At 46.1% G+C, this 72,089-nt stretch overlaps 1 protein-coding gene across 1 annotated transcript; it reads right to left on the bottom strand.

Annotated features, from left to right (window-relative positions):
* Positions 1-17,271: 17,271 nt before the first annotated feature.
* Positions 17,272-33,103, bottom strand: LOC125943887 (uncharacterized). Its single transcript, XM_049663443.1, has 5 exons — positions 32,980-33,103; positions 29,196-29,353; positions 28,250-28,323; positions 26,689-26,772; positions 17,272-17,511 (listed from the first exon to the last, which is right to left on the bottom strand). The coding sequence occupies exons 1-5, from the start codon at positions 33,091-33,093 to the stop codon at positions 17,384-17,386; spliced, it is 558 nt and encodes a 185-aa protein (XP_049519400.1). The 5' UTR covers positions 33,094-33,103; the 3' UTR covers positions 17,272-17,383.
* Positions 33,104-72,089: the final 38,986 nt, after the last annotated feature.

Consider the following 72,089-nt stretch of genomic DNA (forward strand, 5'->3'; position numbering starts at 1 on the left):
TAACTGTTTCCAATAAAGAAATATTACTGTGCACAATTTGGAATCTTTCGAGCAGGAAGACGGTGAAAATAGGGGAAGATACACACAAGCCTGCGATGTCACATTTATGTAATTGGCAGAGTGGTTAGAGCACCAAATGAAAAAAAGGAAGTTTGGACTTCTTTTACTTCAGGAGTACCCTTTTTATCAAAAAATAAAAAGAAATAAAGTGAAGCAATATTTTGCTCGGAGGCATCTTTTTATATACACTACCCGCAATGAGGCGTTTTATTTGCTTAAATGCTTCACTGCAATTAATTTGCTTTTAAGTGCCGGAGATGAATGCCCACATTTCATCCAATGAACAACATCCGTGAATGCTGTTATGGTATCATTTAGTAGTCCAATGAATAAACATGTTTATCTGTATGCTGAAGTTTGCTGGGTAGACATCTTTGATGTATTTCTGTGTTGGCTATGTGCCTTTTAGTGGATACTGTACAGTGCTATAGCATCATATAGCATTTGAGGTACTAAGTGGGCTGTCGATTTCACGTCTGGAGCACGCCTGAACTTCAAAGCACATGTAACACACTTTCTGTTCAGCTAAAGAACATGCCCTACTTTATTTTTCAATTTAAGTGCTAATATGCGGCAATGCTTTATATGCTTTTACACCAAGGCCACATTTAAAAACCTGCTTGAGTACTTACCGATGATAGAATTTGTAGTACAATCGTAGTCAAGCCCTGGGGTAAGTTGCATTTCGTCAAGCATGACAACAGCATACCGGTCTTATGATTTGAATGTTGAAACTTTTGCCGCAAGTGCAGGAAATATGTCTTCAAGAATACCTGTAACGATACGGCGGACTGTTCTCACCGACGGTGTACACTTTTGGGTAATGAGGTCAAGTTTAAACGCAGAAATTACCTTAGTGAAAATCTTACCCATGGTTCAACAATTCTCTAGATAAACTGGCAACAAAGGTAACCAGCAGAGAGACAATTATCTGAATCAAACCAGATGCTCATGATAACTGTTCCGTTTCGTGTGTGTCGTACACAGTAGTGTATCACTCACAGCTAGCTCTCTGCTGGTTACCTGAAAAAGACAAAATTACTGCATTAATGATCTATTGTTGCTCCGAGATTGTTTCCTGTACAAAAAGGGTGATACGTACCTGGCGAAAACTTGATGTTCTCGATGTTCTTTTGGAGCGTTCTCTCTGCAGGCAGTGGCCATCCATTGTCGCGGAGGTACTCGTAACCTCTCGATCCGCAGGCGAGTCGCACTTTTAACGACTCCTGAATTGTTTTGTCAGTCCACGCAGATCCCCTCATTGTCCCTTTTTGCAAATAACGCAGTTGATCTTCTGCAAAAATCTTGTCGAAGGACTGTCGCAGGTTTCTACATTCTTCTTCAGCCTTCGCTCGTTTTTTTTTGTTCCAGGTTGAGTTGGCGTTTTAACACTAGAACCTCATCCATTGGGTCATCTTCTGCTGCAAAATTGATTTAATGCATTATTTAGCAAATAATTCCAACAATAAAATCTTTCGAGAATCTGAAATAAGGATTTAAAATGAATGTGTGGAACTATGATAATAGGTGGTGTTCGAAGTTGCATTTAAGATAAGGTTGAATCTATGGGCGATTTGGTGAATGCTTAAAATACGCAGTTTGGCTCTAAAACACTGAAGAAAAAAGAGCATCGAGAAACATTGAGTTGGGCTTGTTGGTCTGTTCTCGAACGTGACAGAAACACTGCAAATGAGACGATGTCAGGATGGATTGGCCCAAGAAGCAAAGATTGTGTAAAGACAGGTTACAAGATATTGTGCAAAATCTTGAAGTTGACGGTGAAGGGGATAAATTAACGGCATAAATAAGAGCTCTGCTGAACGCAGTGATCCAGATAAAATACATGACACACCTGCTAGTAGACATAAGTGAACACGTGAATGTAAAGCACAGGTGAATTTTTTCATCTGGAAAGCCTAAAATCGGCTTTGCAGCAGATGACTTGTGGCTGATGGAAGTGGCGCCTTTCTCCATAAATGTGCAGTTTGCTGCTTTTGCTGTTGCTAGTTGGGTGAATCTATGCAACTACATTTACCTATGTTTTTACTCACGCAGAATATTTATTGCGAGTAAATCACATATAAATAGAAAACACTCAGATATGCACAAACCAATAACATTGAAAGTGCCACCCAAAAAACCGCTAGACACGATTGAATAACACTATGAACAAGAACGTTTTTCAATCTGGTATGCCTCCTCTATGATGTGGGCTTTTTCGTTTTTGTTCCTCCAAACCAGATGTAACAAAAAACAGGTGTACATGAGCAATGTAAAACCAAATTGGTTCTTCAACCTAGAAAAAAGGTTCCCGCAATTTTTTGTTGATACATCAACCAGTCTAGCCGAAGTGCAAAATTCGCATGACAGCGAAATTTCGCAAACATGGTCACCGCACGGCACTAATCTCTACCTGTGTCTGTTCTTGCAAGCACTGTGTAATACTGAACTTGAGGCCTCTGCGCGTGACTGCACAGCCTGGACAATTTTCTCAGACATGAAAAAGAGAGCCACAATGCCGTAACAATTCGCCACAGTGCTCGTCTAATCCTTCACTTACTGTCCTGTCTGTTTTGATCATGCTGTAGGTAAACAAGCGATAGCTTTATTCACCACTTGTAGCAAGAGTGTCAGCAAAGTGAAGGCCACATACAAGAGTGTTCCCTTTAATTGATCGCATTTTACATTCAGGCAATGCTTATTACTTGATCACAATTCAATAAATGCAATCCAGAGGATTTCAGACTAGAATTTATGTTTTCAAATATACTGTGAATTTGCGTAACTGCATAATACACACAGTACCTGCTGTGGTGCATTCCATTGCTGGATTTCCAATCACAGCAGAGCTGTCAGTCTCTCCTAGGAAGTCAGGTGCTCCCTGGGTACCTGGAGTGTCTTCTGGGACCTCAGATGCTCCTTGGCTCCCTGTTGGCTGTGGTGCCTCAACTGCATCTCCCAGGATATCAGTTGTCGGCTGGCGGCAGTCTGGTTGCGAGACAGTGCTTGCTTGCAGCGAGTATTGGAGTCTAGGAAATGGTGGCTTTCTGGGATTTTTCTGCGGCCGATGTGCAAAAATGCTTGGTATTGCCTTCCACTTCAACTTCTTTTTACCATCGACTCTTGGTTTCTCAAAATCATCAGGAATGAAATGGTCCTATAGTTTGTCCATGGAGAAAACAAAGAAAAACAGGAATGTTAATAAACCTACCCTGTGATACTGCTTAAAATATCTAAAGTGTAAGTAGTCGCAAAAAACAGAGTCAGGAAATCTATAGAAGACATTTTGAAGCGACATTTTCTGTATAGACCTGGTGCTTGTTTAAAACACGTTATTCATGGGAACCGCCTCCTTTTACTCTGTAGCACAACACGCTCACTTCAAATGCATGTTTGTTGTTTCCAACGAGCCGCGCGAATCAAGCCGCGCGAATTACTGCAGCTTACTTGACATGTATGTGCGTTTGCTTCAAACGCGGCGCGCAAACCGAATGAAACAGTGGAGAGCTTGCTATAAAGTACGTATTGCGATGTTTTCAACATCACTAAGTAGAGGAGCTTACTTGAAACATAGGTACTGGGCGATTTTCAATAGCGCAAAACAAAGCGAGCCGCGCGAACCGAACAGTTTACTGGAAACAATAGCGCAAAGCACAGCGGGCCGCGCGAACCGGAGACCTTACTTGAAAGATAGGTACAGGGCGATTTTCAATAGCATGAAACAAAGCGAGCCACGCGAACAGAACAGCTCACTCAAAACCACGTGTGCTAGCTACGTAGTGGTCAATAGCCGCACGCAGAGAGCGTGAACTAGACAGGTAAAGTTTAGCGGTCACACGCAAGTACAGTCACTTGAAAGCAATAACTGTCCAGCAAACTAGTTATTCAAGAAACTTACCTCTCACAAGCGGGTGTTCTTCGAGGGCGCGAAGTTCTTGCGGCCAATTCTGTGGAGCCACGCAGAACGTCGTTCACCGTCGTCCTTCCCGCACGGAATAGAGAAAAATGCCTTCCCGGACTCCGTTCGGTTGCTACACGCGAAGGCGCAGCAACCAGGCATGATGATGGGTTATTTCTGACGCCTGTGTTCGCAAGCGCAACGCAAGCGTTGAACGAAACGGCGCAGTGCTCTCCGTGCGCGGTGCGTACGCTACGGGTTCGCCGCGCCAACTGAAAGGGCTTGGAAGGAATATGGCGGCAAAAGGTCACGTGACACGAGCGCCCCAATCACCGGTGGCCGCGGCAGGCGGCGGCGCGCGGAAAACAAATGCGATACTCTAAAATTTTTCCAGTGACTCTAGCCGCGCTGCCCGTTCTGCGCCGCCGTCGCCGCCGGTCTCCGCCACTCAGCGCATGCGCACATGGAAGCACGCTGTTGAGTGTTTTCCACGCGCCTCGACAGATGGCGCTACGCGATGTATAATTTGCGTTGCACGGTTTGTCCCGAGCGAATGCGTTGCGCGGCGGCGGAGTCGGCGCTCCTGTTTATCTTACTCCGTGGTCCAGATTGATGCTGAGCCGAGCGCTTCCCCTCTATTCCCCCACACTGCACACCACGAGAACGCGTATGCTCGAAATTTATTGTCAATATATTGACAATGACTATAGTATTGTTTTTCATATTTGGTGTTGTGCCGCGATACATGTAAGAACAGTAGATTAAGTAGAGTTGGCACATTGGTAACAGGGGATCATTACCAGATATGCTAACAGTATACAGCGCTTTGTACCCAAGATAACTAAGAAATGCGTCAACAAAACCCTTAGGTTACTCGAGACACTATACATTTTAAGAGCACACTTAAAAGATTAAAAAGCAAGGGTCTTCAACATCAAACTGTCATGAAATTAAAATTACCATAGACAACGTATCTGAACAGCTCAAAATACAAATTGCACAAGATAAAGAAAAATATTTTGTCAAACTCTCCCCGCTTTCATAAGAACTCCTGAATATTTTTGGAGAACGATTAAACAGCATTCCCATTCTAGTGACACATTTATCATAGATGGAACACGTGAAAGCGACGAAAGGGTAATTGCTTCCGCTTTCAATAGCTATTTCGAATGCGTCTTCACCGAAGACAACATATGTCTGCCAAAATTTAGCATGTCAGTACCCCAGATGCCTGGTATAGAAATCTAAGAATAGGGTATCCTTAATTTACTGCTAAAATTGAATGTTAGAATGTCGTCAGGACCTGACGGAGTGCCCAACACTTCTGAAGCAGTACGCGGAATGGTGCTCCAAGTTTCTTCGTGTACTATTCACGAGGTCATTGAGAGAGGGTGTCATACCGGACGACTGGATAACTGCCCGAATCAAGGCCATTCATAAATCTGGAGATAAAGAATGTATTACAAATTGCCGTCCGATATCATTAACCTCAACAGCTTGCAAAATTCTGGAACATATAGTACATAAACACATAGCCAATTTCTTGATGAACATAGCATATTAACAAACGTTCAACATGGTTGCCGATGGAGATATTCCACCTCTACCCAATTAGTTAGCATTATACATGATTTTGCAGAGGCTTTAAATAAAGTGAAGTAGGTTGACGTAATGTTCATGGATTTAAAAGAAAAGATTTCTATAAAGTGTCGCACAAAAAAGGTATTTATAAATTAAGATACATAATCGATAACGGATATTAAGTTCGATCAGTTCGAACATGAGTGAAGATAAGAAGCTGCGCCATCTCATGCGTGGAGTAAAGCAAGTGCTCCTCGCAGTTCTCGTCCGCAACCCAGCGCGCACGGTCGCAGAGTTCAGATCCGAAGCAACGACCATCAGAAAGACGCTATAGTACAGCGGTCTCGGCAATACAATCGTTAGGCAAGCTGGAGGGTTTCCGAACGACCTTGAAACCCTGCGGGAGCTCATCCGGTCAGTGATCAGCGAAGAGCTGAAGTTGCAGACACCTCAGACTCCAACTGCAATATCTATGGTCGACGTTGTCCGGGGCATACCGAGGCAGGTCATACGAGACCCAGATCGTGAGTCACAGCCGATGCGCCGGACCCCAACGTACCCCGTCGTACTCGGGCAACCCGTGGTTCACAGTAGTGCAGCAGTTGCGACGACTGTTCCCTACCCTCCGGCAGCACGCAGTGCACCTCGTCTGCTAGAACCAAGGGCTGCCTACCCGCCTCCAGCACGTATATAGTGCACCTCGTTACAGTGCCCGTCGTTACACAGAGGCCTGCGTTTGTGACGTTTCGCGTGACCACGGGCGCAGGCCTCTGTGTTTTCACTGCGGAGAAGCGGGTCACCTGTATACGTCCTACCTGTACCGTCAAGCTGATTAAGTGGCTTTCCCTTAAGTTCACGATGCCCCCCAAGCGGTGAACGGCCAGCAGAGATCGAAGAATACTTGTCCACGCGCCGAACCCGCATTACTCCTCGCCAACAGCATCCACGGTCAGCGTCGCCCATGCGCTACTGATCGCCTAGCCCACGCGCGTCTCGAAGATTGCCGTCGTTCACCAAGCGACCTGTGGAGGTGAGGCCACTGACAATCAGAGTTACGAAAATCCTAGAACACGGTTCCAGTGCACTGACGAGGTAATTCCAGCAAACTAGTGCGGGAACGAAAAGATTACATCAGGTTTGCGGTTGATAATAGACGGATGGCGAGCTGAATGGGGCCTTAGTCGACTCCGGCGCTGATTATTCGGTAATAAGCTACAAGATGGCGAAGAAACTGAAGAAAAGTTGTGACGCAATGGACTGGACCGCAGATGGGGCTCTTGCGTTGCCCAGGGGGCGCTGCAAAAATGGTGCTAAAAAGCGCCCTCAATCCGAAACTGGGTAGTACCAAGCTCGGTCGTCTGCTTCGGCAAGCACGTTTACAATATGGACCCGCCACTTTCGGTTGTGTTGTACCACGGCTTGCAGGGAATATCGGGCGCCTAAGATTTTTCCATGGGTGGCATGCTGCGTAAAGGCAAGAAATTATGCAACCCGAATACGTGTACGCCGTTCAAGCAATAAGCGGCGAAGTTTTCGCGCGGTGTCAATCGCAAGTGAAGCGAGTCACGCTCCTGCGAAGTTGAACTTCAGGTAAGGTTTGCACGCTGCTAGATTCAGGCGCACAAACGCGAGGAAATGCTTTCTAGAAATGAATTCACAGCAGCGATAAGTAGACATGTGTACGGAACTGCTCGAGCGCACGACGGTACGCGCCGCGACGGCAGCGGTCTTTCAGCATGCCGCGGTGTACGAACTGCTCGAGCGCACGATCGTACGCGCCACGACGGCAGCGGTCTTTCGACATGCCGCGAAACGGCAGGTCTCCTACAATCTTTGTTGACTGCTTGCCGCTAGACAAGTAGTTATGCCTGCGCAGTAGTGGCCATCTGTCTAGCAAGTGATAAATAACTGATACAATGCATATAAGCTCGCACTAACGTACGTACGTGCGGATCGTGCTGCAGCGCGCGCTCGTGCACTGCTCGCTTGATGTAGCTTTTAATGACAGCGCTCGAACATCGATGTGCTGTAATCAATACTACCTTGCTGTGCTGCCTCAACGTGCTGGCTTGAGGTCAAGGATGAGCACATTCAACTCTCTAACCTGTGCTGCTCGTAGTGGGGTAGTGAATTGTCACCGAATCAGCCCGACCATTTGTGGTCATTTGCACACACTTGGTCACTTAACCACTTCGCACCGGTCGAATTGTTAATTGTAGCTGTGGCCGGGTCTCGGATCGTGAATCACCAGCTATGCCTGCTGCTATGTCGGTCTTCCATTTCGCTTACCCAGCGCGACGAACTGCAGATATCCAGCGCGCCCGACGCTCCGCAGCGTGAGGCCTTGAAGGAAAACGGTAGAATCTGATGTTGGGATTCAGGCCGTCTTGTTCATGGCAGCCCACGACGCAGCAATAACGACGGTGACGCTTTTTCGAGGCTGAGCTAGGTCTCTCCGGATCGGCGTCGCCGATGTCTTCTGCTTCCAGCATTACGTCCCACGGCACACGGAGAGTCCGTTTTTGTAAAACTATAGGCTGCGGCCAGCTCGCAGCCTGGTCGCCATGGTCTGTGAGAAGTGACGAGCCTTTTCGCACTCGAAACAGGGCAGAAAAAAGTGCGAATCGACGCAAAACGCGGGTTAGAAACGTGCTTCGCCACAGCCAGGGCTCAATACTATCCAAGCTGGTACTACCCAGATGACGTGTTTCGCCGCCACCAGGCGCCGCTACTATACCTCAAACTCCAGTGCAAGACGCCCATACGCACAGCAGGCGGTCATCTTAATACGGCCCTTCGCCGATGCACCGCAAGACTTAAGATAAAATGCTTCACATACGTTTCTGACCTTATTGCACTGCCAGAATGTTCAAGGGAACTTATACTGGGAATGGATTTTCTACGAGCTAACGGCACTATAATTAACCTACGTAAGCCTAGTGTATCTCTTTCGACAAAACAAGCTATACCTGTGGAAGAATCGGAGGAGCGACGTCTTGCCGCATTAGCATCGATGATGGTGATGTAACTGTGCCGCCACGCTGCAGCATAATGGTTCTTGTGGAGAATGAAACATTTTACGACCGCGAAAGCATAGTGGATGGAAACATAGGGCTCTTTTTGAACAAAGGTATTTGCGTGGCTCGGTGTCTTGTTCACTTAAGCAATGGCGTGCAAATGTCGCACTTACGAATTTATTTCCGAAATGCATTCCAACACATCGCACAAGGAACAGCTATTGCCTATTTCCACGAGTGTTATGTAGCGACCGAATTATGCAGCTAACGACAACGTTAACTCCTCTCCCAGGAACCCTTAGTGTCGACAGATCAATTACCAGCAACTCGAGGCTCCCGGAAGCCCAAAAGAAACAGATATATGCCCTGATAAGGGATTCTGCTTCTCCACTTCCTCGAAGGTACGGCGCACGTCTGTTGCAAAGCACAGAATAATGACAGAGGACGCCACAATTAAGACCGGTATGCCAGCACCCATATCAAGTTTCACAAAAAGAAAGGGATATCACCAAGAAGCAAGTTAAGGAGATGCTTTCAGATGACGTTATTCGGCCTTCCAGCAGTAAATGGGCGTCTCCCGCACTGCTCGCTAAGAAAAAAGATAGCACACTTCGATTCTGCGTCAACTACCATAAATTGAATAGCGTAACAGTATTTCACCTCTCTAGATCTCAAGAGTGGATACTCGCAAATAGAGGTGGATGACCAGGACCGTGAAAAGACCGCATTCGTAACCCCTGATGGCCTCTACGAAATTAAAGCGCTTCCATTCGGCCTCTGTTCCGCGCCTGCGACGTTCCAGCGAATGATAGACACTGTGCTCGCAGGATTGAAATGGCAGTCGTGCTTAGTGCATTTGGATGATGTGGTCGTATTTTCCGCAACATTTGACCAACATCTATAGAGACTGTGACTAGTATTAGAAGCTATTTCCGTAGTAGACTTGACAATTAAGCCGGGAAAATGTCAATTCGGCTTCGACGAACATTGGTTTCTCGGACACGTCATCAGTGCTGAAGGCGTTCGGCCAGATCCCGAAAAGACAGCAGCTGTTGCGAGGTTCCTGACACCCACAGACAAAACGTCAGTGCGACGTTTTTGGGTTTATACGCATACTACAGAAGATTTGTGGAAAGCTTTTCAAAGGTTGCTGAGCCCCTTACAATACTAACATGAGAATACGTACCTTTCATACGGAAAAACGAACACGACACCTTTGACGAGTGAAGGAAACGGCTGCAAGCTTCTCCAATCCTTGCCCATTTTGATGAGACAGCCGGCACTGAAGTTCTACCGATGCGAGTAACGTCGGCCTCGGTGCCATAATAGTGTATAATGGAATAACGGCCAGGAGAACGTATTAGCTTATGCCAGCCGTAAGCTCTTGAAAGCAGAGACAAGCTACTCCGTAACCCCCCGCAGGGGCGTCTGCGTCAGCGGGCGTTTGGTGTGTTGCGACACCACGTACCCGAGCACGTGAGGGTTGGACCTTCCCGCGTGTAACCGTGCGCGGCTTAGCCGTGTCTTTCATTCAATTGCTCATAAATTCATTCAATCAGTCACCGGCTGCTGAGCTGCTGGCAGCCGAAATTACTGGTCGACACGCTCGCATGAACTCTCCATCGCAGCACTTTCAAAATCCGAAGCCATCGACAAGTCATGCCGCAAGCAAAGAAGGCGAAGGAGACTGTCTAACTGTTGGCGTCAAAAATGAACCAGCACAATGAGCTCACACCTTATAGTCAAGAAGTTTTTAAAAATACTCCAATGAGCCGCTGATCCCAAGAAAAGATGATCCTTTGAAATATTGGAAAGAGCATGGAGCTTCACTGTATCCAGGAATCTCCAAAATTGCTTTGCGATACTTTCCTATCCCTGCTACAGAGGTGCCCAGTGAACGCATGTTTTCAACTGCAGGAAACACCGTAACATCGCGGCCAGAGAGCCTGAAGCCAGGTCATGTGGAACAGCTTGTGTTTCTGCATCACAATTTGTACCTTTGCGCTAACAGTCACTCACCGCTTTGTGTGCTCGAGCACATGAGCAGACATCATTTCTTTGTTCTTTCTGTAAATTTTACAATTGAGGAAGCCCGCGTATGCCCATTATCGGTATACCTGTCCCACGAACCACTTCGAGTATATCTACGCTTACTTGCACGAGACCATTGCCATCAATTGACGTCGGTTCTACATGAGCTGGCCGGACAGCAGTGTCACAAGTGCACTCCGCAGCCATCTACCCCACATAACATCAGGCTATGCCCTTCCATATGACCCCATCAAACCTGATTCAACCTTCGGTATGCGTAAACATCTCCGGCATACTAAAAATCATTGGTTCCCGTTAGCGGACTACAACTTGCTTGGCTGGTCAGAATACCAGACCTAAGTTCATGTTTACACAGACGGGTCCACGTCACCAAAGGCATCGACAGCAGCTGTGGTGATACCAGCCCAGCAGATGACTCTAGGTTTCATTCTAGATCATAATTCAACATCAACCGCTGCAGAGCTTATGGCTATACGGGAAGCGATTCGCCACATCTGCGGGGAAAGACCTCAAGAGTGGTGAATTTCATCATCATCATCAGCCTATATTTATGTCCACTGCAGGACGAAGGCCTCTCCCTGCGATCTCCAATTACCCCTGTCTTGCGCTAGCGTATTCCAACTTGCGCCTGCAAATTTCCTAACCTCATCATCCCACCTGACTTTCTGCCGTCCTCGACTGCGCTTCCCTTCTCTTGGTATCCATTCTGTAACCCTAATGGTCCACCGGTTATCCATCCTACGCATTACATGGCCTGCCCAGCTCCATTTCTTCCGCTTAATGTCAACTAGAATATCGTCTACCCCCGTTTGTTCTCTGATCCACACCGCTTTCTTCCTGTCTCTTAACGTTACTCCTAAGATTTTTCGTTCCATTGCTCTTTGTGCGGTCCTTAACTTGTTCTCGAGCTTCTTTGTTAACCTCCAAGTTTCTGCCCCGTATGTTAGCAGCGGTAGAATGCAATGATTGTACACTTTTCTTTTCAACGACAGTGGTAGGCTCCCAGTCAGGATTTGGCAATGCTTGCCGTATGCACTCCAACCCAATTTTATTCTTCTGTATATTTCTTTCTCATGATCAGGGTCCCCTGTGAGTAATTGACCTAGATAAACATATTCCTTTACAGATTCTAGAGGCTGACTGGCGATCCTGAATTCTTGTTCCCTTGCCAGGCTATTGAACATTATCTTTGTCTTCTGCATATTCATCTTCAACCCAATTCTTGCACTTTCTCGATGAAGGTCCTCAATCATCTGTTGTAATTCCTCTCCATTGTTGCTCAATAGGACAATGTCATCTGCAAACCGAAGGTTGCTGAGATATTCGCCATCGATCCTCACTCCTAATCGTTCCCATTCTAAGAGCTTGAATACTTCTTCTAAGCATGCAGTGAATAGCATTGGAGAGATTGTGTCTCCTTGCCTGACCCCTTTCTTGATAGGTATCTTTCTACTTTTCTTGTGGAGAACCAAGGTAGCTGTGGAATCCTTGTAGATATTTGCCAAGATATTCACGTATGCCTCCTCCACTCCTTGATTACGCAATGCCTCTATGACTGCTGATATCTCTACTGAATCGAATGCCTTTTCATAATCTATGAAAGCCATATAGAGAGGTTGATTGTACTCCGCAGATTTCTCGATTACCTGATTGATGGCATGGATATGGTCCATCGTAGAATATCCCTTCCTGAAGCCAGCCTGTTCTCTTGGTTGACTGAAGTCAAGTGTTGTCCTGATTCTATTGGAAATTATCTTGGTGAACATTTTATACAATACTGAAAGTAAGCTAATGGGTCTGTAATTCTTCAATTCTTTAACGTCTCCCTTCTTATGGATAAGTATAATGTTGGCGTTCTTCCAGCTCTCTGGTACACTTGAAGTTGTGAGGCATTGCGTATAAAGGACCGCAAGCTTTTCAAGCATGATATCTCCTCCATCTTTGATTAAATCTACTGTTATTCCATCTTCTCCAGGCGCTTTTCCCCTGGTCATGTCTTTCAAGGCCCTTCTAACTTCATCGCTAGTTATAGAAGGAGCTTCTGTATCCGGTTCATCACTATTTCGAATGGAAGAAGCTTGGCTGTTTTGGCTACTGTACAGGTCAGTATAGAATTCTTCTGCTGCTTTCACTATGTCATCGAAATTGCTGATGATATTACCATGCTTATCTTTCAGTGCATACATCTTGCCTTGTCCTATGCCTAGTTTTCTTCTTACTGATTTCATGCTGCGTCCATATTTTACGGCTTCCTCAATTTTTCCCACGTTATAATTTCGAATATCCCTTACTTTCTTCTTGTTGATCAGTTTTGACAGTTCAGCGAATTCTATCTGATCTCTAGAGTTGGACACTTTCATGTTTTGTCGTTTCTTTATTAGGTCCTTTGTTTCTTGGGAGAGCTTCCCTACAGGTTGCTTTGGTGCCTTACCTCCCACTTCAATTGCTGCTTCTGAGATCAGCCTAGTTACGGTTTCATTCATTAGCTCTATGTTATCTTCATCTTCCTGTTCTAAAGCTGCATTAGGCTATACGGGAAGCGATTCGCCACATCTGCGGGGAAAGACCTCAAGAGTGGTGAATTTACACGGACTCAAAGCCCGCGCTGCAAATTTTCAGATGCTTCCTGCGCCACACCGCATATCAGGTTCTGGCACTGCAGATCACCGAGCTACTTTCATGCGCTCAAGAAAAACACACCGCATATGGTTCCAATGGATCCCGGGACAATGTGGACTAAATGGTAATGAGATGGCCGATGCTGAAGCAAAGCGCGCCCTCAGCAACGGCCTGCGAACTGTAGTGCCGTACTCTAGACCGGACATGACATGCCTCCTGTCGAAATTCATGAGGAGTGCGACGAAAACATCCTGGGCCCAGCCAGACGCTCGTCACGTTCGCCTTAAAAGGCTGGATCCCGATATGCAATTTCCTGTTCTGCGTGGAATTCCACGCCCTCATACATGCCTGATGCACAGACTGCGATTAGGCGTCGCTTTCACGCGCAAATATCTGCACATCATATGACGGACAGACTCCCCGGAATGTTCAGTGTGTGGTGTTACAGAGACTAAAGACCATGTGCTCGTGGTGTGCCCTGAGTATACGCGCGCAAGACTCACACTGGCAGCCACCTTGAGGCATTTATATAATAGACCACTGTCGGAGGACATCTTGCTAGGCGCAGGGCCACAGAGTTGGCAGACAATAGAGGCAATGCGTGCTTTTTCACGTTTCTTAGGCGACACGGGCCAGGACTCACGCTTGTGATAACCTTTATGCAATGTGTCCTTTCACCTAGTTCCTCCCATTATCATCCCCCATTGTGACCCTCTTTCTTCCCCTCTTCCTCTTCCCTTACGTAAAGTAGCAGGCCAGATGCTCCATATTCCGGCCGACCTCTCTACATTTTCAAATCAATAAACTACTTCTTCTTCAATAAAATATTTTGTGTTCGATATTTTTGGCCACTATTCGGCACTATTCGATTCGAGATGAAATTTCACTATTCGCACACCCCTAGTATACTATATTAGGTTATAGCGGCAATGCATCGCTGGCGTCTGCAAGTATTCCAGCGTTGTAGCGTCCCCTTGTAGGGCTGGCTCGGTGGTGGGTGACTACCATGGCCGCCGAATTTTGCAATTTTATATTGCAAATTCTTTTCCCCCACTTCCTGATCGCTCCCTGAAAAGGGGGGGCACCGATGAAACTTTCAACTTTTTTATGAAAACGAAAGAAATATTTCCCAAATACCGTAATACATAGCCAACACGGAACCAAGACTGTCCGTACGATATCCCCATTTGGATCGCAAAATGTCTGTCAGAAGCAATTGGCCCAGGTTACAAAGTAGCTAAGATGGGAAGCGGAGACCTTCTGGAATTGCGTGATAAGCCTCAGTATAGCAAACTGTCGAAACTCGTTTCGTTTGGTGACATTCCTGTCTCAATGGGCCCTCACAGGTCAATGAACACTGTACGCGGTGTCATCTCTGATGACGACCTTCTCGAGCTTAGTGAAAGCGAGCTGTTGGATGGATGGCAAGACCAAAATGTAGTAAAGGTTCAAAGAATTAAGTTAAGGCGTAACGACAAGGAAATTCCCACAAAGCATGTAATTATTACGTTTGGAACAAGCGACCTTCCAGATTTAATCGAGACCGGATATTGTAAGCTCCGTGTGCGACCATACATTCTCAATCCGCGCCGATGCTTCAAGTGTAAGCGTTTTGGGCATCGGTCTCAGAGCTGCCGAGGGCGCGCTACTTGTGCAATATGTGCTTCTAAAGAACATGCCTCAGACATCTGCACTTCCACAACCCACTGTGCCAACTGTGACGGAGACCACCCTGCCTATTCGCGATCGTCCCCATCATGACACAAATACTTGAATAGAGCATTCACCATTTGGTGTTCTTTCAGGATGTCATGCTGCTCGGAGTTGCTGTTCCCGCACCCGTCCTGAACATGCTTTCCAGGGGGCCGGTGACGGGGGCATCGCCTCCCTATCACTGGACGCCACCGCCAATATTGAACCCGGAGCAGCTAATCGGCTAGCAACATTCACGTGATACCGGGACCGGCATCGCTATCTGCAATGAACGCGCCCGATATAAGCTGCTGCCCACCGACTGCGTGCTGTGGCAAGACAGCGCGACTAAAATGGAGCATTCACCATTGGTGTTCTTTCAGGTTAGTTACCTTAAACGGTGTTTTTGCATAAAAACTTCGAATCGCTGCCTCTTTGTGGTGTCATGCCCCTGCGATTTGTTAGACATGCTAGCAAGTGGGAAAAACTAGTGCGCTCATGTCTCAGACACTTGTTATTGATGTTTTCCTGTGATATTCAGTCCAACCCTGGCCCCAATAATGATGCTGTTTTGGCTACTGTATTAGTAACTGTCCAGAGAATTGAATCCGGACAAGTAGACTTGCGCAGCGAGCTTCAGGTTATGAATCAGTTGAGGGCGTCTTCAGTCGACGTTCAGCTGCTCTTTACACTAACACGGAATGCATGGAATGTTCATATCGAGCAAGACATGAAGTGCCAGACTATTTTTAGTTTGCCATGCCACTGAGGGTGGTGGTCACCCTGAGCGACCACCATGTTTGAAAGGTCTTAGAAGGTGTTTTTATAATTATTGATCGGTGTTTAGTATTAGGAGCTTGCGTAAATACCATCGCACTCTGATAGTTTCGCAGGGTGCGTCGAATCAAATGACGGCGTTTCTGACTGATAAGCTCACGATACAGTCTACTGGAATTCGCAACGAAATAGCCGGTATGAGAAAAGCACCCGCAGTGTTTGTGAGCCTCCTGATATAGGGGCTAATTAAGATTACGTTCCTCTCATCATTGCGAAGGTTCCTATATAAAGTCCGTCCTAAAAATATTCACCACCACTCAACCATTTATCATAGAGTGGAACGTAACTTGCCATTCAGAACACGTAAAAGTCCAAGTAAAATCTTCAGTACTTTCTTGAAGTTGTCCTTGACATAGATTCGGGTCTTTCAGACATTATCGGAATGGATCCTTTTCTGGGACGCTACAGTACGTATACTTCACTGCAAACAACTGCCTAAAGTGTACACTCTACAGAAGTGGGCTGTCTGCAGCACAAAACCCCAATCTTTGAGGAATACATGGATGAGCGAAACATGCTATTCCGCTTTGTACCAGCTAGAAAACGACCTGTTTTGCTGGCCTCCAATTGACTGCTAGAACCTTATTGCCGGGTGGTCACCCCAAGTTACCATGTCACTCTGTTCGGCTTAAAATGTTCTGATAGTAAAGTGAAAGGCTGGTGAGAGGGTTAGGCAGAGGCGACCGGCCGATTTTTCCCAGGAGGATCACTGCGGGGGTGCCGTCTGCGTCAATCTGAGGCCAAAGCGGTCTGTTGTCTACACCGAGGTACCCTGAAGATATAAGCGCACGGCATTTGTCTAAACCACAGGAGCCCTTTCCCTCCAAACACGGCTAAGCCGCGCACGGTGAGGCGCTGAGGATCCAACTCCCATGTGCTCGAGCCGTGGTGTCGCAAACCACGAAACGCTTGCTGACGCAGACACCCCTGCGGCGCGTTTGTCGCCTTTGTTCTGGCAACTTTTTTTGCCGTTTAGCGCGTCATGTGCCTACAATAAACTCTGTATCTATTCGAGCAAAAATAATGCTCATACACTGCTTTCCGTCTCGATCCAGGCTGAGCCACTACGTTCCGGTTGTGGATCCCCGCTGCCCCGACTGCGGCGACGAACGGTCCACCTTGAACCACATGCCGTGGCAATGTTCTGCATTGCACCACTCGCCTCTCGACAGGCAAGAAGACTGGGAAGAAGCCGTCAAAAGCGACAAATCCAGCTTCGGGCTGTCCAAAGGGTCTGCGACAGCGCTGAAGATCACGGTCTTCCGCCCCCGGTGCAGGTGCGGTCCACGACTACGACAAAGTAGTCCCTCAGGGCAAAATAAAGTTTCTTGTCTGTCTCCGTCCGTCCGTCCGTCCGTCCGTCCGTCTGTCTGTCTGTCTGTCTGTCTGTCTGTCTGTCTGTCTGTCTGTCTGTCTGTCTGTCTGTCTGTCTGTCTGTCTGTCTGTCTGTCTGTCATACACTGCTGCTACAGAGTACTTTGTGTGTATGAATATAAGGATGTTCGGTACTGGTGATCATTGTTTACTCGTTTAATATAGACCGCTGCAACGAAAACAGCACCAGAGCGTTCGCGTTCCTCTACAGCGGAGGAAACGGATAATTTTCATCTCCCGCGACGCAGTAGCCTCATTTGCAGCTCTCGTCGTATATTGTGTACTTCTGGTCCGTGCCGCAGAGGAGCTCGTACACGAACTCGCAGCACGTCGTCTTCTCGCCAAGGGCCTCGTCGGTCACCCAGTAGCTACAGCCAGCTCCTGGAGAATAAAAAAATACGCACCTTCACTTCACAAGCTCACGCATCGCGCATGAAGAGCAGCCTACCCCGTAAAGTAACCACCGAAGTTATTGGTTGCATTCAGCAAACTGTTTAAAAAAAATTGTGCTTAAGACTTCAAACTACGTGCGGCCACTGGCCGCTTGAGGCTGCCTACAGCTTTTTGAAGCTACAGCTTTCTGAAACAGCGCAATTTTCAGAGGCCGGCAAGCCGCAGTGATTAGTTCCTTATTGACAGATATTGAAGCACATATACATGCGACAAGATTCTGGCTGTTTTCCCTCAGCATTTAAAACATGTTGATCCTCCCCTAAAATGCTCGCGGAAATGTGATAGAACATTTCTCACCAAAGCTATTTTCGTGTCCACACAGCCGGTTTACGTGCAATGTATGAGTTTCGTAGCGCTCTCGGAGAAGAGACGGTGCGTATTGAGCGTATTTTAGGACGCAAAATACGCTTGTTTGGCATACTTTTACCGGTTACGAAGTAAATTACCGCACTTGTAGAAGGAAACGATCAGTCTTGCTTCTCTTTTTATCTAAGTTAGGCATGGACAGTGCACTTGCGTGAGTAAAATAGCGATGAAATTGCAAAAGGAGGCTATGGAGCATATATTTTGTTCGCCAAGGTATCCTATGAGGCCGCCTATTCACTGGTTCTGGTTTTGCAACAAGTCTATTGGCAGTGATTACCGACCACATGCGTGCGATCTATTCGAGATGGGAGGTTGGGGTGTGGGGGGGGGGGGGGGGTCCATTTACACATAGGCTGCTCATTGTACGTCTGTATGTAAAGTTAGTGGTACATTTTTATGGCGCAAGGGCAACTGTGGCCAAAGAGCGCCAAACACAAGGTTGATGGTCGACTCAGGTAAGTAAGCAGTAAAAGAAGGATAAGAAACATTGGTGTATAGGGCCTAAAATAATTGAGTAATGATTAAATTTAATCATTATGGGCAAAGCGTATTGCATTTACAAGGTCACGCAGCCTCAGCAACAGTCCTTGTCAGGGCAAGGAGTGTGGAGCGCCTGACATGTGAGAAAAAAATCTCAGTAATTTCCTCGGGAATGAGACAAGGCTGAGTTCAATGGAAATATGAAATTGCACGTAAGAAGCCTACACTCGCTAAAAACTCAAAAACTCTTTTTAGTGAAAACATTGGTAGTCGCCGAGAAATAACGACGGGTGCGGAGGTATTTGGTTTCTGTACAATTCTGGGAAGTGGCGTCTCCTGTCTGGTTCTAGCCTCTTGCACATGATTAGAACATGAATGAAGGACAGTCGATCACCACATTTTGGACAGTACGGTGCTGGACAACTGTTTAACAGATGTGAATGTGTTGCATGTGTGTGTCCTATTTTAAACCGACATAGTGCAACCTCTTTATATCTGTCGCGTTTCTCGGTAGCATATCTTCCTATTATGGGCTTTATTGTGTGCAGTTTGTTTTCATTTGCTGCATCCCATTCTTCTTGCCATTGCTTACGGATTCTGTTTCTAATGTGTGGCCTGAGGTCCTCGTAGGGTTCATTATCTATGTCAATAGAATTACGGAGACCAGCTGACTGCGCAAGTCTGTCAGCTACCTCATTGCCAGATCTGTTTCAGTGCCCCGGAACCAGGACAGTGTGATTTTAAGTTTGGATTTGTGAGCCAACATGAGACATTTTAGAAGGAAATTAGTTACTGGATTTTTATGCTTTTTACCGGATGCCAACGCAGTCACCACACTGAGGGAGTCTGTGTGTATAATGGAGGCTGGTTGTTTCTTCTGTAGGATGTGCTTTACGGCAAGGAGGATGCCACAGCATTCTGCAGTAAATATGCTTGTATGTTCGTTCATTCTTTTCGATTCGGAGAATTGAGGGCCATGTGCGGCACATGCGACAGCTGAGGACTTAGAGGCGTCAGTGCAAGTACATAAAGTGCTGATTTATTGCGGGTGGATGCCCATGTTTGCCCACCTCAAGAAATGACATATCACAGTTAACAGGGTGTATTTCCCACGGCGCAATGGTGTCCTTATGGGAGACCACCTGGAGGTTGGAGACCGGTATGTGCAGGCTTTCATTGTGTGCTGCGATTCTAACGGGATATGGTGGTGTTGCTGATGGTCGCCTCAAGAACAACTGGGTGTTGGTTGTGTCCCGCAAGAGTTCACCAGATGGATGCTCTGCATGAGAGCGCACCTTAGTGGCATACAGTATGCTTGTGCACTGCCTTCGTCGTTCCAGTGACCATCTGTTCGCCTCAACATACAGGCTGGGTATTGGGCTAGTTCTGAAAGCACCAGTGGCCAGACGGAGCCCAAGGTGGTACACGGGGTCAAGCATCTTTAGCGCAGACTTTGACGCTGATTCGTACACTACCGAGCCATAGTCAATACGTGAAAGGACAACGCTGTTCAGAAGGTTCAGTAGACAGTCACGGTCTGTACCCCATGACTGATGGGAAAGTATCTTTAGTAAGTTCAATGCTTTCAAGCATTTCAATCGCAACTGCTTGATATTGTCACGTAGTAGTAACATAAGGCTGCGACGACGGTAGCAACTTCTTCAGCTCTTCGCGTACTATCGCCCTGATGGTGTCTCGTAAGTCGTGGGAGAGTCCTTGGACTTCGGCGTACTGTGGCGTCGAACGGCGATTGTATTGCCGGTTGCGCATGTCCAGTGCTTTCTCGATCGTCGTAGCCTCCGAGAGAAAGTCTTGGACTGTCGTTGGTGGATTCCGCACAAGTCCGGCGAATAGCTCCTGCTTAACTCCCCGCATGAGCATGCGAACTTTCTTGTCTTCTGGCATAGCGGGGTCGGCGTGCCGAAATAATCGAGTCATTTCTTCAGTGTACATACCGATGCTCTCATTAGGGAGCTGTACACGCTTTTCAAGCAAGGTTTTCCTGCTCTTTCTTTACGTACGACGCTAGTGAAGGTGTCCAGGAATGCGGCTCGGAAGAGGTTCCAGGTCGTTAGTGCACGCTGCCTATTCTCGAACCAGGTTCTGGCGCCGTCTTCAAGTGAGAAGTAAACATGGCGCAGCTTGTCGTCGCAGTCCCACTTGTTGAACGTAGCGACCCGGTCGTATGCCTCCAGCCAGCTTTCGGGGTCTTCACATGGCGAACCGCGGAAACTCAGCGGCTCCCTGGGTTGTTGCATCACGATTGCAGATGTCGGCGCAGGGGCTGTCATGGTAGCTGCTGCCGAGGTCGTGACTTTTGTCCTCTTGGTAACTCCGGGGGTTGGTTTTGTAGCCTGAGCCTAGCTCGATGCTCCGGGACAACGTTGGTACTCTCTTCGGGGTTCGGGCTTGGATCACGGCTTTTCGGGGGCGTCCGCTGCATGGACACAAAAGCACCTCCACCAGATGTCATGTAGTAGTGACGCTGAAGTAAACAGTCGTAAAACTGTGTATGACGAAACTGATTCTTTATTGGGCGAACCTGTGCCCACAAAAGCAAGCTACACTCAAAGCACAACGAAAGCGGCGAACACAGTCGGCGGTCGTCGAAAATTTGATCAGAGGCGGAACGCGTCGGCTTTTATACCTGAGTCATCGAAGGTTCCAGAATAATCCCTGGTACGCGCGTGTCTTCCAGAAAGTTCTAGACAATTCGCGTCGCTCATACAATCAGATAACATAAGCGTCGGTGAAAACAAGCAACGGAAAGAAGCATCGATAACGTTCTAGAAACTTCCGATACTATATAGGGACTTTATCCGATACAGGCGCGTCCTGCGCCGAGCGATAACGTTTAACATTTGTTAGCCGGTGGAAAGTGGCCATCGGCGAAAGATAAACATGTATACGTGTCAATATGTGCAACAAAGGTGAGTTTTTTATCGACCACAACACCTAGGAATTTGTGATCTTGTTTAACGGCTATGGTATGCCCGTTCAGTGTGATGTTGGGGTTTTTCCACAGTTGAATTTAAACCCATTTTCATCTGCCCAGCTTGAGAGTTTATTTACCCCCAACTGAATTTGCCGTTCACAGATGGCCAAGTTGCAGGATTTGAAACTGATCTGGACATCGTCTACGTAAACAGAGTAAGATATCGTTTTGGACAATACACTGCTTAGGGAGTTCATTTTAACTATGAAAAGCGTGCAGCTGAGAACGCCACCTTGGGGGACGCCATTCTCCTGTATGAACCGCTTCGATATGGCATTTCCAAGACGAACCACGAAGGTGCGTTCGGAGAGGTAGCTTTCTATAGTATTGAGCATGTTTCCCGAGACTCCAAGAGAATGCAGATCACGGAGAATGCCATAATGCCAGGTAGTGTCATAAGCTTTTTCCAGGTCAAAGAATACAGAAAGACAGTGTTGTTTGTGGATAAAGGCATCCCTGACATAGGACTCAAAGGCTACAAGTTGGTCAGTTGTCGACCGACCAGACCTGAATCCAGCTTGACGTTGGTCAAGAAGGCCGTTATATTCAACTAAATACACGAGGCGGCGATTTGTCATTCTTTCAAAGACCTTGCACAAGCAACTAGTCAAGGCAATTGGCCGTTAGCTAGCTGCAAGTGTGGCTTCTTTTCCTTGTTTAAGCATGGGTATGATGACAGCCTCTTTCCAAGCTTTGGGTAGGCGCTGGAAGGACCATATCTTGTTGAACAAAAAAGGATGGTGATGAGGGTGTGTTCATGTATGTGCTTCAGCATGCCATATGTAATCCGGTCTGGGCCTGCTCCTGAGTTTCCACATGTTCCCAGAGCCGCCTTCAGTTCCTTTATAGTGAAAGGGCTATTGTACCCTCCTGTGGATGGCCTTTTATCACGGATAGGTTTCCGCTCTTCCTCTAGCTTGTGTCGCATGAAGGAATCTGTATAATGTGCTGAGCTGAAAATATATTCAAAATGTTGACCTATTGCATTTGCTTGGTGTTCCAGTGTATCACCAGCAGTGCTGACCAGAGGTACTGGGTGAGCACTGCGCCCTTGAAGTGCTCTAAGTCTGTTGTACACTTTATGTGTATCTGTGTAGGAGTTTACAGATAAAGGGAATGACTGCCAGCTTTCTCGTTTGGATGTACGTCGGATACGCCTGCCATTTGCTTTAGCACGCTTGAAGTCTATTAGATTATCAACTGTAGGATACCTGCGGAATTTTGACCATGCTTTGTTTTGCTTCTCACGGGCAATCTTGCACTCCGCATTCCACCGTGGTCTTCGTTTGTTTTGTTTTTTTATTTGATGTCTGTGGGATTGATTTCTGTGCGGCCTCTAGAATATGCACTGTGATCATGGATTGAGATTCGTCTATATCTAGGTCTGCGATTGATGAACTGGGCAGTTTTGAGAGTTCTCGGAACTTCTTCCAATCAGCAGCCTGTTCTTTAAATTCCACATGATTATTTACACACAAATTTATGTTTCCTGTGTGTTTTAAGGACACAGGAAAGTGGTCGCTACTATACAAATTATCAATAACAGCCCACTCAGTGGTTGCCAAGAGCACCGGAGAGCCAATAGCAAGGTCTATGGCTGTGTATGAGTTGTGTGCTATATTAAAATGTGATGGCTCTTTTCCATTAAATATACAGGAACCGGAGGACAATAGAAATTTTTCGATTAGCGCACCTCGGGAGTCAACTCTTGAACATCCCCATAGTGGGTGGTGCGCATTGAAATTTCCAACCAACATGAATGGATCCGGGAGCTGGTCAATAAGTTTTTCAAGTTCTTCGACAGAGAGGTGATGATCCGGAGGGATATATAGTGAACATACAGTTATTATTCTACCAAAAGTTAGAGCCCGTATATCCACTGCCTCTAAATCGGTAACTAGAGTGATACTCTGACAGGGAATTGTGTTCTGCACGACAATAGCGACGCCACCCGATGAGTGGGCAGTGCCTTGCCTGTCTTTCCGGTATACTGCATATTCTTAGAGAAAGTTTGTGCGTGTTGGGTTTAAGTGTGTTTCCTGTAGGCAAAGTATGTTTGGTTGGTATTGTGCAAGTATTTCATATATGTCATCCAGATTCCTGACTAGCCCTCGACAGTTCCAGTGTATAATACTCTCAGCAGCCATTTTTGCGAGCGAAAGGGGGCGGGTTTTTCAAGTGTCACCGCCTTTATTAGGCGGCTTGTCTGGCGGATGTTTTTTCTGTTTGAGGCGGTCTAGAAAACTCCGCCTCTCTTTGGGGGACTCTCTCAGCGTCAGAGACACCGAGGATCCCGGGGTGACTTCCATTGTTTCCGGCGGAGACTCGGAAGCGGATGAGGGTTTGTCAAGAGGGGTAGACTCCCTCTCGGTTGTCTGTGTTGCTCCAGAGGTGTGAGAGAAGTTGACCTTTGGAACTTGGAAGGTTGGTGCAGCCGATGGCTGCTTGCTGGGGGGCCGAAAAAGGCGCGCATCAGCAAAGCTGTACTGCGTGCCCACCGTAACTAGACGCCGCCCGGCTCCCCGGCGCTCTGCGTCAACGTAAGATCTTGCGGAGAGAAGCAAGAGCTTCTTCCGGGCTTCAGAGAAAGTGATGTTTTCGGATACCTTGATTTGAATGATTTTTTTCTCATTTTGGAACATTTCACAGGTTCGTGAGTACGCGGCGTGCGGCCCATGACAGTTGGGGCGTTCTGTTTGAGTGGCACTGCAGCTGTCGGTTGGATGCTCGTCAGCACCACCCTTTGCAGGTGAGTTTTCCGCGACATGTGTTGGATCCGTGTCCGTACTTTTGGCATTTAAAGCAATCATTCTCGGGTTTGGGACATATGGGCGGACTTTGCAGTGAATGAACTCTGCTTTCACAGCCTCTGGTAGACGGGAACGATTAAAAGTCAAGACGATGTGGGGTGTAACTACGTCTTCACCGTTTCGCCTTATGGTGATGCGGCGTAGGGCGATGACACCTTGATCTCTCAAGCCATCGAGGAGGTCAGAGTCTGTTTCGCGGATCAGATCACGTTCTGATATAAAGCCTTGAACTGTGTTTAGACTGCGGTGGGGGGTAATGGACACCTGTAAGTGGGCGAACTGCTTTTGCTTGAGGAGGATTTCGGAATGATCTTTCTGTGACACTTCAACAAGAAGATCACCGGATGACAGTTTCTTTGCTTCATAGTTTTTTCCTATCAGTTTCGCAAGGGTCCTAGCAATAGTAAAAACGGACATTCCAGCAACTGAGTCGTTGTCTACAAGAGAGTCAATAATCAGGAAACGTGGAAAGTGGTCACAGTCACTTCGAGTTCTGTCAGAGATTTCTTCGCTGTGGCGCCTTTTCAGGGACCGATCAGTTTTTTTGGAAGAAGTACTCATACGATATGGATATGCCGATGGTTCTTACAAAGTCACCTGTGTTTCACCGTCTTATTCACAGGACGGTCCCGGGGCTCGCCGCCTGGTAAACAGACGAAGAGCTCGTCGGCCGGAGCTTGACCATGGCCCCGACCGCCACCGTTCATGGTTTCTACCCTTCACCTCAAAACCTTTCGCCACGGTGCGGATGACACAGCTTCGGTATGGGGGCTAAGGGTCCGTGGTGGCGCCAAGCACCATCACCTTGATACTCAAAGTACCCTTGCGGGACGTCTGTATGTATAATGCACTTATGTATGTATAAGGTGGGGAGGCATAAATGAGAATCTACTCCGAAACCTACTCAGTTACCCTGTAGGAAGGAAGTGTAGGCAAATGTTATTTGCAACCTACTCGCCGCGGTAGCCCACTTGCTATCGCATTGCGCTGTACAGCTCGGGGTCGCATGTTTTTTATCCTGGACATGGCGGCCGCTCTCCGGTGGAGGCGGAATGCATCAACGCAGACATACCAAACATTGCGCGCAAGTTAAAGAACCACAGATGGTAAAAATCGATGTGTAGCCCTCCACTACCGTGTGTCTCATTATCAGATCACAGTTTTGGCACATAATACCCGAGCAATCAATTTAATTCTTTACAACGGCTGATTTCGCTCCCAAGAAAGGGGAATCTTTGGTGAGCAGAATGAGAATTGGAACTCCCCAACGTCACTATTGGTAAACGCCCGTCCCACGAGACCTAATGCCAAGGTGGTCGGCATCGCTGGAGAAGAATATGGAGGAAACCTGTTGGGTGCAGCTTCAACCAGTTTCTTCTCACATGAAATAGCTTTCAAGTTCCTTCATAAAATAAAATTCTTGCGGTAGCACTATATTGCAGTATCTAAGTATCTTCTTTGGTAATTCGATAGATATATGATTATTTAGCCGGCATGTTCTTACGCAAAATGAATTACTGAAACATAGCCAAGGGGTAGCAGTAAGCAGTAGGTTACAATATTGTCAAACTTGCAGTCAGGTACTGAAAGTTGACAGCCGTTTCCATGAACGTGTGCAAGCACAGGACACAAATATCGTTGCTATACGTGCATACGCCTGACAAGCAAAACACGGTCGCTGTTGATATAATCTCGACCGGGTGAGGTGGGTCGTCACCGCAGGAATCAGGAGACGGCGATGAAGGCGGGCATCGTGATGATGAAAAATAGAAAAGATTGTATTCACTTCATTGGTACATGGTTTTGACTCTATCCGAGTCTCGAGCGGTTCTGATTAACACGGGGGCCAGGACGGCCTTAAATCCCCTCTTGGTCGCCGATGTTTCCTTCGGGGAACTTGTGGAAGTGTCAGTCCTCTCTCCGGTGGTCAAGTTGACGACCTCCTCTCCCTCGGGCCCCCCTTCTTGGTAGCTCGCCGTTTTCAGCTGCTCAGGTCGTAGAGGTGAGACGCTTTCTCGGGGATGAAGGGGATTATCTCGTCACGGGAAAAGCGCTCGGGCTTGCTTCCCACATTTGAGAGGTACAGTTTCCAGGAAGATCATAACCTGCCGATGTCTCCTTCGGAGAACTTGTGGAAGTGTCAGTCCTCTGTCGGGCGGTCAAGTTGACGACCTCCTCCCCCTCGGGTCCTCTTCTTTGGTAGCTCGCCCTTTGCGTCTACTCCGGTCGTAGAGGTGTGACGCTTCCTCGGGGATGAAAGAGGATTATCTCGTCACGGGAAAGGCACTCGGGCTTGTTTCCCCCATTTGAGAGGTGCAGTTCCAAGCCGATCATAACACTGTACAACCACAATTATAGCATGAATGTAACTGAAGGCGCACTCAAAGCTGAAAACGCAATGCGTTACAGAGCGAGTAGTTGAAGAAGCCGGACGTTATCGAAGTTCACACTTACCATTGTCAATGTAGCTGTGCCGTAAAACTTTGCAGTTCTTGCAGTCCCTATAGGCTACAGTGAAGTTAAACGCAGGAAGATCGTCTGCAAGAAAATAACCAAAAAATAAAGCGTTAGCTAGCCGTAGTGGCCAATGCTGGCATGCGCAAGACACAACGATTCCTTCGACGGTTATAATGCAAAATGTCACAGACCGAAAATGCAAAACCCAAATTTCGCTGTAGTGCGCATGCGTGCTTCTTGCGCGACTCCGTACAAGCCAATAATTAACACTTGCATTTTCGTTAGGAGTGAGTTGAACTTAATGTAAGTCGCATCTCGTGCACATATTTATCACGTTCTAGTCGCAGCCGTGTCGCAGGTTAGTCAACGTTAGTGAAGTAAAACTATTTTAACTCTACATAAATGCATTCAAATAGCCCAGTATGATTTATTACCAGACTGTCCAAATCCCCTTCCGCACGAACTGTATGTGCGAGTGAAAGCTGGCGGGGGACGACGCGCGCTATCACGGAGAGCGAGCGCACGGCGGAGAGCAAACGCGACTTCCGTCGCGCGAAAGGCCGTAGGGGTATGGGAGGGAGGGGGCGACGCTGTGCTGCGGCACCAAATGCGTATCTTGCAACCGGGCGCAAGGGTAACTGGCGACGCAATATCCCACGCGAAATGAGCATAGCGGTAAGGCAGCGCGGGAGGGAGGGGGGCGGCTTCTACTCTGCCAACAAATGAGTTCTTGTACTTTGCGCCGGTGCGGGCTGTCGGTGTTGTCGCGCGCACGGTATCTTGAAAGTGATCTCCACACGGCTCTGACCATTGTACGCGCTGTGATTTCGCCGCTCAGTTTCCGTTGAAGCGATAGACCGCACGAACTTTCGCTCGCTGCGGCGGCTGCGCTTGCTGCGAGCGTTCTGACAGTGGTTCTCTGCGGTCATCGAGTGTGATCTGTTCATGTTTGCTATGGGCGCTGACACCATGCTTGTTAGTTCAGTTAGTAAGCGAATTTGTCCAAGTTTGTGCAGCCGATAAAGCTACTATCCCCACTCCGAATAACTCTCTACTAATTTGCTATCGCAATTGATGCTTCGCCTTTCGGCGTAAACTGCGACTTTTTTTTAAATCTTTCCGGTGCTTTAAGCAGCATGTTCTGGTATTAAAATATGCATGTCAAATGTAATACGTTGTGGTCTTTTGTGGGGCTAAAGTACGTATGCATAATAATGATCTCGTGAATATATATTCATACATAAAGAAAGAAATGCGCTCTGGGAATTGTGTTCCAGAAGAACATCACGCCCACCCACTTGCAGAGGAATGGTTAAAAAAGAAGTGATACGCAAATATTCTTTGCTTACGTTATCTGCTTAAGTGCTCATGTAAGCATGTGCACTTAAACGTGGGCGCCTATATTGAGCGACAACACCGGCGTTTACGGTATTTGGCATTTGCGGAAAGCAAACACAGTCAAGCACATCACGCCCGTCGAGCAGAATTGAGAGACAAAGTGTGACTCGTAAATATATTGTTATCAAAAGATAATACCCAGTTCAAGTAATATCCTTACTTTTTGTTGGCTGAAAGTTGAGCACGTTTGCGGCTGTGTATCCCGGCGATGACATTAGGGTAATGGTTACGTCTCTGCAATATGTATATATCGATATGTAATAATAGTAAAGAGAGGTCGCCAGGTAAAGCACATGCAATATCTGAAAGAGATAATGAAGGCTTAAGATGATCGATATATAGAAGTTTGGCAAGGTTAGTTAAGTGTCTTCGTTACCGACAACACGACTCTCATAAGCGGTAAAGTGACTGACGAAAGGTGACACGATATTACAACCGTCACTGTGAAAGCATAGTTGTCGTGACGTAAAATTACTAGTCTATAATTTATAAAGTATTGACAATAATTTTCAAATATAATTCCAACATGAAAGAAGTTGCTTCGCAGTCAATTTTGCTAAATTCTTATGCATAAGAAATCGCTCAATGCTAAACCGGCGCGATTAGAAACCGCATGGAATACCCTCCCAGCGGGCGTCTATCAGAGCAGGAAGCAGCTCCCAACACAGCACCATATTAAAGATAACTGAAGCAACTTTCCATTCACACGTAAGCCACTTTTGCAAGTACAAAATTATTTTCTTTTTTTTTCATCCTCCAAGACCAACAGTTGAGAAAAAAGCCTTTGAAACGCCACGCTAATTGGCGTGCCAAATAGCATGGAACCATTCGTATACACGCGAGCACAAATTCAAAAGAAACAGTGTGGTATGTGTCCAAGACAGCTACACAGTAAAAGGCTCACTTAATTTTATAAGGAAACATTTTGCCATAAGAATATTGCACTGGTATTAGGCTTCAGGTAAACACCTGGAGCTACTTTTTCTATGCATATTCTAGAAACTCAAAAGAAATTGATCAGGCTAATATTACGAGGAATTGTACTGCGCTCTTCCACGGGAAGATAATTTTTCAACACAGGCATACATAAAGTCTATTTTACTCACAGTACGCCGTCAGAGCCGTATTCAAAGGTCGTATTCGCTGAAGAGTCGACCAGAGGTCCAGTGGAACCTGTTCGGACGCATTTCGCTTCTTCTCCCAGGTAGGGGTCGCTTTCAAAATTACGGTAGATCTGGTGAAGGCTGGACTTGAATGGAAAGCACTGAAAAACAAAAGGCCATTAATGTTTATTGGCTCAAGAACATTCGACCCAAGTGCCACAATGAGCGTGAGGAAGCAACAGATATCTAATGGTGACAACTGCCCAGTGCGAAGTTTTGGGGAAGTTTCGCTAAATAGTGCGATTCATTTCTGTAATCGAATCGGCGTCGTCTATGGAAACACAACATAACCAATGCTAACACAACAAATGCATTCGGCAGGGTTGCGAGCTCCGCGTCGCTTGTCGCGTCCCCCCCCCCCCCCTTTTATTTCTGGGGGGGGGGGGGGGGGGTCTCGTTCGTTTTTTTCCAGCAAATGTTCGTATTGTAGGGCCCGCCACGCGCGCTTGCCGTTAATTATACGCGATAGCAGCAGGAGTCAAAAACTAGAAACTTTCCTTATCCATTCATCAATGCTTTGACGCCTTGCCAGCAATCGTGGACGTCGTAGTGTGTTGCTAGTGTTCTTTGTGCAAAATGGCTTCAAAGTGGTCGAAATATGGCCAAAGACAGAGAATTTGAAAAAAAAAAACGCAGCTCAAGGACTGGTTACGTCCAGTCAGCGGAGACGCTAAAAAAGTTATGCAACTATCGCAAATGTGAGATCCGGGCTCATCATGCCGACCTCGTTCGGCACACGGCAACAGAAAAACACGTGAGGAACTCCCGGCCACTTTCCAGTACACGCTTCACTACCATGGGCTTCACCAAATGCCGCCTCCAAGGACGACACCAGAATTCGAGCTCAAGCTCGCATGTTATTCAGCGTGCCGTGTCACTATCTCGGCGAGCTGATACAGTCGCACACGGCGTGCGAGGTAAAGCTGCACCGAACAAAATCTGGAGCACTAATAACGAAAGTTATTAGTGCTCCCTGCCTCTATGGGGATCTTGTGAAGGATGTAGGTGCTCCGCAGTACTCATTATTGATTGATGAGAGCACTGACGTAGCGAATGAAAAGCAGGTTGCTGTCGTGGTTCGCTATTTTAGCACATAACTAAATATACTGTTGTCCTGACACTGTTCACGCTCGACGGCTCAAGTTCCCAACAGATTGCACAAGCACTTCTGCAATTCTTTAACAGTGTTGGTCTGGATTTCACAAGGTGAATCTAAATTGCAACCCACGGCTGCAACGATATGTTTGGGAAGAACAATTCTGTGTACACGTACTTGCGCCGAAAGAACGAGAACCTCATGCTAGTCAACGTGCGTGTGTCACTCGATTCAACTATGTCCAAGCAAGGCAGTAGAAGTGCTGCCACGGAGCCTAAAATACCTGGTTGGCCGTTCGTAGAGTTCGTTTTCGCACAGTTCACTGCGACTTCAGGAGTACGGCAAAATTTACAGACTCATAAACAATGGTAAAGAACCATTTAAGTTCGTTCAGCTGTCGGGAACGCAGTGGCTGTGCATCTCCTACTGCTGTAAACGTATACTGGAACAATGGGAAGAACTCAAGCTTCATTTAACCATCTGCAAGACAAGTACCTTGGCTACTACGCTGAGATCCTGTCCGAAATGTATCGCGATCCTGTCAACAAGTTGCACCTAGTGTTCCTGAACCCATTGCTTGCAAGAAATCTCAAGAGTAAATAAGCAGTTCCAACTTGAAACTGGAAATCAACTCAAAATGGTTGATTCCTTCAGAACTTTTTCCGATCATTGATTTGCAGAGTGTTCAACGCCTTGTACATCCCAGCTTCAGGAGAGATGCTTCTGGAAGTCAACATCGGGGACAGTGCGACCCACCTTCCGCTTGCTGCTGCGGAGTGTGAAGCGCCATTCAACATCGAGGTGGTAGCATCCAAACTAAACGCTGAGAAAGAAACAGACGTTAAATTGAAATTCTGTGATTCCATTTTTTTAGGCTGCAAGGCAAGTGCAGCTTGGGCTTCCTGCCAAAGTGCAGCTTTGGAACTCCACGAAATCATTCTCGCCCGAGAGCCTACTCAGCCCGGTAAAGCCGTCCCTTCAGGATGTGCCTCTCCTCAAACTGTTGAAGGGAGATGTAGGGCTCCTGGACACTACGTATAGACTGCTCTGCCTCCTTCCCTGGAAAACTGTAAACTACAAGGACGGCTCTTCCTTCTGGGTAGAAGTGCTAGATTTCACAGATTACAAGCAGTAACAGCCGTTTCAAGGAAATAGCAGAGTTCGCTCTGTCGTTGTTGGCCATGCCCCTTAGCAACGCCGATGTCCAGCGCGTGTTCTCGCACATTAGACGATGCCTGTGTGTAGTAGCTGTTTATGAGCCGTGAAATCAAACATACGTTTGTGGAGTCAACAAGTAACGTTACTCATCTGCTGGCAAGCGTCCAATGAACAGGGTGCAGACTACCCTGGAGATTATATTAAAACGTAAATGAGTGCTTTCGTTCATTCTTGCGCATATTTCCTTTGTACAAGGTAATTAAAATTATTTGTTTACCTTCCATTCGTATTTGTGCGAATTTTCATGCTATAATTAAACTATTTTCAAGAATGAGAAATTTGTTCAACTTCCCCTTTTTTGGGCTTCTTGCAAAGTCGGGCCGCTTTTTTGAGCTTCCTTTGGGATGATTATTAGCTTGTTTGCTCGGCGGCATCTGGCAACTCTGGCATTGCATGTCACCTAGCCACCAGAAATTTCAAAAAATTGATAGATTCTCTATACCTATAGTTTGTACGGGTCGCCCTGGGCAAACAATAGACAGGACGTAATATAGCTCGGCATACAAGATAACCGGTGCACAGCTCCCCGGCATCACATTTACGAAAGTGATGACCTCATATGGACTTTTAAAATTGAATCGGCTTCACTAAGTCGCACTTTCTTTGTAAAAAAGTATAACCTCTAGAAGGAACGTTTTGCTCCAAGGACATGAGACGATTAGAGCCGCCATGACGCTCAAACAGCTGTCATCAGAGAACACTTGCTCAAAGGGACTTATAATCGTTTCACTAAAATCGTTTAAGCTAATAATGATGTGCGTCTTCTTGAACAACTCTGTCGGCGCAACAACTACACTCGGCAGTATCAATGACTTCGAGTTAGGGTTAAGGGTTATTATCAACTCCGCACAAAAAGTCTGGTGCATCAATTAAATATTGAGTTATCCACGAGGCGATGGCGACCACAATGGCATTCACATTAGCTATGATGATTTGATTTGACAGCGTCACGAAAATTCTCTCTAGCGCTGGCTGCAGTGATAAATTTATTGTCGTCTCGAACCTTTGTTTTCGCCGTCCGAGGCTCCCGCAGGACGCGCAGCGAGGTTTGCAAACAGCAGCTTCAAGACTAAGCGCAGGCTGGTGAGCCTCCGGTTGCGCATCCACAGGTTGGTTTCCAGAGAAAAGACACTCTGTGAGCGCGGTTCCCGCCCATCTCGACGAATTCTCCACCTCTTTCTTTGATTCCTTTAGCTTTTTCATATCACATACGGCGTATGCGAGACATTGCAAGCTTGGTGACATCGGCTGGACGGGCATCTTGCTTCGCCTAGACCTACAACGTATTTGACGCTCATCATAAGCACTTGCTGGGGAATGGGTGTGTGCAGCAAAAGCGAGACTCGCTGCGTTCCTGCGTCAAACTTGGCGCGAAAACATTCATTCGCAAACGTTCAAATGCGAAGCCCTTACTTCACGTTCGTCTTGATAGGCGCCCAGAGCCGGATTAAGGTCGGGCCTGGTCGAGCTCGCCGCTGCATTGCAACTTGCGAAGGCAACCACCACTAGAGTAACTGTGGCATACATCGTTCTTCGGTGAACGGGAGGTTTTTTCAACGCACAGGTGCTTTTATAGCGCACACATGACCTTATGAACGTTCGCCACGTGCTTCACGCAGAAGGTTATTGTTTTCCTGTGCTCATTTCAACCTGTGTCGCCGTAGAGGTTATTGTCAAGCGGAAACACGCGCCGGGTTGTCTATGACGGCAATAAAGGACCTGAAGAGATGTGCTTTGCTATTTTTAACGTGTACTGCATACGTTTGCAGCGCATTGGTGCAGACAGTGGAAGCCTGCGGCAATTAGTTAAAGCGTGCAATATCTATTTCCTGTGAGCTGCTGTATCCACGCTTTATGTTGTGATATAACAAGATATATCGCAAGAACTTATGGCGACGCTTTCGGTGTCTAGATACCTTCGCGGGGACGAGCAATAATAAAGAAATACTGGCACCTACATAGAATTGCCACACGGACTTATTAGTTGCGATACGGACACCCAGCCGAGTTATTGCCGAGGGCCATCGTAGCACTTTGTTCTAGAAATTCACCCTGCTGGGTACCCGCGCATGTTGTCAGTAATTGATCATCGCAGCACCCAGTAGGTTAATGTCCCTTTGTGTCGGTCGCAGTGGCGCTTTTTTTTTTAGTTGACTCTGTCGTTATTAGTGGAAAACAGTCATGGTTTAGGCGTCAGACAAAACACACGAAGAGAATGTGGTGTGTAGTGGCGCAAGGACCAGGGATGGCCTAAGAGCGCCAGTAATGAGTAAGGGTAACCAGTAGTGATTCTTAATGCCTGCCAACGTAATATGGCTGTAAAGAGGCCTAAAATAATCGGCTGTAATGTGCCTAGAGACAGATGTATCAGAAATACGACCTTTGCTGCGGTGATGTGCGTTGCGGGCGTAAATCGTTAGCCGCGGTTACACAGATACGATGCGAATTTCCATTAATGTATCATTTCTTTATTTCAACTAGTAAGTTCACGTAATTTCCTCCATGTTGTCCTTGGTGTCTATATTTGTTGGCTTCTCTTGATATCCATAAAAATCGGACCTCTCGGTTACCTCCCGTTCATATATATATTGTAGTGACGAAGAGGGACGATGCAGTGGGGCATCCTTACCAGCGCTGTCCAGTGGGTCAGGCTCCCCAGTGCATCGCTCGGACGACGCCGCTCGCGCCCGCAGTTCCCTGAGCTGATCCAACGTTCGGCTCTAACGCTTGCGTGCAATAAATGCCTTTACAATATATATATATATATATATATATATATATATATATATATATATATATATATATATTGTGAGACGTCGGCCGATGCGATGCCTTTATTTCCGAGCAGCCGCCCGAGTCAGAGACGAAGCATCGCACGAGACAAAAGATGATGATGAGTCGTATGTACAAATGACGACGACGATATGCACAAATAGCGCTCACACAAGATGATGAGTCGTATGTACAGATGACGACGACGATATGCGCAAAATGCGCTCACAATATATATATATATAATACTATATATATATATATATATATATGTAAGCACTATTAACGTACTTCGTCCTTTTCATTTGTACATAGCCATCATCACCTTCCCTGTTCTTCTACTTCTTCGCGCATGAGCTGGGCGTTGCTTTTGGAATAAAAAAGTGCTTGACAGCTCGGTCGGTCTCGGTCTTATAAAGTGGTGGAGGTACGTCAAGACCCGACGTCCTCTCGCGTTCCCGTCCTCCCTGGACTACGTTCCGGTCGCCGCTGCGCCCGGTTACCCTACTATGATGGGAAACTATATATATATATATGTATATATATATAATATAATATATATATCTAAGTAATATATATATATGTATATATATAGTATTATATATAATATATATATATATATACTATATATATTCATGCTTGAAAAGCTTGCGGCCCTTTATACGCAATGCCTCACCACTTCAAGTGTACCAGAGAGCTGGAAGAACGCCAACATTATACTTATCCATAAGAAGGGAGACGTTAAAGAATTGAAGAATTACAGACCCATTAGCTTGCTTTCAGTATTGTATAAAATATTCACCAAGATAATTTCCAATAGAATCAGGACAACACTTGACTTCAGTCAACCAAGAGAACAGGCTGGCTTCAGGAAGGGGTATTCTACGATGGACCATATCCATGCCATCAATCAGGTAATCGAGAAATCTGCGGAGTACAATCAACCTCTCTATATGGCTTTCATAGATTATGAAAAGGCATTTGATTCAGTAGAGATATCAGCAGTCATAGAGGCATTGCGTAATCAAGGAGTGGAGGAGGCATACGTGAATATCTTGGCAAATATCTACAAGGATTCCACAGCTACGTTGGTTCTCCACAAGAAAAGTAGAAAGATACCTATCAAGAAAGGGGTCAGGCAAGGAGACACAATCTCTCCAATGCTATTCACTGCATGCTTAGAAGAAGTATTCAAGCTCTTAGACTGGGAAGGATTAGGAGTGAGGATCGATGGCGAATATCTCAGCAACCTTCGGTTTGCAGATGACATTGTCCTATTGAGCAACAATGGAGAGGAATTACAAAAAATGATTGAGGACCTTCATCGAGAAAGTGCAAGAATTGGGTTGAAGATGCATATGCAGAAGACAAAAATAATGTTCAATAGCCTGGCAAGGGAACAAGAATTCAGGATCGCCCGTCAGCCTCTAGAATCTGTAAAGGAATATGTTTATCTAGGTCAATTACTCACAGGGGACCCTGATCATGAGAAAGAAATTTACAGAAGAATAAAATTGGGTTGGAGTGCATACGGCAGGCATTGCCAAATCCTGACTGGGAGCTTACCACTGTCGTTGAAAAGAAAAGTGTACAATCATTGCATTCTACCGGTGCTAACATACGGGGCAGAAACTTGGAGGTTAACAAAGAAGCTCGAGAACAAGTTAAGGACCGCACAAAGAGCAATGGAACGAAAAATCTTAGGAGTAACGTTAAGAGACAGGAAGAGAGCGGTGTGGATCAGAGAACAAACGGGGGTAGACGATATTCTAGTGGACATTAAGCGGAAGAAATGGAGCTGGGCAGGCCATGTAATACGTAGGATGGATAACCGGTGGACCATTAGGGTTACAGAATGGATACCAAGAGAAGGGAAGCGCAGTCGAGGACGGCAGAAAGTCAGGTGGGATGATGAGGTTAGGAAATTCGCAGGCGCAAGTTGGAATACGCTAGCGCAAGACAGGGGTAATTGGAGATCGCAGGGAGAGGCCTTCGTCCTGCAGTGGACATAAATATAGGCTGATGATGATGATATATATATATATGTATATATATATATATATATATATATATTCTGAGCGCATTTTGGACGTATCGTCGTCGTCATCTGTACAAACGACTCATCATCTCGTGTGAGCGCTATTTGTGCATATCGTCGTCGTCATCTGTACATACGACTCATCATCTTTTGTCTCGCGCGATGCTTGGTCTCTGCTTCGCGCGGCTGCTCGGAAATAAAGGCATCGCATCGGTCGACGTCTCACACGTGGTGGAGTGTGCTTCCGATTCCCACGTCCTCTTACTTTCCCGATTCCCCTGGAGCTCCGGTCCGGTCGTCGTTTGCTCTCGCCTACCACGGTGATAGCAGAAACTAACCCATCCACCAGTGCTGCTACCACAACTGCTCAGCCAGCTGGGCCTACCTGGACGGTGAACACCAAACACCGCGATCCTCCCGTCTTTGCAGGCCTCCGCGGCGATGACGTGGAAGATTGGCTCGATCACTACAACAGAGCCAACGACGTCAACCATTGGGACGACACGCAGAAGTTGCGGTATGTCTCTTTTTACCTAACCGAAGTTGCGAAGACGTCGTTTTTTAACCATGAAAGTGACTTTTCGGATTGGCTATCATTCACCCAGCAATTTCGCCAGATATTCGGCATGTCGTCTGGACGCTCCGAAATCGCGAAACAGAGGCTAGCAACGCGCATACAAGAACAGGACGAGTCCTATACATCCTGCATTGAGGACGTCCTCGCTCTCTGCCGCCGCGCACAGAGTGACATGGCGGAAGCTGACCGCTTTCGCCACATACTGAAGGGCATCAACACAGTCGTCTTTAATGCTCTCGTCATGCAGAGCCCAAACTGCGTTGGTGATATCACAGCATGCCAACGTCTAGACACGCTCCAGTCTATTCGCGTGCCACGCGCCTCTTGCGACCCTCGTCTCAACGGTGATGCTGAGTTGCGAGCCCTGATACGCACGCTCATCAGGGAGGAACTTCACGGACATCTTTCGGGACCTGCGACGCTTGCGACCGTTCGCCCCGCTCCTTCTAGACTGCGTGACATTATCAAGGACGAACTGGCGTCGATGACAAACGCCCAAATGGACAAGTCTACTGGACCATGTCGTCCAAGTTATGCCGAAATTGCCTGTCGGCCTCCTTCGGCCGTTCAGTCTCCACTTGCCGAAGGTTACCGCGACTCCCTAGCTTCCCTGGCAGCGAATACTGCACAGCCGTACTACTTTCCGTGGCGGTCGTCGCGCCCGGTTTGTTTCTACTGCGGTATTCGCGGCCACATTTCTCGGTACTGCCGTCGGCGTCAGCAGGATGAAAGGCGGGACTATGCTACCTTTGAGCGGGACAGCGCTCCTAGGTTTGACTCCTACGTTCCCGGGCGTCACCAAGGTGAAAGTCGAGGCTACGCCACCTTTGAGCGAGACAGGACACCAGGGTTGGATTCCTACGTTCCCGGACCGTACACAACCTCTTCTGGTCGCTCTCCTTCACCTTCCCAGGATCATGGCTCGAGCATCCCGCTCGCCCCGGCGTCGCTCTCCTTCACCTTACCGCCGTTCCTCATCGCCCTTGCGTGCTGCTTCCCATGTTGTGGACACCCGTTCGGAAAACTAGAGGCTGCAGTTTTTAGAGGAGAAACTGCATCGTGTCGGACTCCCCCATTCCTCCTGCTCGCCCCGCCAGTTTGCTCTCCGTTTGTGTGGAGGGTGTTTCTGTCGACGCCCTTGTAGATACTAGAGCCGCTATTTCTGTTATACATCGTGAACTGTGCTTTCGTCTGCGAAAAGTGCAAACGCCGTATGTTGGTCCGGTCCTATGTGGTGCCAATGACGTTACCATCTTTCCTACCGGACAGTGCACAGCTCGCGTTCTGATAGACGGTATTCGTCATCATGTGCAACTTGCGGTGCTTTCGACGAGCGCTCATCAGATGATATTAGGATCGGGCTTCCTGTCCGATGCTTCTGCATTAATTTCGTGCGGCTACCCAAGGATTCACATCAGCGACACCGAGACTTATCCCGTTTTCGATTCCCCGTGTTCCAACCTCATTGCGGCAGCGGATTTTATTATCCCACCAGACGAAGAACGTATTCTTACCGTTGAGTCATCAGACATTGTCGACGGAGACGCATTGGTTGTACCTTCTCAGCGCTGCATTTATCGAGGACTCGCGATCGCTTCTTGCTTGGTCCGGTTCTCGAGTGGCTATGCCAGCCTCACAGCCTTTAATACGACTCCTGAGCCACTACTACTGCCGAAAGGGTCTACTGTCGCCAAGCTCGCCGACGCTGCGCCGGTATGTGTCGTCAGTGTTTCGCCTACCACATCTTCCGCGCACTGTACGCCCGCATTAAGCCACACTAGTGCTATTAAGGCCACCTTGAGTGCAGATCTCAATCCGGCCCAGACAAATGCACTCCTCGCCATTTTAATGAAGCATGAAGCTTGTTTTGACGTTTCTTCGCGAGCCCTGGGTCAGACAACTGTAACTACTCATCGCATTGAAATCGCATGGGCTCTCGCATCATTCGCCGTCGCCCGCAGGGGCGTAGCCAGAAATATTTTTCGGGGGGGGGGGGGGGGTTCATCGACCCGACCGGGGGGGGGGGGGGGCAAGCGTCTGCTTTCCACTACATGACGTGATCGATAATAAGTATCGGTAGTTTAAGCACACTCTATGCATGTATATCAAAGACATGGGACTCCCCCCCCCCCCCCTCGCGTGTGTGTGTGGCACTGTGTGCTTGTGAAGAAATTAAGTAAAAAGTAATGTAAGCTCACTAAAATACAGTAAGTACGACAGGTACAGTGGGCGTTTGGAGCAACCGTCTCTCATCGCGCCACTGAATGGACCAGTCTTCGAAAATGCATCATTGAGACGACCCGCCCGATCGGAGAAGACATCATTAATTGTTAATCTCCGTTAAGCGTAGATGGCGTCGTCCTCGTCGGGGCGAAGTGCGTTTCACAGGTCAAGGACGGCTATACATGTGAAAATGCACGTGTTACCAGGCTATACCTACTCCCATAGCAATAGCTTGTTCGCTGCGTCTTTGCGCTAGAAAACTTAAATACGCGCAAAAACGAGTAATGCTTTTTTTTTTACGAAGCTTTCGTCGCCTTGCATTTCCTGCGGCAAGTGCATGGGCCGCTGTGTCTTCCGCTGTGTGCGAGCGTGCAGCCGTCATTTGCCTTTACGTCAACAGATTCAGAATTGTACAGAATATTTCACCGCACTGCATAGTTATGGCATGTGTACGCATTTTAAGTAGTGCGTGCGAGTCATTTCTGCTTCACTAAGGCTGGTGCAAACAGGAAGTGGCCTTGTACCTCACAGAATCTCGACTGATTGGCGTACTAGTGATGCAGGAATGAACTCCGGTCTTGTTCAGTGCATAGTGCACATAATCAATTTCTCAGGACGCGTGAACTCCGACGAGAACTGTCAGCGCCTGCAACAAGAGTTTACTTACGCTGTACTGCGCACAGCAGTAGTCCATGCTTGTCGGCTGTCTGTTTCGTGCATTCTGTTGCGAGTCGGTGGAATTTCACTGGTGACATCAACCCTTTCGTGTGTACATTGCTGGTTTGGGATTCCACAACACAACAGCAACTACCAGCCTTTCGTAATTGCTGGTTTGGGATTCAGCAACACAACAGTAACTACCAGCCTTCCGTAGGGGCGCAATCGCAAACGAGAGACGTTTTGCGCTGCAGACTATGGCTACGTTCACATTTGGGAAGCGGCAAGCGGGTGGAGAGGCCAAAGCGGCCGGAAAATCTTTTCCGCGCATGTCCAAGTTCACATTTGTTTTGCTACCACCGCGGCCGCGCTGCCGCTTTCGTCCACATCCATCTAGTCTGCGTACGTTTGTCGGCGTGGTGGCGCTCATTATCGCATTATTTCGAGCGGTATGTTCATTCACTGACCCACCCGTCATCAAAAGTGATCATCTTGCGCAATTTCGCGTGTCATCTGCGACCTTCGGTAAGTTCCTCGTTGGCGTTCTGTAATTCTCCTCACACGGGCGCGGTAGCGCTGTGTCACAGGTTGCTGCCTATAGGCGTGATTATATTTCTTTAATAGCTTTTATTTACAAGTTGTAATAACATTTCATCATTTCGTATTATTTTCGGCGCCTCCAGGAGACGAAAGCGGCAACGGGAACACCAAAGCTTAAACCCGGGCTGGCCCTTGTGTTGAGGCTCGCCGAAGCCTGCGCGTCCTATGTGAGACCTACGCTCCCAATCTATCGTCGCGACGAGAAAAGCACCCTGCGACTTCTGCAACATACCGTGCACGTGCGAGGAGAATTATGGAGCGCCAACGAGGAATCTGCCTAACTATTCTTCCATGGAAGTGGAAGAAGAAATGGCTTTTATACTTCTACCTACTTGTTTTCTAGAAATCGACAATGAATAAACGGAAGAAAAGAAAACCTCGGAAACGGCAGTGGTGGGTTCGCCTGGCTTTGCAAAAGTGTAAGAAGTTGGGTCACGCCAAGGCTTCGTTGCCGCACCTCCTGTCGCGCGACGTTGAATACTATCGCGAGTATTGCTGACAGTACGTTTGAGTGCCACTCTTGTCGTAGAGGAAGGGGTGGTTCTTGATCGCGTCGATCAGCATAACAGCCTACACTTTTGGTGCCATGTTCAATGTTACGACCGGAAGTTTACATGCTAGTGTAGCTTCCGGTCGAGCAGAACGACTTTCCGCCGCGTTTCCGCTTCGCCATGGCGAAAAAATCGGTCCGAGACCAATTTGGCTCGCCGCCTGTTTTTCTGCCTGTTTTGCCGCCTAGGCGGGCGGATTTTTGCAAGATTTTGCCGCTTCCGACAGCTTCGAGACCAAGTTCCTAGGCGAACGCGGCCTAACCGGCACCTGAAGGGAAGCGGCGGAAATGTATACCGGAACTTTCGACCACCTGGGGACTTTAACGTGCACCTAAATCTAAGTAAACGGGCCTCGAGCATTTTCGCCTTCATCTAAAATGCGGCTGCCGCATTTGTTGCTTCATTTGTTGCGCATTTGTTGCGCATTTGTTGTTTCAGAATGCGGACGCCACATTCGCGCCCAAAACCTCACAGAGTGTCAAGGCCTTGACAAACACCGTGACAGTTTTTTTCCATATGCAGACATGATTCGCTGTAAATTACCAACCCAAACGGAAGCGCCCAGGAATGAAAGTGTGAAAGTAGCACCGGTTTCTTGAAATATGTCAGCGCGAAGCGACGAGAGAAAAGGGTGGGTTAGTGGGGGGGGGGGGGCAAAAAATTTCGGGGGGGGGGGGGTTGAACCCCCCCAACCCCCCCCCCCCCCCTTGGCTACGCCACTGGCAGGAGACTTCGAAGCATCTGTATAAAATTCAGCACGTGCATACTTCTCACAAAGTTCAAGAAAATGTGAATGTATATGTGCCTCAACTGACTGTTTTTATATTTCTCCGAAAGAGACGTCACACTGGATAGTCTTCCACTCCCAAGTCCGTGGAAGCAGAGTAGGAGCCGTTGGGACATTCTCTAGAAGAGGGACGCCTGTATCTTCTGACAGTGCTTCCATCCGAAGGGACTGAGGCTTAGTGGCTGGGCGGTCACGAAACAGCCTGGTCGTAGACAAGTCGCGAGCAATTGAATAGCATGGATAATACACATCTCATTTCACCTTCAAGGTGTTTTAGAAGCTTAGATATGTCATTTTTAAGTATAAGGGACCATTTGTTAAATTCAACGTACAGGCTTTGTACAGGACTAGTCCTGAAGGCGCCTGTCGCAAGGCTATAGCAGCAGCAGCAGCAATGGCGTCGCATCAGAATTACGTAGACACTCGCGTCTACACGACCGCATGTGCGGCTGGCACGCGCCGGGACGGGGTAGCGTTCCGAGACAGACTTAAAAATGCTACACTAATTGAATCTTCGGCTGGTCGGTTCGGACCGCTCTAGAGCGCTCTAGCGAGCGGCGCTGTCTTTGGCTGGTTGAAAGAGGGTGCGTGCCTTGCGCTCGGCTGCTTATTTTCGATCGCTCTCTTTCATCTTCGAGCGCTCTGACGCGCTCCGAGCCCTATCGTGGTAAAGCCCCTAGAAAAAAAACTAGAGCTATGTCGTGACACTGGGAAGCATAGCTTATAAGCTATGCTTCCCAGTGTCCCGACATAGCTGTGTTTCCAGGGGCTTTATATCGTCGGGGTAGTCGTCGAGATTTAGAGCGTTTCCGATCGCGTGATCACAGCACAACTAGCCCTAACACGGCGTCGCGGCTTCGCCGCCCGAAGTTTGTGCGCCGTGTGGTCCCTGTGTTATTTCGTTTAAAATATCAAAAAAGTCCGTTTCAGCGTTGCGTTGATGCTCTCACCTTTGCTGGCTTACGTGGAATCAAGGAGCGACAGCTCCGAGAGCGACGACGACTTCAAGTCTTCAACCGTACTTCTCTGCAGAGATTTGCCCAGCTGTTCGACATGCCTAACAGAATACTGAAGGTCACAGGCTACGTGAAGAGCGTTGTCCGGATGTACTCCGAGAAAGAGGCAGGACGTTACAGTGAACTACGGTGTTATAAGTTCAAATTGAAGTTGATTTATTTACCACACAAAGTACAAAAGAAAACTGCACATGACGTGGTTGGGAAAGCGGGAAAAAAGCTACAACATGTAGCTTGACTGGCCCCACCTCCCAGTACCCGGCAGCGGGCACTTTGGCAGAATTAAGTAATACATGTACACAAAGACTGTTTCACTTGCGGTACTAGTTTGATAAACAATAGCGGATACTTTCGCAGAAGTAAATAATACATGAACATCAATACTGTTTAAGCTGCAACATTAGGTAAACCATAGATACAAGATGGAAACTACTGCATTATGTAACCAAATCAACTAAAAAAGCGAATTATAACAAGCATTATACAAAAAGCGCATACAAGTCATTTCTCGAAAGTACACGCAAATCCTCTATTGTGAGGTGGAATTTATTTCAAAGCTGTGAGACGCTTGATTGCATCACCTAAAATCCATAGTTGGTACGAGATCTTGGTACATGCCAAAGTTCTGCGCGCTTAAATGAACCTAAAGAAGCGTTGTTTCGCAAGTGTGATAATGCTCTCAGATAGTGTGTGTCCTTACGTATTTCACATTTAAGGCTGGATAGTAACTTAAAACCGTACAAATTGTGTAATTTAAACATTTTGAGTCTAGTATACAAAGGAGTTGTGTGTGCATCATATGGTTGCTTTGCAATCGCTCCTACAGCATTTTTTGCATTATCATTAGCTTATACAAAGCTTTCTTAGTGCCATTTCCCCATAGGAGATGGCAGTAACGCAAATGTGATTCAAACAAAGCATTGTAAACTAAACGGTTCTGGCGGACTGGGAGAAAATACATACGCTTTCTTAGCATGCCTAAAGCCTTCGCAAGTTTAGTGCGTAGGTACTCAGTGTGGTGGTCCCAAAGCTTAAATTCGTTAAAAATTACTCCCAGGGATTTGGCTGCAGGAGATATTTCAATGACAGAGTCTTGTAAGTGTAGGACGTCACTGAGGTTACATGGCACGGATTTTGGGCGGAATAAAACAGCTTTTGTTTTAGAGCAATTTATTAATAATGAGTTTTCGACAGACCATGCATTTAGTTTATGCAGAATTAGATTTCCACGTTTTACTAGGTCATTAGCATCTGTTCCAGCAAGAAATATACTTGCGTAGTCTGCATACATTATGTAGTTAGCTGAGGTTTAATGTTTACAAGATCATTTATATATATAACGAACAACAGTGATCCTTGGATACTGCCTTGGGGAACACCGCATTTAATGTCACGGGCTGTTGATAATTCTCGGTCAACACAAACCGATTGACACCTTCCTGATAGGTAGCTACTTAATAAATCAGCTGCAATACCTTGAATTCCATAACAAAACAGCTTTTTTAACATATTTATATGATTTATTCGATCGACCGCTTTTGTGAAGTCAATAAAAACACCCAGTGTTAGCAGTTTATTCTCAATGTTCCGTAATATTAATTCTTTTTGGTGCAATAAAGCCACTTCCATCGATAATCCAGGTCTAAAACCGAACTGAGATGAAGTAATAAGTGAATGTTTATCAAGAAAAGTCTTGAGTGAATTAACTTTTCTATTGGCTTAGAGAACAACGGCAAAATAGATATGGGTCTGTAATTCCTAGATTATTTCTGTCGGCGCCTTTAAACCAGACTATTACTTTAGCTGTCTTCATTTTCTGAGGGAATATGCCGGTACTTAAGACAAGGTTATAAACCTGGGTTATACAAGGAGTGATGATGTCAAGGACGAATATTACTGGTTGCATTTTTATGCGATTAATGTCTTCGCATCTGGTTTTTTTTAAGCGCCGTGAATGTGTTAAACATTCACTACAGTCTGTTGGAGTGAAAAAAAATGATGACTCGGAAGGAGGCCTCAAATAGTCATGTATAGCGGGATTGTGGGAACTCTGAGGAAGTGATGTGAAGTACTCGTTAAAAACATTTCCTAACATTTCTCCCTTTAGAATCTTGTTACCTATGGTTAATTCTTTCAAATCCGCAGTCGAAGTACGAGAAAAAATAACTGAAGAAAGCTGCTGCCATAAATGTTTGCTATCCTTGGTACCATCAAACATGTTAGACAAGTAGTCGCGTTTAGCGTTACGAAGTGTTTTGTTTAGAAGATTTCTGTATTTTTTAAATGCCTGTAATTGCATCGAGATTTCTATTTTTCAGAAATATGTTGTACAGTTTATTGTTTTCGTTGATCATTTTCAACAAGTGTGGCGTCATCCACGGTTTACGTGCGCGTTTCGGTTTCACAATCTTCTTGTATGGAAAATGCTTTTTATACAAGGAGCTAAATATTACCATAAAGCTATTGTACGCTGTTTCCGCAGAAAAAGATGAGAAAACGTTGTCCCAATTTGTTTTGATAATTTCATTCCTAAACCTACCTAAAGTGCTTGCATTTATGTCCTGAACAAAGGTGGATGGCATCGCTTTATGTCCCAGCCCTTTTTGTTTCTCAACGATTAGATAAATGGGAAAATGGTCACTGATACATACTGAAATTGTACCTGCACGTACACTGTCTTGTGGCAAGTTTGTCAGGAAAACGTCTATAAGTGTAGCAGTATTTGAAGTTACGCGCGTAGGACCAGTGAGCATATTAGTGAGGAAATATGAGTCAAGGAGCGTGGATAGTTCGGTTTGTTTGGAAGTTCTCTGCAGCATGTCGATGTTGATGTCTCCGCCAAGCACTAATGTATAATAATGGGTCAAAAAATGAAAAAAGTTTATCTAGTAGTAATAAAATTGTTTCAGCACAACCCCTGAGGGGGTCTGTACAGAGCGACAAATATGAACCTTCCCGATTTCACACAAACCATTTCTGCATCAGGCTCAGACCGAGAAAACTCGTCAATATATTCATAAGTAATTCCTTCTTTCAGACATAAGCAAACACCACCGCCTCTTTTTGTTTCCCTATTTAAAAAGTACAGCTGTACCTTTCCAGATGAAACACATCATCATCATTAGCAAACCATGTTTCTGTCAACATGATAGCTGTGAATTCAGTATTTATTTCACTGAGAAAAACACAAAACTCATCGTATTTGTTCTGCGCTGACTGCATATTCAAGTGCAAAAAATGTAAGAGGCAACACAGGGAATTCTGTAAGCGTAAGATTATAATCAGGCGGGGAAATAGAATTATCCATGACTGTGTAGAATAAAAAGGTACACGAGCACCAACCAAAGAATAACTATACCAGACCTGCAAGGTCGTCCACATGTTTGATCACAGCAGCAGAGTACCCATCAGTTTTACGGAGGAAAACCTTCCCATTTCTACACCAGGCATACTTATAGCCATGTTGTTTTGCCCACTGTTTTGTTGCAAAGAGCAGTTTCCTGGTCGCACTCCACAAGTTCTCGGCCATGAACAGAGAGTAATTCTTATCCGCGAGTGTCATTCTTTTGGAAAGCCAGTTATCACGTTCTGACTGACTCAGGATACGGATTATAATACCCGCCTCCTTGCCTTTCTTCGTGGGAAACTTGTGCAGTGCTCCTATACGACTAGGGGTCAGTTCCGGCACGCTAATCGCCTTGGCAACCTCATTAAGCTTACTTAATAATTCCTCATTGTCTGTTTTAGGGAGTCCATGAACTTCAAGGTTCAGGCATCTTCCTCGCCTTTCCAACTCGTCAACAGTTGCACGAAGTTCAGCAATATCTGCGGTATTGCTTTTCGCTTCAATTTGTTCTACTCGTTTGTGAAGCTGCTTAAGATCCTGGTCTTGCCTCTTTATGACTGTGAGAATTTCGCGTATTTAGAAGACATCATGACAATAGAAGATTCAATGTTGTCAACCTTCTCCGACAGGGGCCCCAGTGACTCAAGCTTAGCGATAATGCTGGCAAGAGCGGTTTGCACATCAAGCTCCTGGCTCGATTTCTTGGCGCTGCCGCCGCGTAGTCTTGCGGTACTGCAAGTAGGGCACTTCCGCGACTCTTTCAGCGAATGTTTCTTCGATTTTAACATCGCCTCAGTCACGCCAGAGTATTTGCCTGCGTGGTAACCATGATTACACTCCGTGCACTTCACGAACCCGGTCACTGGGAGCCCTTCGTTACAGGTGAAGCATACATCACCCTTATCAGAAGACATAATGAACAGTCACTTTCAAAACTGAGTTTGACGAGTCAACACAAAAAAAAAGAAATACACTGGCAGCGGATTGGCAGCAATGAGAAAAAATGCTAGCGCGCGCTACTCGGAAAACACCAAAGCAGTTTTCAACTACCTGAAAAAAGTAGGAATGCACGAAGAATCAGGCAACGTCCTTCTGCCGCCGTAACCGCTGCCAGAATGAAGGTTTCCGTTGCACAACACCAGTCGAAAGTTTTATTTCAGAGGATTCCGTCGATAACGCTAAGGGGCGGTGAATTCCGGTGCAGCCGTACGAGTAATCTTGATCCGTCCGTCGGTGCAGCAGGCTGATGTCAGCGTCGCTAAATCCGTGCTGACGTTTATGCAGATCCAAAATATTCCAGCGGTTGGGGCCACTGAAAAAAAAAGTAGAAATGCACGAAGAATCAGGCAACGTCCTTATGCCGCCGTAACCGCTGCCAGTACACTGAATATGCTCGTTTCATCAGTTTCGCAGGAACTTTCGGCTGCTAAGGAAATCGTGCTACGCTCTAATTGTGCGTTTCTCCCAGTGCAGCTTCTACCCGTCGAACCAGCGACACGGTGGCTCACCAGCTAAAACGGCCGAGTCACACATGCTTTCCTTCCTTTGGAAAGGAAACCGTAACGCTTCAGCCTTTACCCCGCTTCAAGCATGGCCTTAGATGCGGAATGGAACGGCAATTGGAAAACCATATGCACAATGTCTTAACTGCATGATGTGTCACCGCTGCGTAGTGGCGCACTGAACATACTGAGCAAAACAGTGGTGAACCCTTTAAGGGCGATACGTCTGCATTTGCCGCTCTAATGATACACGATGCGTATGCCGCGCTGCTGTCAATGTTCAACGAGCACTGTCAAGGTTCAGGAAATGGAAAACGCGCGTGCACTAGCCCGATACTATGATTTTGTGCATGACGCCCCCGTGACAGAATTCTCGCTACCTTTCATGCGTATTTTAACACAAATATGGCCATGTTTGTGTGTAAGCTACTCCAAGGTTTGAAAGTGCTCATGCGATCTGATAAGAGCTGACGAACGCACTGCGATGAAGGCACATTACGATAAATGTTATCTTATAGCATTTCGTTATGCAGTAGTGCAATGTGCTGCTCACGACCTGCTCATTTCTTTTATGTAACCAGGTACGCGGCCAACAAGGCTTCCATGAGGGATGTGTCTGTTCTTTTTGACACAGCTGAATCAACACAACCCGGTTATTATAGAAGGGGTTGTCGACTTCATCGCGCCAGAGGTGACCTACTTTTCAAGCAACAAGGAAGCTGTTGCACGAGAATTTCAAAAGGTAAGTTTACTTCTTTGATGCATGCATTCGAAACAACACTAAGGATGGACCCATTGTACACATAATGAGCACTTGCATCAGGCATCGAGTGCATTCAAAATCATATCAGGAAATGGAGAACGTCTTTTGGCCAATATGGCTGGTCGAAATGAGCAGTACAGGTACCAGTTGCGAATTTCATAATTGTTCCAGGGTCGTTGTTTTTAGCTCGCATAATTGGAAATAATATTGTGGTTTATCATTGAATTCATTTGATGGCTTGCAAAAGAGAAAAACATTTTCTGTGATTACTACAATTTTTATGCTGCTTTTCTCATTCACTATTTTTAATAGTCTTTATGTGAATAGCACGTGCAATGTTCTGCATGCATTATTGAGCAGCTGTGGGTACTTCATGGTAAACATACATCTTGTAGTGATATATACTAACACCAGCAAAAGACGTAAGAGAAGACTCTTATTGATGCTCGCCCTGCTTGGCCGCTGATCCGAGTGCTTTCGTTTGCCTTGATCTCTGCGATAAAACACGACTACATCTATACATGTACCTGCATTTGGTGGAGGTGCTGGTTTTCCTCTTCAACCTGGAAGTCCGTACCCGGACTCTACCTCCTCACCACAAGAGGCTAGCTCACACCCGGCTGTCATTTGTTCCGGTGATCCTAGACAGCGTGACCCTGTAATATTCAGCGGCACCAAAGACGACGACGTGGAGGACTGGCTGTCCTCCTACGATCGAGTGAGTGCGCACAAGTGGGATGACGCCGCCAAACTAAACAACGTCAGCTTTTACTTGAGTGATGTGGTTTCGCAAGCACGAAGTTGACATTGCCAACTGGTCGTCTTTTAAGACGAGCCTCGCGGATGTATTCGGCCGACCCGCTGTGCGCAAACTCAGCGCAGAACAGCGCTTGCGTGGTCGCGCCGAGTAATCAGGCGAAAATTTTACGTCGCACATTGAAGATGTCGACCTCTGCAGCTGCATCAACCCCGCCATGTCAGAAGCTGAGAAAATCAGGCACATAATGAAGGGAATTGAGGACGACACCTTCCACACGCTCGTTTCCAAAGACCCCCAAACGGTCGCCGACGTCATTCAGCTCTGCCAAAGTTACGACGAGCTGCGAAAACAGCACATTTCCAGGCGGGGCTTTAATTTTGACACGGAAAGCATTGTGGCTCTCGCCGTTGGTGATGTTTCTCGTGACCACACTTCCTTACTGCACCAAATACAGCAGTTTGTTCGCGAGGAAGTGGCACGACAGTTTTGCCTTGTACCCGTCATTCCGGAGCCTACGCAATCACTCGCCCCAGTGCTTCGACAGGTAATCCAACAACAAATTTCCGAAGCGCGGCCCAGTCCCTAATTCCTGTTGCCTAATACTCAACTGCATCCGCCTGTCTCCGCACCTGTGACCTACGCTGAACCTCAGGCAAGCCTCGGATTTCATTCGCGACAGATCCTGAGCAACCCCTTATGAAAATGTCAGATATGACCCTTATATGTCTTATATATGGCCATATTTGGACATATAAGTGCCCAAATAAGGCCTTATACTGCCATATAAGGATCCAAGTAAGGACTTATACTGCCATATAAGGGTCCAGATAAGGCCTTATACTGCCATATAAGGGTCCAGATATGGCCTTACACTGCCATATAAGGGTACAGATAAAGCTTTATACTACCATATATGACTGCAAGTAAAGCTTTATAACGCCATATAAGGGTACAATATGCCTTCTACTGCCATATATGGTTGCAAGTAAGCGCCTTATATTGTCATATAAGAATTTATAAGTCTACCTAAATTGTAGCTAACCCCCCCTCCCCCCCTTGAGGCCGAGTTAACCCCCCCCCCTCCCCTCCTCACGCATCCAGCCCCACCAGTCCAACGTGTACCTTCAGCGCTGTGTTCACATTGTCATTACTATTCAGGAGATGGCTTGAGGTCGAATTTTCCTGATTAACAAAAACACTCTATCACTGTCTTCTATTTACTCATTCACTCTTAAATTAGTTGGAGTAAAACGCTGAAGAAATAAACATTGTCCTCATCCTTAGTATCATTATTATATTTATTAGGCATTTGAGTTGCTGTTGGATTCCTCTGGCTGAAGCAAGGAAATTATATATCATGCAAAGTGCTTGCTCCCCCCCCCCTCCACACGAAAATATGTACCCCCCCCCCCCCCTGGCAGAGATTCTGGGTGCGCTACTGCGGTCTAGTATCGGTTATTAGCACCGGGCCTACCGGACAGCACGGCCTTATTTACGAGATGTAGCTACAGCACGTAACAAATGCGATGCTTTGCACCGTAGCTATATAGGCCAATCATCTAGATCGAAATGAACGTGCTTGCGCCAAGCAGGTAGTAACGGGTTGAAGTGAATTTTACCGCAGACAAACATACAATGAACTCATTGTTTTGCACATTGGCTCACAACCACACCCGATGAATATGTCTACTTTTTGAGAAAGAACATGCACATACACTTTTGCAATCATATATACTGGCCTATGTAAACAGCCTGGGAATATTAACGCCTGAGTTAGGAAACCTGCTGCACGAATTCCTATTCGTTACATTAGCTACCGCACAAGCACAAACAAAAACGTTCGCTACATCAGTCAATCTAGATACTTTATTCAAGCCCCATTAAATGAAATACTGTCAAAAATTACCACCCAGCTAGAGTTTTGACACATTCAGTGAAATCCAAACCGAAAGCAAACGTGGAATGGCCAATGCAATGAATCGCTTGGCAACACTGGCAGTGATGGAGCTGCCACGTACGTACACGGCGGCGCCCAAGAACACCTTTTCTGAAGAGAATGCGCGCCTGGCGATTGTCACTTGCAGTCGTAACTTTTACAAAGGTACGTACAATTGCCCCCCCCCCCCCTCTTGTGCTGTGGTATTTGCGTAATTTTGAAACGGAGTGTGTTGCGATACCGCGTAAAACACAAGCGGGCGAATCCGCTCCTTCAGTTTCGTCTACAGTCCCTGTTACTGTTATGCTTGCCTTGTAGTTCGTGGCGTATGTCCATCGGTGCCTGTCAACCCAATTCCAAGTACGACTGATCTACTAGCACAGAGGTTGACTGTCAAATTAATTTGATTGAAGGTCCGCGTTAGTCGATCGATCGTTCTTGTCTCGAGTCATGCCATGCTACACGCTATGAAATGTCTTGTATTATTTTATGCGGTTGAATTCAGCGTTGTCCTTTTGGAGCTAGATGTAGCTATATCATTTGCATTTATTTCACTGTGGTGTGCGCGGCACCTTTAATATTCTTTGCAGATACATAGTGTACCTGGCTGGCTGCTAGGCGATTCGTCTAGCCGAATTTTAAACAACTTCGTTTATATTAGTGGGCTTTATCATGCTGGCGGACCTCCAAATCACCCAGGTGACATTACTAAATGCAAATATTGATTATGAACTTTCGTTATTACTATTGGTGCTGCTGTTACTGATGCCGCTATCCTTACTAGCCACTAGCTAGAGAGCTGTACAGCACAGCTTGCTTGTCAGTATTTTAAGGTGGCCTCAACTGTGCGGTACTTTCATATGAAAGGCTATACAAATGTTTCCACAGCAAGGCTGCAGCTGTTTGCATCATGATCTTTTTTTTTCTTCTCTAGTGGATATAGCTGCTATGCGTAAAATTTGCCAACAGTCATTCTTAGCAGTGAAGGAACTTTTCCACTGTTGCTTGCATTGAACTGTAAAATTAAAACATTCCAAAAATGGGAGAGACCGTCAGTGACAAAGTGTTAAATTGTTTTCATGTGATGTCGGCTGTATACATGTGCAGCAATGAACTGCTCTAGGGCAAACTTCAAACGACAAGGAAAACATTCTAATGCAGTACCTTTCCTCAATGAGCTAAGCAAATGGGATGTGCCAAACCAGCAACGTGTACGAAGATTTAGCTGCCAAGAAAGTTGGAGCAGTCAATAGGGAGAACACAAATATATATGTTGTTCTCTCTGGATGTATAGCTCACTGGAGTGCAGACTGATTTTCAATGTGTACACTAGGCTCTTCGATTGGCCACCCCGGACTGCCCAGGGCTGTCCAAGAAGCGTGTGCACCAATGCTTATCATTAGTGCACAACACCTTGGTAAGTCTGGGACAACTTATTGAAGAAACCATGTTCACCTTGATTTGTTTTCTGTATTGACTGGAATTATAGTTGTGTGATTTAATATTTAACCGACAAGTGCTCGTATCATAGAGATGCCGGCATGCATTCAGGTTTTTCTTTTATGTGGCGTATCCATCTGCTATAGATGAGTAACACGCAAAATCCAGGAAGCTAGATTCACGGATATCTCAAGTTGTTCGGGACTTACATGAATGTATTTATAGGCTAAAGTATTATTTATCTATTATCTATCATCGGGAATAAGAAATTGCATGAACTCTTACCAGTAGATTATTATCAAGCATGTTAGTGTGCATTGGCTCCGCTTTGATACCAGCCAACCTTTTTCTGGTTTTGCAGCAAACATTTTGTGGCATGTCGTTTTTCATGTTATGATTTGCTCTTACCTTTTTTCTTTACACTACTACGTTCAGTGGAACTCGTTTAAGTTGTTCTGCATTCCCGATTATCACGCTGGCATAAAAAATTGCCCGATTACACTTAACCTCTTCAGTGACGAAGTATGATGGACTGTCGATGAATGTATGAAATTTACATAAATTTATGCCAAGGTGCTGCAGACTCCATTAGGAGCAAGTCAATGTGGTAGAATGACTGCATATTTTGATGAGTCATCATAATTACAGAGTGATTAAGTATCTAATTATTGTGCACTCTGTAATGATAGGTGTCTTCAAAGAAAATAACTGAATCACTAGTGTGAATTACCTGCACAAGTTAATTATTGGTTGCGAGCTTTAGTAGAAAGAAGAAAATTATTTTGCAATTGCTACAGAAACATCCCACATCACACCTCCCGTTAAACACTGTAGTGTCTTCTCCAAAGCTATCTTCGGTAGCAATACATTTCCCTCAGAAGCGAAATGAAGGTATATGAGGTAAGCATAACGTTTAATTTACCCTAAGATTAGTTTTTGGGGTCGTTTTCTTGGCACAACTGCACAGAAATGGCAAAAATAATTTGCGCACACAAATGTGTACACCGTGACTGAAGGGAGTGTCAATATGAGCTTCAGAGTGCGAGGATTTATTTACAGGAAAGGCAGATGGCTGAGCCTGAGCCAGTGTGCTCTCACCTGCTTTTCTGCTGATAACATGAGTTGGTAAGTGTTATAATAGGGCTGACTCCACACGTTGCTTACATTTGCTGAAATCAATTTTTTATCGATATAAGTGTTCGTGTAGTATTTGAGCCCACTTAATGGTAAAATCATGACAGCAGAAGCTTTTCTTGGTTTTCTTTTACCAATTTGTTAGCATGGCAGCACATACTGTGCAGTTTATTCTATTATCGAGCCATGCTTTGTACTGATAGAGTATACAACAGCTCTGGAAGAGCTTGGAAAATGTAATGGAACAGGGAAACTGCCTTTTAGCATATATGCACGTGGACATTTTAAGTTTGTTGCCTTATCTGTCAACTTAAATCCTTCATTTGTCATAGTACTAATACATGGGTACTACACAACAATATAGGCAAGCTTTCAATTTAACAAGAAATTTTCATGGTTGGATTGAAATATTCTGTGACATGTCGCCACTATACCGCAACTTTAGTGGCGTTAAATTTTGTTTTGACATTCTTGTCCATGTGCTAATTCTCTTTTGGACAGCTTTTTTTCACACCCTGCAAGCACAACTTCAGCAATCCAGAACCCTTATCTGCATGGAAGACAGGTCAGGACTTAGTGGCATTGTTCTTTGGCGTAGTGAATGTTATATAAGGAATTCGGAAGCAGCAGTGAGTAGCACTTTGCAGCACTACTTAACAATATACACGCTACCAATGCCTCCTTTAGAAGATGCCTGCCGCGTGAGCCGAGAAGCTGGTTCCTGCCCCTCTCCTCTTTCCTCTCCTCCACCGGGGTCGGCTGCGAGCGCTAGCTGCGGCGGCCGCTCCAAACCTGAACCACGTGACCCTGCCTCCGAGATTAAAGCGGCGTTTGTTGCGATCCTGGAGGCAGGACCCGCGGTCTCTCGTCAAGCCATTGGCCGAGCGCGAGCCAGCCTCGCAATCGTCACTTCCTCCGCAACAGGAAGTAGGGTCGGCATCGAGCGCCGTCTCTCCGCGACCACCTTGAACTACGGGAACCTCCGCTCCAATGGGAAAACGAGCGACGCGGCAGGCATCTATTAAAGGAGGCATTGACGCTACTTAACCATTTTCAGGTCTAGTGGCAGCCACCAAGTGACATTTTTCCACTGACTCATGTAATCGATTATGGCATGCACCCTGTTTTTCGTAGATCTTTGAACTAGTGCCTACAGTCTTCTGCTATCACATAGCTGCAGTAATAGTATGAGTTCGTGGAATGACAGGCAGTGACAGGGAGTTCTTTACCGTCACATTTCAGTGCATATAGCATCACGTGTACTGATCACAAAGACCTCTAGACAACAACACCGAACTTGATAACAGTGCACTTGAGCTTCGTATATCATGTAAGCTACATGCCTATTTGCGTTACTCTGCAAAGAGACATGCAGTCAGCAACAGGGATGACTGCACTTACCTGTGTTTTAAATGAATATTCACTTAATGTACATGTCACTTCAACTGTCTTGCGCTGTTCTACACAAGTCGGCTTGAATATGTGATGCTGCTCGCATATGTGATGCTGATCTGGTAATATTAATAATCCTTGTTTTCTCAGTGACAGCTGGCCTCCATGGGGCGGTGCAGACAGCGGAGTGTCATAGCTGGAGCACCTCCTGGCTATCCACAGGAAATTGAAGAAAAAAATGGTAAATTCAACCCCCACCGGTTCCCATTTCCATGTTTCCATAAGTGTGTGTGTTTATCACCCTGAAGTTACTTAAATTTGAAAACTAAGTCATATAAAGTATACTCATGTCTCACGTAGTGCATTATTAAACATCAAAGTACAAAAGCACGCAGCTTAAGAACCTCAAAGATAATTTTTAGTGGATCAGTCACTGCAGAGGTCAGGATATGTATTGTCGTCGATGCTCGCACACAATAGAATTGCAGAGGCTTGGTCCTCATTAAAAGCTATTATACATTTAGGGTGTGAACATTTGGTAATGGTTTGAGTGAATTCTAGAGACTGCATGAATATGCCACCCCTAACGTAATGCCCTGACAGAGGCCCTTAAAGGTGAAATAAATGACAAGAAGCTTGGTAACAGATTTGTGCAACGAGCGAGTTGTAGAGCGCACTGGGGAAAATACACGAGAAGGCACAAAGAATACACACACGTAGCGCTTCATTGTGCCTTCTCGTGTCTTTGTTCCCTATTCGCGCTACAACTCGCCCATTTAAACATGAACAACCAACAAGCCCACATCGCCACTCAGATTTGTGCAGTTTCCTTCGAGTCATATTTGAGTAAAGTACCACAGACTATATTTTAAGAAGTGAAATAAGTTATATTTCCTCGTTTAATTGGCCTACACTGTAGTTAGGCCCTGGGTATATTTTGGTCAGGTATGTATATATGTTAGTGCTACATTTATTAGAATATGTTTTAGAGTGAGTTGAAGTAATAATTATAGAAATGAATACTTGTGATCATGATATTCTTGCCATAAGGACATGCAAGGGACATGTAAATTTGTTCTTCATATAAGCAACAACAAATGGAAAGTTACTGATGATTTTTTAAGCATTGAAGATGTCAACATGTTAGCTTATTTGGATGCTTTTGTGTTGTCATGTGGCCTATATCATACGGGATGGAATTGATGGCTAAAATTGTGGACATTTTAACCTCCCAAAGGCCAACATATCATCTTTGATATGCTGAGCTTGATGCCTGAAAATGCTCATTTACTCATGAGAAACATAATGTGCAACGCACTGTAGCATTTCTGACTTGCCGCAACAGTTTCAGTTGTGGATAGCTCAGCAAACTAATGAGCAGTGAGTTACTCTTAGGTTAATATAACTAAAAGAAAATTTAGTTTTTCTTTTGTTTATACACTTCATTGGGTGATTGTATGAGAAAGAAAGGGGATCAGGTTCTATTCTTCCTTCATATAGAATTGTGTCTGCTTTCCAAACTTTAGGAAAGATGTTCAATTTGTCAGACACTGCCTGCATAACGCTACCTCCATAAATAGGAAGAACTGATGTTCCACCGTGAGACTCTTAAAAACACTGCCATGAATCATAGGTGCACTTATAAAAGTAATCACAAGAAGCGCAATGCATAGCAAGCATCTGCATCTAGATCGAGATAACTAAATTTTAGATCAAGGTGAAAAGTTGATTCATTGAAGGCATTATAAAAATTGTTTTGCTATTTTCTAATAGCAGCAGCAGTAATTGCTATGAAAGAGAAATTAAATTTTTAAGGAATAAAAGAATTAGCTAATGTATAGGACAGAACTTATAGAAATGAAATTACTGAGTAATTTCAAATGTATGGAATAAGTTGTTTCACTTGTAGAGTAGTGCGCAGATCATGGGGTAACTAGAAAATTGTGAGGGTATAAGGGAAGAGCGAAAGCATGTGCAGTGAAAATATGGGCGAAAGTGTCTGTAAAGGAGCGAAATCGATTTTAAGACTATTGCTGTAAGCCGATGAATAGGGATTTCGAGGTGGAGCATTGCAAGGGTATAGCTGAATCTCTCTATTAGCTATTGTGACACACATGGACAATTTCCGTAGAAAATGAGAATCTATTTAAGCGCATTACTCGGAGCATAATCACTGGAAAATGGTAGAGCAGAGATCGATTTGCGTAAGCACAGGATCGGCGCTTACTTTCAACTGCAGTTTACTGAAGAAATGTGATATTTATAAGTACAGAACAAGACCATCATGGGGCATCACATTAATGATAAAGCAACCAAATATCGGAGTCACCAGGACCCCCTAATACAACCAAATCATAGCCATGTACCATGACAGATTCGTACGGCCCAGTATACCAGAGGTGATAAGAGACAATCCAGATTAGCGCACAGCATGACACCTCTAAAAATATGTGAAGGTAGGTGGAAGCATGTGCGCTGGCCCAGCAAATAATAACCTAAAAAACAAGACTTAAAAAGCAGATGCGCCTCTAATGATGACTGAGAAGGATTACATAACAGATCAAAAAACGAGAAAGCAAAACCAACCAAGTAAGTTGGTTTTCTGAAAGTACTTCAGGTCTTTATTTGCCACGGCACTGCGTCCAGCAGCACCTGAGGCAAGAGAATTGGTTGAGCATTTAATGTTATCTTGTGCTTCTGGCTCGCTCGTTCACATGGGCACAAACCAAATCCATCTGCCTGCCTTGAGTGTCGGTGGCATATTCTTACCTTGATACCCTGAATCAAGTTTACCAATTCACAGTTTTTCAAACTTTCTGGTGCTTCTCAAGCTGTGTGCATTCATTGGTTTGACTCAAAACTGCAACGCCAGTGCTTGTTTTGAGACCGTATTCAGCCATTTGACAAGTTTAGTGATAGATCTGATGCCAATTTGTCTTCCACAGTGAAGGCATTGTTTTGAATGCCAAGTTGTTGCAGGAGGACCTTCAGCTACTTACGCAGAAAAGCACGTCTAGGATGGCAGTGTCAGTGTTATAATTGCTTGCGATGTTATTTGTAGCACCTGTAGCACTCATCGCGGCAGGGGATACGGCTTTCGTCTATGGGTCAATAGCATCCTGTATTACGCGCTGCATGGCCCTTACCTTAAATAAGCAATCTAGCCAATTGATAACTTGCATGATTTTCATTGTATGCGTTAGGGGCTTAGCTGCAGCCTTACTAGCCACTGTGGGAGGAGGTTGCGTTTTTCGTGGCTCTTTTGGGGACGCAGCATTGCGTAGTTCTCAAAAAAGTTCATTTTTGAGGCAACACAGTTGGAAGTGTTGGTTACATTCTGAATAAGTGACGCATACACAAGCACGCTGTTTGTTGTTGGGTATCGAGGAAGAGTTCCTTAGTATATTTCTGTTTCTTTAGCTTAGTACATAGTTTAGTGCTAGTTGTAGAAGCATGTGGTAGTACATTTAGTACATACATAGCTTCATACATCTCAATCAGGATCTGAGCAGGGCTCGCTAAAGTAACTGACTCTGAGCATGCTTTATTGTGTCTTCTCTTCATCTTGTAGGCATCAGCGTGCTACTGTCTAATTCAAACTTGCGAAACTAAAAAGCAAGAGGAAAGGGAACTGTCTCCTCATGCATACGGCAGCAAACAGCGTGCGTCACTGTTACAGACTATTAGCAACAATGGTTCTTTCCCATTGTCGCTTAATACTGAGAAACTTTCTTTTGAACTACTTGGTGCTGTAGCCTCAAAAAAATTCCAACTTGCTCCTAATGCATTTAGTAAAGCCCTCAACATGCACAAGGAAAAGTTCATATTCTATTAATTATTCAGTAGGCTACTTGAAGACAAGGACTTAATAATATTAATATGGGATACTGTTGGAGCTGCAGACGCTTATCTTATTCCATTCCGCCCGCATAAATGTTTCTGTTGTGAAGTACATGGCAATCACTTATAGCAACATTGGCATTCCCATGTTAGTCATGCTGTGCTGTATACGCAATGCAAGGTGCTGTAATAGGCCGACAATGGAAACAAGACTGTCATGCGTAAAGCTAAAGCGATTATAATGTCATACCTGCCAACTCTCCCGAATTGTGCGGGAGACTCCCGAATTTTGCTCAAATCTCCCGATTGTACGGACGCGACCTCAAATCTCCCGAAAAGTAGTCGCCACAGCACAGCGTTTTTTTTTCTTTCTGCTTTTTTAAACCCTATCGCTATAACCATGTTACTGCCTGTAATATAACCATGCGATTCCGGATTGGCTCTTCTCTGGCTGGCTCACGCGTTTTTAGCAATCCAGTCGTTAATCGATCGTGAGTGCGCTACGCTTTTGGCTTTGTCAGGTTGTCAAGTGAAGTACGGAATGCCAAAGTACTCTTTGTTTCACCGAGTTTAGTTAGAGCGATAGATGGCGGGCTTTCATAAGCCAAGAATAAGTACTTGCAAGTATTTATGATATCATATACGACTGACTTTGCGTGCTGTGTCACTCCGCGGAGAGATGACAAGTATGCACTCTCTACCACGTGCGCCGTTTCACACGGCAAAAAGTTTCTTAACTCCTCCCCCCCCCCCCCCCTGCGCGGCAGTCTCCCGAATTCTCATGTTGCTAGGTTGGCAGGTATGGAATGTTTAAAGCAGTTAAAAACAAATGCAGACGGAGGGGCAGAGCAATGAAGAGAATGCAAGCACTCCTTTGTCTGCGTTTGTCCCTGCCGCTTTCAATATTTCAACCATGAATACATAACAGCTTGCCCAATTTTCGGTTCTCTTGAATGCTAAAGCGGTGTCAGATCCTCATGACCAACCATTTCAACTGGATGAATCTACCGCAGTAGTGGTATAGCAGTAGAGCATCCGCCTCGTATGTGGGAGGTACTGAGTTCAAATCCCCAAGCCGCCAGAAACGCTCCGTTTCTTTCTGATTGGTAGAGATGTCCCTTGGCCTGGTGCTCAGCTTCTTGTGAGGGTTCACATCTTGAAAGAGATTTCATGTGTGCTCTCTGGGCACCTATTTTCCAACCACAGACGGTCTTGTTCAAGAGCCTCAGCCCCGGCTGCCTTGAGGCAAGTGCAGTCCTCACTCACATAGCCCAATTTGTCCTGCTGATACTTTGCAGCATACTTCTTGTGGAACTAGCATACGCACTAGGTATTTTTTATTCCTTTGTTTATTCCTATTTTGAACACTTAATAAAATGATACAAAGTTGGAGGGTACGTTTATATGAAGGGTAAAATCTTAAGTGAATTTCCACAGCCACCTAGTTCAGCCTAATCTACGGCACACTAAGATTGTGTCGAAAATCCAGCTACCAAAGAATTAAACATAGGTGTAACTTACAAGAATGGCCAAGTCTTATGTTCGAACCTTCAAAACACACATTCCAAATGAGAATTTGAGCTTGAGAAATCTGCACTTCAGGCTGGCCCTCCAGTTTCTTAAACTTCAGTAGTGTCATTCCATAGTAGGTGTCATCAGTGGTGTCAGTTGAGCTTCGGATGCCAGTTCTCTTGAAGCTTTTGATGACAATGTCATCAAAAATCATGCTCTGTGCCTCTAGGATCAATGCACACAACACTTCCACTGGCAGCCTTTTAAACTGGCCTCCGGGTGTCAGGGAATGATCACAAATAGTGAAAGTCTGTGATTCTTTGTACGTAGAAGGCAGCTGCTGACATGTTCTCATGAAGCCCATGCCGCCACATGAAGCACATCATCCAATCGCTGCTTGCGTTGAAGTTTGTAGTTGGAATGCCCTGCTTCCTTCTAAGTCGGCTAGCCTCCTTCTGTATCATTTAAATTTACACAGCACAACTGTGTATCCTGAGGCTTCTGAGCTATAAAGCACTGCCACTTCAACTTGCGGGTAAACATCAGTCTTCGGTCAGCGGAAATTCCTGTTTGCCTTGCTGGTAGCATTCAGCTTTTCATGCAGCCGTTTCTAACGGCAGATGTGTACTTTGTTGACGCTGAAGTGCCTGCTCAATGAACGACTGCCATTCTACAAAGCATGTTGAAATGCTTTGAGCTTGAAGCAGGTGCTGCAGCTTGCTTACAACCTCATGTGGCACGCTAACAGTGTGCACTTAATGCATGCGTGGCATGACCTCTCCAGACTGACAAAAAAAAACCGGAAAAATACTAGCTTTGTGCATATAGCACTAGATAGCTCCAGTGCTGGTACTGCGACTGGCATCCGCAGCTGGCCATTATCGTCAGTCGGCGTCAAAACCAGGCCACCGGTTGGAGTGCTGAGTTGCAAGTGCGGTCATTGTGTGGGAGGGTGGGGAATATGTGAGTTTTCATTGTGTGCATCCTTACGGTGTGTACTATTATTAATCAACCAAGCAGGTACGCAGTAATGCCTAACTATGTTGGGATTATTGCTGTTATTCAACAGGAATCTGTGTAATGAAAACAGCTTGGTGTGCCTGGCCTACTTGAAAATATGCATTTTCTTCCAATTGCCCCTTCGCCTGCCCCAAAGCCTGCTTCAAAACAGTCATAAATATTACTTGTACTGCTTTCACCACTTGTTGCTCCTTTATTAACGTTTATGCTCAATTCCTTAAAATTTCTCAGTGTATTAATCAACGCAACAAGTATTGTACGTAGTTTTCTGTCTTATGGCAATAGTGGTTCGTTTGTTTTTGCAGCTGTTTTCACAACGCGGACGACACCGTGTCAAAGGAGGTTATGGAAGAAAGACTGAAAGCAGTGCACTGGTACCCCTTGCAGCAATTGGGTAATGTGCTGTAGTAGTGAACTTAGCAATAAAGTTTTATCTTTGCTCATATTGCTTTCAGATCTTATAAATGTGATTTCCCCATCACACACATACCATGACCGGAAGTTTTGGATGGAATGGTGAGCATATTTATGCAGTGAGCCATCATAAGTGCCAATTGGCATATTCTAGTGTTTAAAGGCACTGAATATATTCTAATTAAGACTGCAAGACTAATGCAATCACAGCCAAAATTCATCAATTCAATAAACAATACACATTTGACCAGTGGTCTCTGATACTATGGCATACCGACAAACAGTAGAATAGGTAGTAGACAGGTAGTGGACTTGTAGGCTTGTAGACCTGTAAACTTGTATGCCGATTGGCTAGTAGACCATCAAGGTCTGAAATTTGGGTTAGCCAACAGACATGTAAGCTGATAGCCAGATGGAATTTTTAACTGGAGATATATTCATATAAAATTCCAGACCCGTCGTACTGGCTAAGGTGTACGTTGCTCTACTGAACTGAAAGCTCAGGATTGAATCCCGCGCGCGGCAGTCGCATTTCGATGGGGCTGAAATGCAAAGATGCCTGTGTGCCATGCATTGGGCGCACATTAAAAAAACCACAGGGAGTTAAAATAATTTGAGTGCCTCGATCACCAGGGTGTGCCTCATCATAAAATTGTGGTTTTGGCATGTCAAACCCCAGATTTTAATTTATTGAATTTCCAAATATGACCATATAAGAGAGCCATATGTGGACATATTAAAAATTTAGAAGTGGCCATATATTAAAGGGTCCCATATATAGGCATATTAAAATGTGGCAGAAATGGCCATATATAACATATAAGGGTCCCATATATGTACATATTAAAATTGGCCAGATATGGCCATATATGGGGATATTGAAAATTAGACAGATATGGCCATATATGGCCCTTATATGCCATATATGGCCATATCTGCCCTATTTTTAATATGCCCATATATGGCCTTTTTCATATCAGTCCATATCTGACATTTTCGTAAGGGTACCACACAACGCCTTCTATGCGGTGTGGCCACGGATCTGTACGTTCGGCTCCACTCCCTATTCTGCGTCCCACCCCGATGCCGGCCACTCCTTGGCGCACTGCGGACGACAGTGCAATCTGGTATTTCTGCCACCTCACTGGCCATGTAGCACGCTTTTGCCATCGCCGCGACTTCCGCATACGTAATCGCGACCGCTTTCAAGGCTACGCTCATCCTGGGCCACCACCACGCCCGGTTTCGTCTAGTCCAGCGCCTGATATTATCTCGTCGGGTCAACGCGCCTTCGGCACACGCTGGTCGCAATCCCCACGTCGCCGTTCACTTTCTCCTAGGCGCCTTCGACCCCAGCCTGTCCAAGAGGAAAACTGACCGTCACAGTTCGGGAGGCAAGAACTGCGCTCGTATCGACCATTTCAAGACCTCGGTTTTTTAGATGCGAAGCAGCTCATGGCGGGGGCTTTGTCCGCCCCTCCTTCCGTCCCGCGGCGTCCCACACCCCCACAGCGCATGCGCGTCCCCTCCCCCTCTCTCTCCTTTCCTACGCTCCCCCTTTCTCTCCTCTAGGAATCCTCTACTCTACGGAGCGGCGCGCACGACAGGTGGTGCGACAGCTGCATACTCCGCTGGGGGCGCCACCGTAGTTCCCCGGTATGAAAATGACGGAGCGCGCGTGTCTCATTCTTCCCGAGGCGGCGCAGCAACGCGAAGCCGAATCGAAACGCAAACGTCGAGCGGCGGATCCAGAAGCGACGAGGCAACGCGAGTCGGCGGCGAAGGCAACGAAACGCTTGAATCAACTGGTGTGGACCGATGGCGCGAACGCGCGGTTCAAGCGAGATTTCCTCGAACGTGGAATGCCGCAAGGCCGACGATCAACGGCTACGAAGTGATCGTGTGTACTGAGGAGGCAGAACGTCCTGCCGGTGGTGTCGCGATGTACGTCAAACGCCATCTCCACGCAAACGACCTAGATCTACGAACTACCAGCCAAGGACACAACGGAGAGCACTCGGCCGTTAGACTCTACTTTGACAACGACAACAACATCGTCATCATGACAATGTATCTCGCACCCTACATCTTCAGAGGGAGCGTCGAACGTTACCGCGAAAAGGCGATGGTACAGTACACAAAGACATACAGCCACGCGCCCTTCGTACTCGTGGGTGATTTCACTCCCGCTCAAGCTAACCATCTCCCCGCTGCTTCGCATCCACACATGGTTCCCTTTAGCGGGAGATGGAGTAATTTTTTTCCAAAGAACGGAATCAACGTATATATTGAGGGTGTCAGCTCTTGTTGATACCGGAGCTGCTGTCTCTGTGCTCAGCGGTGAACTCTGTCGCAAGCTAAGAAAGATTACCACTCCGGTTTCTTCCGTCTCCCTGCATACGGCCACCACACACCACGTCCATCCTTCTGTGTCGTGCACGGCTCGGCTTTCAATCAGGTTGTTTTGTATGTCGTTGAATTTGTCGGCTTTTCACCATGCTCACAAGACGTCATTCTGGGCTGGGTCTTCCTTTTTACACATCATGTCGCTATTGACTGCGCGCGTGCCGAACTTGCATTATCGCCCATGTGTGATGCCCCATCTGAACCGTGTTTTTCTATTGTCTCCGAGTAATCGTCGCTGCGGACACTGACATACCCCCTTTCTCTTCCGCTCTCATACCTCTCTCTTGCGACTCTGCTGCCGAGTCTGCTGCTCTGTTGTCACCCTCTGAAGCCTTCGCCTCTTGCAGAAACTTGCTCCTTCCTTTTGCAGTTCTCTTCATCAGCAACTTTATTCCGTGGTTAATGTCCGGGTCGACTTGAGGACATTGACTCTGTTTATCCCCATCAACTGCCTGATGACATGGCCGGCCTCACTGTCGCAAACATTACTCCTGCTACTTCAGCTATGTCATCATCTTCAGAGGTCTTCAAGCAAACCATTGATTTACAACTCTCCGATAACCAGCGCACCCAACTCTTGGAGCTCCCTCAACCGTTTTCAAACTTCTTTTGACCACCAAGAACCTTCTTTGGGCCGCACATCCACAATCGTTCACCACATGGACACCGGCACCCATGCACCTCTGCGCCAGCGCCCGTATCGAGTCTCACACGCAGAAGGCCATGTCAGTGACGACCAGGTTAATGATATTTTTCACCGTGGCGTGATACAGCCCTAACACAGCCCTTGGGCCTCCCTTGTTGTACTGGTGAAGAAAAATTATCCCTCTTTCATGGAAATTGGTAGAATACGCAAGTAAAACGTGTCTTCACAGAAGCTGTTGCACGTTTGATTCATGAACTCACGGTCCGCTGCCGTGAAAGGCGCACGATTTGCGGGCCGCCGACCATGTTGCAGGTTTGTTGGCGCGCGGCGTCCTGTTGGCGAGTGGCTACAGCGAAGGTGCGAGCATTCTGTTCCGGCGACGTGGTTGCCTTTCTGTGCCTTTTAGCGCAGCAGTTGTTTTGGGTGCTTCCATCGCAATCGAAACAGTAGGCGGTGCACTGCTGATGGTCGTTGAAGCCGCAATCCGTAGGCGACGAGGCGCCACAGGCTAATCCGACGCTAACTGCCTGCACAAGGCCACAAAAGTGCATGGATTTGTCTGATCTTCGTGCTTCTTCGCTACTAATCGCTACTACAATCGCTACAATCGCTACTAATTACAACGGTTCTGCTTGTCGAGGCGGCCAAATCGAAAGGCGCCTAGCGGGTCAATGCACTGGCTTGTCGGCGATAAATTCATAAGGGCCTTTTATGTCGCGTGTCGGTGCATGCGTGCGTGTCGTGATCGTTTAAATATCGGGCTTCTCTGCTAGAGTTGCTGTGTTCGAATCCTGCCATCGGGCAAATTTAATGTATTTATTGTGTGATTATTTATTGTATAATTATTGTATGAAACTCTATGCACAAGGCTACACTTCGTTCTTTATTCTATGGCTACACCGCGTTATAGCCTCTGCTGCGCTGTGACCACCGAAGGGCTCCCTGTCAGCGCCGCAACCGACCACATCCGTTGCCGGAAATTAGTCGTGAAACCCGGCACAAAACACGTTCATGTTAAAAAGGATGGTAGCATCAGGTTCTGTGTGGGCTATCGGCGCCTAAATAATATCACGCGCAAATATATTTATCCCCTGACCCGAATCGACGACGCCTTCGACTGCCTGCAAGGAGCAGAGTTTTGCTCGTCGTCTGATGAATCTGACCGCCCCAATACGACATTTGTAACTCCCAAAGGGTTATACGAGTTTAACGTGATGCCATTCGGCCTTTGTAATGCAACTGCCTCTTTCGAACTCCTCACGGACTTCGAGGCCTGAAATGGCACACGTGCCCTTGCTACCTGGATGACGTCGTAGTCTTTTCGAGGGACTTCGATTCTCATCTCACCCGCCTCGCAAGTATCCTCACATGCCTTACAGATGCTAGGCTGCAGCCTAATTTAAAGAAGTACCATGCACGCAGGCTCACCATCCTAGGCCATGTTGTGTGCAAGGATGGTGTCATTCCGGATCCTGCAAAGCAACTCCGCAGCTTTATTGGCCTCTGTTCGTATTTTCGCCGATTCGTCCGCAACTTTGCCTCCATCATCGCTCCTTTTAAAAAGCTTCTCGCAGTCAACCAAGACGTTTCGGCTTGGTCTTCCGCTTGCGACGAAGCATTCGTCACTTTACGCCGTCTCCTAGCCTCCCCTCCTATTCTGCGCCGTTATGACCCGGACGCTCCCACAGAAATACACACGGACGCTAGCGGTGTCGGCCTCGGTGCTATCCTTGCCCAACGAAAGTCTGGCTTCGACGAGTACGTCGTCTCTTACGCCAACCGCACCCTCACCAAAGCGGAAACACACTATTCAGTTACGGAGAAAGAATGTCTCGCCATCGTTTGGGCGATCACAAAATTTCGACCTTAGTATGTCTACGGCCGACCATTCGACGTCGTGACTGATCACCATGCCCAGGCGCCTTTGTATACGTCAGTGAAAGAAACAGCACCCAACAACGAGTTTATTGTGATCACGCACTTATGGTTTCCGACGCTCATTATTAAAAGCAGGTACGTGTGTTGGGAGTATTTTCCACCTGAACGTAGCGAACTTCATCAAGCCGCATAGATTTTTCTTTCTTGAACGTGTATACTCTGCTATATCAAATATACATGCGCAGAATAAAAATAATTATGCAGAAACTCCCCTGGAGTTCTCTTAGTGTACGAAAGCATTGTGCCATTTTATTCTTTATTCATGCATTACCCCGCTTAGCCCGAATGCGTTACAGCAGGGGGGTTACAAGTTTACAAAAAATACACCTTCATTCTCACTGCACACTTGATCAGACGCCAGTCGATTCCTCTGAGCGATAGCTTTTACAAAAAAAGAATTTGCATACAGGTTTGTCCTGGCCTGGTATATAATTTGGCTGTTTTAAGTAACTTTCGCCATCAATTATAGTTTTATTATTAAACATTTGGGGCAAGAGTGTTAACCGCAATTTTTTTCGGCGAGACGAAAGTGATTACCAATTCAACTCTTTTCATTTCAGTGCAACTATAATTCCTACTTGATAATCTCCATACATACGACGCGACGTATGTTGTTTACCGTGACTGACGAAGCAGTAGACGGTTCATTAAATGCATGCTTTATTGGCTTTGTAATCTGCTTTGGCTCTTAATCCGTCCAGTAAAAACTATTATCAACCCTTAGCGGTTGTTATCAACCTTTATGGAACTCGCTCCAACCATTATCAACCTCATCGGACGTGATCTGACCCTTATCAATCATTATAGGTCGTTATAAGCCTTATCGAACTAGAACCAACTGTTATCAACCCTTATCAGTCGTCATAACCCTTATCGGACTCGATCCGATCCTTATGAACACTTATCAGTCGTTATAAACCTAATCGCACTCGATCCGACTCTTATCAACCCCTTTCGGTCGTTATCAACCTTAACAGAAAAGCTCCTATCATTATAAGTCCTTATCGCTCTTCAGCACCTTATCTATCCGCGTCGAACCATTATCAACCGCGATCAGACTCATGTAACCCCTCATGCCTCCTTATCAATTCATTGACTGCTTATCTGTCTGTGTTGTCGCGCAACAACGACAACGCGGTCCAATACCTTCATATGGTTCAGACATATTCGCCTTCTGCAAGTGTAGTTTATCCCAGTGGGTAAGACACTCAACTTCTGAACGTGGGGTCCTAGGTTTAAAGCTCCCCACTGCCAACGTTTCTCTTTGAATTTATTGTTTTTCTTTATTTATACAGCGGATCGTGTTACGCGCTGCAGACGGACCTACAGACCGACGGACAGATTTCCTAGTTGATTCGCGTAAGAATGCTTATGCATTAAAAAAAGGAAAACATTGCTGGCTCTCTCGTAATCGAGAGTAGATGTAAGCATGAAATGGCTAACGTAGGGCGTCTTTTGCTGCCTGTGGTGCCGCTGCCTTTAACCGCTTTTCTTCTTCAACAGAGAAGCGCGCTCAGCGTCTGTCGCCACTTTTTAGAGCGATAGCTCTACTACTGCAGGTACAAACCCAGAAAAAGCCTGGTTCCGTAAATCTCACCTTCAAGCTCAGCCAATGCTAAACTGGGATTTAGCCTGCCACTACCGGTGGCTGCTGCGTACGCCGCGTGGGCGCCCATACCTTGAGAGCGATCTGCGACTTGGACAAAGTACGCGGTCACGCGGGCCTCATCTTCAAAGCGATCTGCGATGTTTACAAAGTGCGCCGACTGCTGGTAGCTTCTATGCGCTGTGCTTTCGACGCTTAGTTCGCGTTGAAGCGAGACGCAGCATGAAGGGCAATTCGTTCGCAGCTGATGCCGCGCCGAGCAGCGTCTGCGTGTTGTGGGGCAATTGTAGATGCGGTAGTTGCTGACGGCGCTTAGCAGTGTCTGTGTTCTTTCCCAAAGCAAGCAAAACCGTGCTATCGTTCGACAAACTTGGTTTAACCGCGTGCAACCATGGAGAGTTTTTCGTCTTGTCGCGTTGAAGTGGTCGGCTGCAAATGTGCCCAACTAACGGACCGCTGGCGTTGAAAAGAGCACTGGCAAGCCTGTCTCAGCGCCAAAAGATGACAATCACGTTTATGGTGCCTTGTATTTGAACGTCGTTATTGGAAATGCCAAACAAAACTTAAGCTTACTAGAAATTACAGCTTGAGTGATATTGTGAACAAACATTAGGAAGAAATCGGAAGCAATATTTTTGTAACTTATTTGGGCAGTAACTAGCGTATGTAATGCGGTCCTGTACAAAGGGTTGGGGGTCAGAGGCCGCATATTAAGTTTTGACTGGTTGCTCGGATGATCTCGTTTTGTTCTTTCAACGAGACCGGATGTTTTCGTGTGAGTGCCCGGATAACGGCTCTGGCTTTTGGCTCAAGGTCACTTGAAGGTCGCCGACAACGGGAGCTAAACGCATTTCATGCTTAAAAACACTTATTCGTAAGCCATTAGCGGGCATGGCAGGCTCTCAGTGTTTTGGTTTCAATGCCACCATGGCGGCTCTTACTGCTGCCTCATTTCAGAACAGCGAATGCACAAGGACGCGCGAACAAGTGTTCCGCACACTACTTCCACTGTTATTGCTGCAGGAGGCCACTTGTAGTACGTCCTATTTTTAAAGTATTGTTTGCAAGGTTATGCACGTGGGTCGCATGTGTCTCGTTTGCAGGGCTGAAGCTCATCCTCAAATGTGCTTATAAGATTGAGCGCTGTAATCTGTGGTCAAATGTAGACCGCTACTTGGCTCTCACCCCATATCAACGCATCAAATTTGGTTCAAATGTTTCGTGTTTTGTAGTGCATAATGAGGACTAGGAAACACGCATGATCTAATTCGTCTGCTAAAGCGTCGACACCGTACATCACCCTCAGTGCCTTTCGAAAGGAAAGGAGGTGGAGACCCCGAAAACGAAAAGCCCCTTTTCCCACCGGCGGGAGAAAAGGCGGTAAAAAGCCGGAGCATGGAGGCGTGAGGAGGCAATTGCTTAGCCTTTTTAAGCCAGCGCTCGTTTTTCTGTCGTCTCATGTATCTGTTCATATGTATTTTTCTTCGTGGCTTAATGCCGGCAAAAATACGAAATAGACCAAGTTAATCTTTCCTTCGCCAAGCATGAGCACTCTTCTGCACGCAAGAGCGTCTCTGGCCGAAGGGCATCTCTGGCAGAGGGAGCTACCGGGCGTCCCGGAGGAAGACTTCAACCTCAGAATTCCAACACACCAACCTTTAACGCGTTACAGAAAAAAAAGATACCGATTACAATTACTTTATTTAAACATGTCATAGATAACAGTTAACAATTACTGCCTTACGAAAGTAATTCAGTAATTACTCAAACATAATCGATGACTTCTACGTTACTTTCCTTTGGAATTTTAATAACGTTGCATAGACACCATAAACAAAACGCGCTGGCGTGGCACCATTCAGTGCGTCCTCCGCAGCTCTTTACAGATTTCCTATCTTTATAAACAGTTCATTTTAAAATGTTCAGCGATAATCTCCCCTCCATTTTGTCGTGAAGACGTCAGCTGCTTCACCGAAAACTCACTCGGTGTGTCGGCTGGGAGGTAGGGCGGTATAACTTATGGACATCTTCAACACAAAATTGTCATTCATCATCATCATCAGCCTATTTTTATGTCCACTGCAGGACGAAGGCCTCTCCCTGCGACCTCCAATTACCCCTGTCTGCTCTAGCTGATTCCAACTTGCGCCTGCAAATGTCCTAACTTCATCACCCCACCTAGTTTTCTGCCGTCCTCCACTGTGCTTCCCTTCTCTTGGTACCCATTGTGTAACTTTAATGGCCCACCGGTTAGCCATACTACGCATTACGTGGCCTTTCCAGCTGCATTTTTTCATCTTAATGTCAATTAGAACGTCGGCAATCCCTGTTTGTTCTCTGATCCACACCGCACTCTTCCTGTCACTTAACGTTAGGCCTAACATTTTTCGTTCCATCGGTCTTTGTGCGGTCCTTAACTTGTTCTCGAGCGTCTTTGTTAACCTGTAAGTTTCTTCCCCATATGTTAGCACCGGTAGAATTCAATTATTGTACTCTTTTCTTTGCAACAACAGTGGTGAGCTCGCAGTCAGGATTTGGCAATGCCTGCCATATGCACTCCAACCTAAACTTATTCTTCTCTAAATTTCCTTCTCATAATCAGGGTCTCCTGTGATTATTTGACCTAGATGTACTCCTTTACACACCCTAGAGGATGTGATTGTCATTACCCAGCACCTAATTCTTCTGTGGCGCGCAGCGCTTCATTGTTGCTGCGACTTAACGAATACCCACCCGTTCGGGGTCCAATGAAAAACTCTAAAAATCGTCCGCAGGTGATACCTTCGCATTACAGGGGTCCTGAACCACCCCTCGGGCTAGGTGCAAAAACACAGTCCGCGGATAGCATACGCTGCTGTGAACATCTCAGCCAAGTTTTGCAGTCGTGCGCGGCGCGCGGAGCTCGCAAGCGGAGCGCGAAGGCACCTTTCTCTCAAACGCTCAAACAGAAGCCTGCTCCTCACTATTCTGGGCGCTTTATTGCATCATATAGCAGATTCCCATACGCGGCTGCTATTGGCCAATCATCATCGTCAGCCTTTACTTATGTCCACTGCGATACGAAGGCCTGTCCCTGCGATCATCATCATCATCATTTATTATTCCATTAAAATCCTCTGCTTGGCGTATTACATAAGGGGGGAGGGAATACATATACAGAATACACTAAAACTGGTCAGTGATCAAAATAAAACGTTTAGGAAAAACACTTGAGAAGTCATTCAATTAATAAAAAGCAGTTGAAAAACAATAGGGTAGAATGATTTAAGAAGGATCACTAAGACATATTAGAAAAAGCATATTACAGGGTGGGGCGAAATACATTTCAAAAATACTTGGTACAGAGAATCAAAATTGAAAAACAAAGCATGATTGAAACAAATCAAATCAAATAAATTTTATTTCCCAGAAAGAACACATTCTGGAGAGCTTTATTGGCTAAAAGCTGTTATGGACAGCTTGACTGGGCCAATAGACCCTTTACAAGGCAGTTTGGACTAGAAAAAATTGTCAAGTATAATACATAATATCGTAAATATGAAGTAGTGAAATGTTCTTCACCATTTCAAAATACCAATGCTCTAAATAAAGGAAACAATAAAATACGTACGTGTGTCAGAAACATCATATGAAGTTTACATTTCTTT

This window comes from Dermacentor silvarum, chromosome 3 (assembly GCF_013339745.2).
Source record: "Dermacentor silvarum isolate Dsil-2018 chromosome 3, BIME_Dsil_1.4, whole genome shotgun sequence".
In the NCBI taxonomy this organism is placed as follows: Eukaryota; Metazoa; Arthropoda; class Arachnida; order Ixodida; family Ixodidae; genus Dermacentor; species Dermacentor silvarum.

Excerpts from the sequence above, each read along its gene's own strand:
- LOC125943887 (XM_049663443.1), bottom strand. The coding sequence starts at position 33,093 with ATGTATGCCACAGTTACTCTAGTGGTGGTTGCCTTCGCAAGTTGCAAT. Across the intron at positions 29,354-32,979 it reads CCTATCAAGACGAACGTGAA|TGCTTTCCATTCAAGTCCAG; the intron begins GTAAGGGCTTCG and ends TTTGTTTTTCAG. Across the intron at positions 28,324-29,195 it reads TACGGCTCTGACGGCGTACT|AGACGTAACCATTACCCTAA; the intron begins GTGAGTAAAATA and ends TACATATTGCAG.